This window comes from Lynx rufus, unplaced genomic scaffold, assembly GCF_022079265.1.
Source record: "Lynx rufus isolate CCGP_SWC_20201006 ecotype Redwood Valley unplaced genomic scaffold, mLynRuf1.p SCAF_3, whole genome shotgun sequence".
Classification (NCBI taxonomy): Eukaryota; Metazoa; Chordata; class Mammalia; order Carnivora; family Felidae; genus Lynx; species Lynx rufus.
Genome location: NW_025814845.1, coordinates 130328638 through 130400726, shown reverse-complemented (window position 1 = coordinate 130400726; position 72089 = coordinate 130328638). Strand labels below are relative to the sequence as shown.

At 38.0% G+C, this 72089-nt stretch overlaps 1 protein-coding gene across 1 annotated transcript; it reads left to right on the top strand.

Annotated features, from left to right (window-relative positions):
- The first annotated feature begins 13486 nt into the window (after positions 1–13486).
- MAP9 (microtubule associated protein 9) lies at positions 13487–51923 on the top strand. The gene is made up of 14 exons (XM_047092157.1): positions 13487–13560; positions 14425–14580; positions 15332–15416; positions 16788–17108; positions 23248–23477; positions 31904–31997; positions 33775–34019; positions 35852–35922; positions 36942–37110; positions 38174–38263; positions 40145–40306; positions 40437–40582; positions 40762–40894; positions 47909–51923. Exons 2-14 carry the CDS (start codon positions 14506–14508, stop codon positions 48029–48031), a joined length of 1944 nt encoding a protein of 647 aa, XP_046948113.1. The 5' UTR covers positions 13487–13560; positions 14425–14505; the 3' UTR covers positions 48032–51923.
- The last annotated feature ends 20166 nt before the right edge of the window (positions 51924–72089 follow it).

Here is a 72089-nt window from a genome sequence, read left to right as displayed (position 1 = left end):
AAAACCCTTATAATTATATAAGATCCATATCATATCTACACACACACAGCACACAATATCCCTAACTTTGCATGTCTGTAAGTTACATACAAGAATCATTTTTACTTTATTCTGTAACTGCCCACATATAACAGAGATTAAATGATGGAATCTCTCTATTTTAACATCTGGCCAGTGAGGAATAAAGGTGAATACACAGGGAGAAATGATCACATTGCATTTGCTTAATTATGAAAGTTTTTGGGGAGGATGTAAATGTGGGAAAGAGTTTTGAATGACGGTACGTGGGAGGATCAGAAGAAAGGACATTTCTATTTAAAAGGTGGTTTCAAAACACAGTGTGTGTGTAACAATAAAACATAGGTTTGCCTGAATAGAGTGAGAAGGCAGGCTTGGAGGCAGGTGTACATTCATGGCATTCTGTATTTCTCTAACTTTTGTTCACATTTTTGTTGCTATTCATTGTATCGACCCCTGCAAGATTATTTAGAGGGCTTAGTCCATTTCCAATTGTAAAGCTGTCATACAAGTTGGAGCTGTCTTCCAGTAATGGTGGATAAATTAAGTATTATGGTTTGGGAAACTGGTTTTCAGGTTGCACAAGAACCAGGAGATTCTTATCTTTCTCCTCCCATTCTCTTTCTTAAAATAGAAGTCTATATTCAACACTTCAGTGGCTGTCAGAAATTTTTGCCACTACCTACTCTAAAAAAGATATTTTATTCTATAATCTCAACATATGTGTGTTTACAATATAAATATATTTATATCTTATGTAATATATTACACATATGTGTGATGTATTTCCCATATATAATTACTCATTATGTATATGGGAACACAGACTTTCTGAAATAGCACATACTTTTTCAGTTTGTAATGTCTGTGTATTTTTGTACCATTCTAGTCTAGTTCATGTCAGGAATTTCTTTGTAATCTTGATCACAGTCAAATTAATGCGATGACTCATTAAGTGGGTCACACTCACAGTTTGGAAAATGCGGCCCCTCCTCGCACACACTCAGGGATACAGCTTGAAGCAGTTCCTGCCCCGGGCACACCACCCACTCCTTCGTCCCGTCCTGTGCAGCGTTCCCTGGTTTTCATGTTCTTTCACTCCACATATATTCCTAGCACCTCCATTTTAGAAATGGACACAAATACGGTATCTGATTTGCAACTCCTTTGTTGAACCGGGGAGGTAAGTATCCGTTCCTGTGTATTGTTCCCTGCGCGGGCTCTCACCGCCCTGCGGGTGCCACCAGTTCTCTGTGAACTTCCGGAGAGCTGTGGCGGCAACCGCCCTGGAGTCCTCCTTGCACGCCCCTCGACTCTATGCACACTGAAAATGGTAACATCATCATCATCATCATCATCATCATAATTAAAGCACCACTACAGTACCTCTTTTTCAAGATTTACCCTTATACTGACATGGATACAGGAAGTAGGATTGAAATTTCATAGAAATAACTAAGGTGAGAGTGGTGTGATAGAAATAGGGCAAAATGTCGCTTTGGTGGCTCAGTGGGTTGAGCGTCTGACGGGGCTCAAGTCATGATCTCATCGGTACTGAGTTTGAACCCCGAGTTGGGCAATGTGCTGACAGCACAGAGCCTGGAGCCTGCTTGGGATTCTGTGTCTTCCTCTCTCTCTGCCCCTCCCCCTCTCACGCTCTGTCTCTCTCAAAATGAATAAACATGAAAGAAAGAAAGAAAGAAAGAAAGAAAGAAAGAAAGAAGAAAGAAAGAAAGAAATTAAGAAAGAAAGAAAGAAATTAAGAAAGAAAGAAAGAAATTAAGAAAGAAAGAAAAAGAAAAAGGAAGGAAGGAAGGAAGAGGGCAAAATCTACCTCCAAAACATAAAAACGATGCCCAAAGTGACAAAAGACCTCATTCAACAATCATTTGAATCCTATTCCAAAACTATGAAAGCCTGAATGTTTTTACGTGTGTATGCAACAAAAGTCTAACCATAAAATCAAGCAGAAATAGTCTCATCAATAATTCAATGTCTGAAATTAAAAATAAAGTAAAATAAATGGAAGTATGTCTATTAATGTTTCCTGTAATAGAAATGTAGCTTATCCTAGGATTTTGGGTACTTCATATGTAATACTCAAAAAAAAAAAAAAAGAAAAGAAGAAATTCTTCCATTTTTTAAATTTAGTCAGCCTAGTCTATCAAAGTCTCCTAATTAAGACTATTTCTCTTTTCACTTTGACTTTATGCTTGAATTCTTTATTTGCTAAAATAAAAAGAAAATTATTAATATCTCTTTTGGGTTTTTTTAATGTTTATTTATTTATTTTGAGAGAGAGAGTACAAGCAGGGGAGGTGCACAGAGAGGGGGAGAGAGAGAGAATCCCAAGCAGCTCTGGGCTGTCAGTGCAGATCCCAACATGGGGCTGGAACTCAGGACCCACGAGGTCATGACCTGAGCTAAAATGAAAAGTCAAATGCTTAATCACCTGAGCCACTCAGGTGCCCCATAATATCTCTTTTAATATTTCAATACTTGAAGTGTCTGATAATAGTAATTTTTATAGTGTAATTCTGCCCCCCAAAACCATCTTAAGTTCAATATAATTTAATTATGCATAATTAAATTAATTAAGTATTGATTATTAATTACTTATATATTTATATAAAATGTATAATTATATAACTATTATTATTTATTAAATATATTAAATATAATAGTGTTGAGGAGGTTTTTTCCTTCAAGCTTTTATTTATATTCCAGTTAGTTAACATAAGCATAATATTTGTTTCAGGTATACAGTATAGTGATTCAACACTTCCATACAATATCCAGTGCTCATCCCAACAAATGCCCTCCTTAGTTCCAATCAGCCATTTAACCCATGTCCCAGCCTACCTCTCCTCCAGCAACCCTCAGTTTGTTCTCTATAGTTGAGAGTCCGTTTTATGGTTTGCCTTTCTCTCCCTCATTTTGTTTCCTCCACGTTATCTGTTTCATTTCTTAAATTCCACATATAAGTGAAATCATGTGTGTTTGTCTTTCTCTGACAGACTTATTCTGCTTAGATAATACTCCCTACCTCAATCCATGTCATTGCAAATAGCAAGATTTCATTTCCTTTTTGATGGCTGAGTAATATTCCATTGTATATATGCATATACCACATCTTCTTTATCCATTCATCAGTTGATGGACATTTGGACTCTTTCCATATTTTGGCTATTGTTTGTAAGACTGCTATAAATATTGGGGTGCATGTGCCCCTTCGAACCAGTACTTTTGTATCCTTTGGGTGGTAATTGCTGGATCTGAGGGTAGTTCTATTTTTAACTTTTTGAGGAACCTCCATACTGTTTTCCACAGTGGCTTCACCAGTTTGTATTCCTACCAACAGTGCAAGAGGGTCTCCCTTTCTCGGCATCCTTGCCAACAATGGTTTCCTGTGTTGTTAATTTTAGCCATTCTGACAAGTATAAGGTGATATCTCACTTTGGTTTTGATTTGTATTTCCTTGAAGATTAATGATGTTGAGCATCTTTTTCATACGTCTGTTTGCCATCTGTATGTCTTCTTTGGAAAAATATCTATTCATGTCTTCTGCCCCCTTTTGAACTGGATTATTTGGTTTTTTAGTGCTGACTTTGATAAGTTCTTTATAGATTTTGGATACTAACCCTTTATCAGATATGTCACTGGCAAATATCTTCTCCCATTCTGAAGTTGCCTTTTAGTTTTGTTGATTGTTTCCTTCGCTGTGCAGAAGCTTTGTATCTTGAGAAAGTCCCGATAGTTTATTTTTGCTTTCGTTTCCCTTGTCTCAGGAGACAAAGCAAAAAAGAACATCCAATGGAAAAAAGGCGGTCTCCAACAGTGTTGGGAAAACTGGACAGCAACATCCAAAAGAATGAAACTGGACCACTCTTTTACACCATACACAAAAATAAATTCAGAATGTATGAAAAATCTAAATGTGAGACAGAAAACCATCAAAATCCTGGAGGACAACACAGGCAGTAACCTCTCTGACATCAGCCATAGCAACTTCTTACTAGATAGTGTTGACGAGTTTTTAGAAAGGAAAAGCAATTCTCAAAAAAATCACAACACAAAGAAATAATAAACTACATATTATAGTAAATACATGGGGCATTAATTTCTACTGGGGCTTCATTCAGTTAAACATTTATTGGACATTTATGATTTTCTATATAATGTTTTAGGTTTCAATCACATTGCTTGACTACTGAACCTATTAACAGACTATCACATAAACACTATAATGCTACTGAAGGACAAGAGAACCAAATGTAAGAGAGCCCTGATGTTGCTATTGCTGCCTTGGAAATGAGAAAGAAGATTGTGGCTCAGAAGTAGATTCCATTTCTCTAAACCACTGCCAAATGGGAAATAGCAAAATCAACTTTCATTAGCCCTGATTAAAAAGACATCCATGAATATGGATAAATTAAATGTTCCAATGATATTTTTAATAATGACTTGTATGGACACGTGACATGTACATATCCTTATTAAATTGAAAGATAATACAGAAGTGAAAACTTGTATGCTGGGTGACAAAAAAAGAACTCAAGAAATTTTCTATAGATTGAACGATTGAAAAAATATGCCCCAAACCAGACAATGTTATTTAACACATTAAAATATCAAATCCCACATTTAGGTTCAAAGAATCTTTTGAATCATATGGTATCTAGAAAACCACAGCATCTGGTTGAATACAAGTCTATAACATGTACCAATGTGGAACCCTAGAAAGATGTTAACGTAAGCTCAGACTGTTATGCAATGTTCAGACCTTAAAAAGGAATCATTTCTTTGCATAGGTTAAGCCACATCTATGTTATTCTGTTTATCTTTAGACACAACTCTTTTTTAAAAAAGAATTAATTTTTTTAAATTATTTTTGAGAGAGAGAGAGAGAGCACACTAGCAGGGGAGTGGCAGACAGAGAGAGAGAGAGAGAGACAGACTCTGAAGCATGCTCCAGGCTCTGAGCTGTTGGCAAAAAGCCCAACGTGGCACTTGAACTCATGAACCATGAGATTATGACCCGAGCCAAAGTCGGACACTTAACTGACTAAGCCACCCAGGAGCACCTGGACACAAGTCTTAATGGACAAAATTGAATTATATTGCCCAGAAAAGAACAACCAGGATGGTAATGGGTTTTTGCAACTATGGGAAATGGAGAAGGGGGTGGGAGGGGAGTATGCTAAATCTTTCCAACATGGAAGTTTTATCATATGAATGAAGGATTGTATTTATTCTCTGAAACTCTGCAGAATAGGACTAGAATCAATGTAAAGAAAGTGGGGAAGCACATTTTGATTAAGTATGAAGAATAAAATTGTGACAAAGCTGCCCAACAATGGAAAACATGTATCATATGTTGATGTATTTCACCTATGTCATTGGGAGTATTCCAGCAGCTGTTTTCCCTTAATATTGTCAAAGGCATTCATATAGCAAAATTATTTTATTATTTCTATGGCATTCTAGGATTCAAGTTCCATTCTTGCAGGATAGCACAGCTTCATTTAGAGACGAGAGCTCTCTAAGTGAGACATAATGTTCTTGAATTGCTTTGTCTAAAAGAATCTAAAACATACTCAAATATAAACTTTAAAACTGATGTTCATACAACCATATGCAAAATCATGTCTGATTACTTCATTGTCTCACTCCATCTAAAACAGCAAGATTTCCTTTTTAAAAAGGTGAGTCCAAATTTGCAAAAGATTTAGATTTTGCAACATAAGCACTCAAACAAGAAAGAAAGAAAGAAAGAAAGAAACAAAGAGAAAGAAAGAAAGAAAGAAAGAAAGAAAGAAAGAAAGAAAGAAAGAAGAAAAGAAAAATAAAAAGAACGGGAAAAAAAGAATCCAAAGTCTGTACTATCTGTAACTTTTCAGACATCACAAAATTTTACCAACCCCAAGCACACAACACTTGAAAATGCAAAACAATGGGGTGCCTGGATGGCTCAGTCAGTTAAGCTTCAGGTCATGAGCTCACAGTTTAGGAGTTTGAGCCCCGCATCAGGCTCTGTGCTGACAGCTCAGAGCCTGGAGCCTGCTTTGGATTCTGTGTCTCCCTCTCCCTCTGCCCCTCCCCAACTCATGCTCTGTCTCTCTCTGTCTCTCCAAAATGAATACAAATTTTTAAAAAATGTAAAATAAAACAAACACAATAAAAACAGAAAGAAAAAAAAACAGATTCACTGACAAGCTAATACAGAAAATTTGTCTTATTAACAAGTATAGTACTGGCTTTTCTAAAGGGAAAATTTTGTGGGCCTTAATCATAGAAAGAAAAGCGACATTGTAATATATAATGCAGAAAAAAAGAAGTCTGGGGGCACCCAAACTTTAGGCACACTTAAAATAAGAAAATGCCCCAGGGGTGCCTGGGTGGCTCATTTGGTTAAGCATCTGACTCTTGGTTTCCACTCAGGTCATGATCTCATGGTTCATGAGCTCGAGCCTGGCATGAGGCTCCATGCTGACAGTGTGGAGCCTGCTTGGGATTCTCTCTCCCTCTCTCTGTGCCTCCCTTGCTTGCTTGCTCTCTCTGTTATTAAATAAATAAACATTTTACAAAAAGGAAGCCTGCACCAGATTTTTATAGAGTACATTCTTTATTCTTTCTCCATAATAGAAAAAAAAAAATCAGTTGACTATGGGTTGCATGGACATGCTGTTTAAAACAAAAAGTTGACATCTGGATCCAGCCCAAGGAATAAAAGCATCACCTTATATATTTACTCGGGAGTCACAAAAGTTCATTTTAAGGTTAAGAAACTTGCATAGTAGAAAGTTTTTATGAAAGTTTATTCTAAGTTTGGCTACAGCATATGTATATAAAATGCCTAAAACTGAATCCTTGATTGGGCAAATATAGTGCCTTTGAAGTTACATAAACTATTTAGTAATACCTTAGCATTCATCATTGCCTTTTTTAAACATGAAGAGCTTTAATTTATGTTATTTTTAGTGCCTGTGACCTAATGGATTTCCTTAAGGGCACTATATTAAATAGTGCCTTCCTAATGCTAGGAATAATAATTATAGAATTAAGGAAATTTGAAATGTTTTACTTTGACTCACATAAGAATATTTTTCCTTTTACATTTTAAAACAATTTCTCCTTTCTTTAACCCTTAATGTTTCTTTTTAAAATTTTTTTTTTTTCAACGTTTATTTATTTTTGGGACAGAGAGAGACAGAGCATGAACGGGGGAGGGGCAGAGAGAGAGGGAGACACAGAATCGGAAACAGGCTCCAGGCTCTGAGCCATCAGCCCAGAGCCCGACGCGGGGCTCGAACTCACGGACCGCGAGATCGTGACCTGGCTGAAGTCGGACGCCTAACCGACTGCGCCACCCAGGCGCCCCTTAATGTTTCTTTTTAAACACTGAAGAAAATATTTTATGTTCATGTTTTTACTGGATATGTAGTTTTTAAGTTTGTGCCAATATCTGAAATTTATTAAAAAAAAAAAAGATACAATAAAGTTGCACCGAATAAAATGAGAAGCAAAACTTAGCAAGCCAAATCACATCTTATAAAGGAGCAATAAGGTGAATAAATGAATGAATAAATCTAGGTGAAAACTGTTCTTATGCCTTTATGTTTTTATACATATGCTGTAAAAACTCTTCTGGAAGGCATTTTGGCAATAACTACAAAGCCAGTTAAGGTACATATACTTTGAACCAGTGATTCCACCCCTAGGAGTTTACCCAAAGTAAATAACTAAGGGGGTGCCTAGGTGACTCAGTTGGCTGAGTGGCCAACTCTCGATTTCAGCTCAGTTCATGCTCCTAAGGTAGGGGGATGGAGCCCTGTGTCAGGCTCTGTGCTGAGTGTGGGGTCTGCTTAAGACTCTTTCTGTCTCTCTCTGCCCCTCTCTCCCGCTCGTGCTCTCGCTCTCTCTCTAACATAAATAAATAAATAAATAAATAAATAAATAAATAAGACCCAGTGTTTATTCAAAGTTGCTCATAAAAATTGGGAACAGTCTAAAGGACTATCAATAATAATTTTAGAATATACATAATTGTATAACTATGAAGTAATGCACAATTCAAATTGTAATTAACATGAAAGGATTTTCAACTGAAAAGATCAGGTTCTAGGAGAATACATGTAACCTGGACATTTTCATGTGAATAGAAAAAACAGTATGGAAAAGAAGGCTAACTATTAACAATGACCATGGCTGAGTTTGGGGGAGTCAGGAATAGTTTGGGGTATGAGCAGTTATGCAAAGTCTTTTAAAAATATTTATTGGGGCGCCTGGGTGGCGCAGTCGGTTAAGCGTCCGACTTCAGCCAGATCACGATCTCGCGGTCCGTGATGTTCGAGCCCCGCGTCGGGCTCTGGGCTGATGGCTCGGAGCCGGGAGCCTGTTTCCGATTCTCTGTCTCCCTCTCTCTCTGCCCCTCCCCCGTTCATGCTCTGTCTCTGTCCCAAAAATAAATAAACATTGAAAAAAAATTTTTTAAAAATTTATTAAAATTATATTTTCTTGTCACATTAAACTACTAAATTTCTAACATTCTAATATAAGGAAAAAGCTGATCATTCAATAAGCCTCATGAACATTATTTTGAAAGTGGTTTATTTTTCAACGTAATTTTTAATCACTCTAAGCATAATAAAATAGCTCCAAAATATTACCGGTTATGTTCCTGTTGTATTCCCTGGTGCTAAATCCTTTGCTGCCATCTTTTGGAAGTAGGTTACTAATGCATGCCATGGGATTTCTCTTCCCTTCTGGAAAAGACTTCCCAAAGGAGAAAAACAAAGAAAAATTACATTCTTGCAGGAGTGCAACGCTAAAGCAAAATTATCTTTTCTGCATAGTGTGAAGAATTTGTCTTACATTATCCCCAGCTGGATTCTGGCCTCTCTTTCTTTGAAAATCCTGAAAGGGGTGATCTTTTACAAGGAGACTCTGACCGAGCAATGCCTGGGCTTTCCTCAATGCCGCGTCTTAATTCTACAAAAACTCACAAAATTTTTGTGCCAATTTTTTTTTTTTGTCTTTTCTACCCCTGAACCAAATTTGTCTTAGGGAGAAGGTGCACAAAGCAGGAAGGTTTTGAGCACTTCCGAAAACGTAGATGAAAAGGGAGCTACAGTTGGAAGATGACATGTAAAACTACCTTACACCTTGTGGGCTAACAGATCAGGAAAGAAAGAACATACTAGCTCAACTTCGGAAGTAGGAATAATTGAGTTCTGTCTTTGAAACATTACCAAAACTGAAGATTTCTTAAAACTTAAGGAACATCGTAAGATGTATAAGTAAGTAAGATGTATAAGTAACATCGTAAGCATGTATAATGCTGGTATATTTGACTAAAAATGGCCAGCTTCCCTCACTCATCAGAAGCTGATAAGCACTTTTAATCAATTTTAATCACTTAAAATCACTTTTAATCAGTGTAAAAGTCTTGGCTGGTCATTCGTCAAGATTCGAATACTTCCCTTCTGTTAAGTGCTCACCCTACAAACTGGCAGCGGTTTTGAGAAATGCACTTGTATCTGGGTGCTTACTCCCATTCTCTTCTGCCCTGCACACTCAGTGTTTAATGTAAATATAGTCTTTTATCAATTGACATGGAAGGGGATTTGCTTTTTGTAGCACACTTCTCAGAATGCCAGACAGGTGCTTTATTTATTCACCCAGGGCCAGCTATGAGTATACAAGATCCTTTGTCTCTTTCTAAGTTGTGCTGCCAGTCCCAAGACAATAAATAATTTGCCTGCTGAGGAGAGGGCAGGGAACTTTTGAAAAAAGAGTCACTCCTCAGATGCTTCTTGATTGAAAATAGATCTCATTCTCTTTGTCACCCAAAAGGGGGCACACTATCACTTTGTTCAAACGCTTGAATCTACAATGAGATAGACTCCATATTCAATGACCATTTCTTCTGCTTAAAATATACTTCTGATCCTTCCTTTTCTCCTAAACTCAGTAATCAACTCACGCTTAATTTCTCTTTGAAAACTTTGTGTCTCCAGGAAGAATTCTTTGCTCTTTCCGGATAGCATCTCTTTTTGTACTTCTACAGAGAAATTAGCATGATGTAAAATCACCACTGTTTGCCCAACCTTCCAGCTATCTCTGGTCTGTAAGATCCCTAGGCAGAGCTCTAGTCTGGTTTACATTTGAACTTCCAAAATCTGACCAAGAATGTTATTGACATGGGTGTACCTATTGAATAAATGAATGGATGAGTGAAGGCAAGGCTGAGCAATGAAAAGGGCATAAACTCAAAAAATATTTGCAAAGCAAATATGTCTGAGATCAAATGTATTTTGGAAAATGAAAAAAAATGTTACATGAGCTACGGAAGTTTTGTGTGTTGCAGTGTTGTATTTATTTTTTTTTTAATTGAATATATGTGATCTTGTTTTGGAATGCTTCAAAAATTATTTTTCAGTTTAAAAATGCTATGTGTTTATTCATGAGTTCATTAAACAATTGTGTATTTATTGCAAACTGTGTTAGATAAAAATAATAGTATTAATTCAGGTATCATATGTTGTTATTAACATATTATACTGAAGCTACCTTAAAATATTGATAAAGTACATAACATTCTGCAGCTTAAGGTAATAGAAAAATACTGTGCTTTACGTCTTGTGTACAATAAGTTCAGGTTAACTGTCTTTGTTTGCTGTAGCTTTGTAAAGGATAGCTTAATATTGTTTATTAATTATTTTGTACTAAGTTGAAAATAAAAATCTAGTGGGTACTGTGGAAAGGATAGGATCTTTTTTTTTAATTTTTTAAAACATTTATTTATTTTTTGAGAGACAGAGGAGACAGTGTTAGCAGGTGAGGGGTAGAGAAAGAGGGACTCACAGATTCTGAAACAGGTTCCAGGCTCTGAGCTGTCAGCACAGAGCCCGATGCGGGGCTCGAGCTCACGAACTGCAAGATCATGACCCGAGCCAAAGCCAAATGCATAACTGACTGAGCCACCCAGTAGCCCCAATGATCTTTCCTTAAAGGTTATTTTCACTAATATTTTTCATGAATTTTCTTTTCTTTTTCTTTTTTTAAGTTTATTTATTTTTGAGGGGAGGGGAAGGGACAGAGAGAGAGGGAGAGAGAGAATCCCAGGCAGACTCTGTGCACAGAGACTGATGCAGGGCTCTGATCCCACAAACAGTGAGATCACGATCTGAGCAGAAATCAAGAGTAAGATACTTAACCGACTGAGCCACCCAGGTGCCACATGAATTTTGTTTTCTTAAATTACATCTAAGTGAAAACTATATATTAGCTCAATACATAAAAAATGAACAGAGTTTTTTTGAATGAATATAAATATATAACATGAAAAATTAGGACTTCGCATTAGTAGGACAGTGTGGATGCTGTCTTCTTACTGTGGGCACGGGTACCATGATGGAATCATATTTGTTTATCCATAACTTCTATGAAATAGAAAGTTAACTGGGGCGCCTGGGTGGCGCAGTCGGTTAAGCGTCCGACTTCAGCCAGGTCACGATCTCGCGGTCTGTGAGTTCGCTCGAGCCCCGCGTCAGGCTCTGGGCTGATGGCTCGGAGCCTGGAGCCTGTTTCCGATTCTGTGTCTCCCTCTCTCTCTGCCCCTCCCCCGTTCATGCTCTGTCTCTCTCTGTCCCAAAAATAAATAAACGTTGAAAAAAAAATTAAAAAAAAAAAAAAAAGAAAGTTAACAGTAACTTGTAAGAATGGATAATATTTCTCTTATGCAAAGACACAAAAATGTTTGAAAACATCAAACTTAAAGAAATATTGATCAAACTGAGTTTTCCACATAAGTAGACTACGAACAGAGCACAATATTTTTAAAGTTGCATTGCAAATATTGCTAAAAGTATAGTTTTTAAACTAAATTTCCTAGTTCTTGTGATGTACATTTAGCTTTCAATACACTAATTTATTAAATACATATCTGGGGGCACCTGGGTGGTTCTGTCAGTTCAGCACCTGACTCTTGATTTCGGCTCAGGTCATGGTCCCAAGGTCATGGGATCAACCCCTGCCCACCCCTGTCATGGTCTGTACTGAGTGTAGAGCCTGCTTGGGATTTTCTCTCTCTTTCTCCCTCTGCTCTTCTCCCCCACTCTATCTAAAATAAATAAATAAATAAATAAATAAATAAATAAATAAATAAAATCTCAATGTGATTTATTTGTAAATAATTGTTGCATAAGTAAAAAATTAATAAATCTTAGAGATATGGGGAAAAATACCAGGAACAAGTTTAATTTCTAGTCAGGGAATTCATTTGGACAATTTAGCAAGGACTAAGTCTTTTTTAAGTTAAAAATAGTAGAGGGACGCCTAGGTCACTCAGTCACTTAAGTGGCTGACTTTGGCTCAGGTCATGATCTCAATGGAAGAGTTGGAGCCCCAAGTCAGGCTCTTTGCTGCTGCTTCAGATTCTGTGTCTCCCTCACTCTCTGTCCCTACCCCCACTCACATTCTGTCTCTCTCAAAAATAAATAAACACTAAATTTTTTAAAAAAAAATAAAAAATAGTAGAAATCATGTTATTTCGAAGTCTTTAAAGAATTGCTTCTGTCTTTCGTTTGTTTAAGGATTTGCTGTACTAAGTGATGTCTATATTGGTTACTTCAGCAGAATGTGGTCTCCCAGTCTATGAGACTATTTTGTTCATTGCCTGGCTTGATTTTAACCAGATTATCCATCCACTTCGTATACAAAGGGGGGGGGGGGACTTTCCATGAAAGAAACACTTGGAATGGGTTTTCAGCTGTGTGGACAAGGGACTTTGTGACTGTTGCATAAAAAGTGTATCTAATATTGACTGAAGGCCATCTCAGGCCTCTTGCAGGTGTTCCACCTACATTATTTCATTCAATACTCACAGCAACCCTCTAAAGTGGCTTTTTTTTTTTTTCAGAAGAGTAAACGGGGTGGGGGGGGCGGCAAAATTTGCATGACATCTCACGGGTATAGAGAAGGAGTGCCAGGATTCAATGGGGGCAGTTAGTCTCAGTCTGCAAATGTCTCTGTAGCTATTCTGTCCCATCTGTCAGTACACTACTCCGATTCGTAAAACTTCAATTCCTAACTCTGACAAAACGGTGACTGTGCTTTGACTTAAACAGGTGGAGGTAAGGGCTCTCAGTCCTCTAGCAAGCGCAAGGCTTGGTCCCGGGTGGGAGCCTGGGGGTCCTGTCTCCTAGGCAACTGCAGTAGCACTGTAGGCTTTAATGCACCCTTTCCCCAGGACCCAAAGGGGTGACGTCATTTCCTCCGTCTGGGCGGTTGCCCCAGCGACGCGTCAGGCGGAAGAGCGGTGTCGGGTACCCGAGAGACCTGGCGGTGAGGAAGTCACTTCCTCCCAGAGACGCTGTTTCCTAGCAACCTCCTCCCATCTCCGCTTTTAGTCCCTCCTCTTTGCTCAGACCTGTGACAGTCTCCTAGAGCCGTCAGGCCCAGGCCGTGGCGAGAGGCTCTTGCCCAAGGCCAGGCGCTCAGTCCCTGGGGTAGCGGGGAGCTCACCGCAGGATCGGCTGGGTGGGTACAGAACACGGGTCCCGGGGTCTCGGAGGAAGGGGACTGGGACAGCGCTCGGTGTGCACGGGCCGGTCGAGTGCTGGGACCTGGGCTGTCTGTCGGCGCGGTGCAGTGCGGAGCCGGCGGGGACCCGGGTGCCACCTGGCCTGGCAAGAGCGGTCCCCGGCCGCGCGCTGCAGTGGATGGCGGGGTGACGGAGGCCCGAACCTCCACTCCTAGCACGAGAAAGGTTCACGGGCCCACTTGTGCAGTGATTTTAATGCTGCCTATCACGGAGGCTTCGTTTTGTTTTTAGCTCGCCCTATTAGCACTTTTATGGGAAGGAAGAGCGACTGGAAAAAAATATCGCTATTGCAGTTTAGCATTATGATCTTTGTCTTTCACTAGAACTGTACGCAAGGTTTTTTTTGTTTTTGTTTTGTTTTGTTTTGCTTTTTTGGTAGCGCTTCTTGGGTGTATCTTTTATGCTGCCAGTCTCCTTGGTAGTTTTCTAAATAAGGTATGGCTCTTTCTTGGACAATGTTATACTTTGGGGATGGAAGAGAGGTGAATAAGATACTGTATTTTAATTGGCAACATTTTATCATATTAACCTGTTGCAGTCATTTATTTGATCATCCTTAAAATAATTGCAAAACAATTTTAGGATAACTTCAATTTGACTTTTCTTTGATAACAAACTGGTGAGAATTTTATATTTCTTTAGAAGAACTCTGCATATTTAAGTGATTATTAGCTTAATGTTCATATGAGATGCTTTTCTCGATTGTTTTTTGTTGGCTCTTTTTTTCTCTTTGCACTAACGGGTAGTAATAGAAATTCTCAAATGTGCAAAAAAGTCTGATTTCTTTTTGTATATTTCAGGCACCATCAGAATTTGAATTATTTCCCTTGCCTATTAGCCATTTTATAAAGATTTTAAAAAGAAAAAAAGAAAGAAACACTATGTCTGATGAAGTTTTTAGCACAACTTTGGCTTATACAAAGAGTCCAAAAGTCACGAAAAGGACTACTTTTCAGGTAAAGTATTTCAAAACATTTTTATTTTGAGTGACTTGACAAGGTTAACTCTGTATTTGTAACGATGGACTCAAAATGATTCTAGGAATGACCCTGTAAAATGCAGGAGTAAATCCTACCTTCCTTTGGAGATTTTGCATTTCCTTTGGAGATCATATGTGGGCTCCAGTGTTACCAACTCTTCTGTGTGGCTTTCAGACTAGTACACTAGCTTTTGAAATTTTAAATCAGCTTTTAAAAGTTAAATTATATAGCAACTTTAAATTTGCATGTAAGGTTTTTTTTTTTCTGTTGTGACATAATACCATTTCAGTTCTCTCTGTCTAGTCACTGCTGTTTTGAACTCAGCTTCTAAGTTTGCCATATGGATTACATGTATTACCACAATATGCTAAAACAAAAGATCACAAAAAGGACCAGTTTCTTCCAAAATGCCAGTGTGTAATAAATCCTGTATAAATTGAGTCCTGCCTTGTTTATTATTCTCCCACCCTGATTACAGCCTGTAATTCATTTATTTGATATTGCCTGTTTCCTCCAATTTAACTGTAAGCTCCATGAGGAGAGGGATCTTGTCGGTGGTGTTACAATGGAGTCTGAGGGTTTGGATGCATGGCATAAGGATTATGTGTTATATGAATGAAACCTGGGTTTGAAAGCAGTTAATCAAGCATTATTTGTTTAAAGAACTAATTCTAAATATGAGACCTCTCTGTTTGGGTGGAAATTAATCTTAGTTGTCTCGTTTCAGGATGAGCTAATAAAAGCAATTACAGCCCGCTCAGCCAGGCAAAGAAGTTCTGAATACTCTGATGACTTTGACAGCGATGAGATTGGTATGTGTGAATATGGAAAAGTAAACCACTTGTCCTTTTTTTGCTTCTTTAGGTGCATTTAGCCCATCCCTACAAAAACAATCACTTACGTTAAAATAATACCTACAAATACACTGGTTTTAAATTTCCAACTTTTTGGTGAGTAAAAAGCCATTCATAACCTTTAAGAAGTTGTATGATTGTCTTTATTTCTGAGCGTGTATACTGAAAATGTAAATTAATTGATAGGTTTGCAGTGAAAGGATGTCTGTCAGTTGTAAACCATGTTGGACACAAGTGTCGACCCTATGAGACCCTCCAGCGAATTGAAAACTAGGGCCTGTGGAGCTAAACTTTGGTGCACATCAGAATCACTTTTGTAATGGTTTTTATAAGTCAGATTTTTTGGCTATAATAGGGGCTCCGTTTTAAAAGCCTAGCATATCGGCACTGGTATTTTATTTTATTTTTTTTTAATTTTTTTTCAACGTTTATTTATTTTTGGGACAGAGAGAGACAGAGCATGAACGGGGGGAGGGGCAGAGAGAGAGGGAGACACAGAATCGGAAACAGGCTCCAGGCTCTGAGCCATCAGCCCAGAGCCTGACGCGGGGCTCGAACTCCCGGACCGCGAGATCGTGACCTGGCTGAAGTCGGACGCTTAACCGACTGCGCCACCCAGGCGCCCCGGCACTGGTATTTTAATTTGGTTCTTTGATCATATAAAAATATTAGCATTTTAGGTTTCAAGTGTAAAGACACATAATTCCAACCTCGCAAGTCAGTGTATTATGCTTTAATATTCAGTGAATAGCTCTTGATATTGTCTTAAAAATAATCAGAACAATAGTTAAATCATTGCTATATAGTTAAGTTAGCATTCTTTATCAACCTTTTCATAGTAAAAGCTAATACTCTGGTATGCATGAAATTGTAGTTCTGAAATTTTTATGGAAAAAAAATATAATTAGCAAATAACCAGTAAAATTCTTCCACTTATCGATGTTCTCGATTTTATATAATGAAGTCATTTGCAGATAAAAGCTTTACAGTCCAAAACCCAGCTTAAATATCCCATGTCATTGTTATTTTGCGGGACCTTTGGATGATTCTCAGAGCAAGTGTAGGGCTTGGCACACTCTTCATACTCAGTATGTTTTGAATAAATTAATGAAATTGAAATTTTTATTTCATAAATACCGACAAAAACTCCCTAAGTTAGCTGTGTCTTAGAACTGCAGACCTGTTGGTAAAACAGACTTGCATCCATTCTAGTTGTAAGTTCATTTTACAACCTTAAAGATCAGTTTTTAAGGTTGTCTTTTTGATTAATGTAAACTTCACAACTTTAAAAAAGACTGTGGAAAACATTTTTTCTCTCCCATTTTTCAGTTTCCTTAGGTGATTTTTCTGATACCTCAGTAGATGAAAATTCAGATAAGAAAAAAATGAATGATTTCCATTTATCAGATGATGAAGAAAAGAATTCCCCAAAACTATCTTTTTTGAAAACCAAGAAATCAAACATTGACATGACAAAAGATGAGCCAGCTTTCTCTGCCAAAAATGATGAGGACATGACACCTGATGGTTGTGGAGACGTGGTTGGAGCTCCCTTATCTGAATCTCAAAGTGAAGACCAGGAAATCGAAAAAGACAAAATTAAAATGAAACCTAAACCCAGGATTCTCCCAGTCAAAAGCACATCTTCAGGTAATTTGTTAGGTTGGTGTAATCGCAGTTCTTATAAACTTATTTTCAGATAATCACAAAATATCTTTATATGGTAGCTAGTAAATATTTAAGAAATAGACTTACCTTTGTAATTTCAATTTTTTTTTTAACTTTCATTCAGTCTTGAGAGACAGAGAGACAGAGTATGAGTGGGGGAGGGACAGAGAGAGAGGGAGACACAGAATCCAAAGCAGGCTCCAGGCTCTGAGCTGTCAGCGCGGAGCCCAACGCAGGCCTGGAACTCACGACCGGTGGGATCATGACCTGAGCCGAAGTCAGTTGCATAACTGGCTGAGCCACCCAGGCTCTCCTGTAATTTTAGACTTATAAATCAAAGTAATGGATTTATAAAACACATAGTTCTGGCATCCAGTTGTATGTCAGTCTTGCATCTATGCTGGTGCCTTTTAGAAGGTCAGACAGAGTACCTTGTCATTCACAACTGTGGCTCCCAAAGCTTCTCGAGCCTTGCGAGGCCTTTGGGCTTCAGTTTTGTTTTCAGGGGTGGACTGCAATGCAGTCCTTTCTAATCCATTTTACACTCCAGAAATTAGTGTTACAGCGGCATTAGAACTAATCCTTCGAACAATCATTTCCATGCCATCATTTGCCAGAAGATTTTCTGACATTTGAGTATTTGAAGGGAGAGGGTTTTGTTGTCGGTGTTGTTATTTAAGCCTCCAACTTTCCTTCAGAAAAGAGAATCTCTATTTAGTTTCTCTGTTCCCTGGGAAAATCCACTGAAACTCAGTTTCCTGAAGGGAAGTTCCTGGTGCGATTGGGAATATAGTAGTTTCTCCACAATTCTACTGAGCTCTAGGCACAGTGAAGTGAAGATGATGTGAAGCAAGAGCCAGACTCTCTGAGGCCCCCTGAGCCACCACACAAAAATATGGGCGTAGAAGATTAAGGCTTTGGTGTCTGTTATTTAGCCCTTTTTTCCTGTTTTATAGAAAAAATATTCGTTGATACTTACCTTCATAAAAGTCTATTTCCTTTGTATCATTAACTACTGTACTGGTAAATACTTCCTACTTCACCTGTTAGGTATCACTGGTAACATCAGGCAGAACTTTATTTCAGACATATCCCATTAACCTTCAAATAAGAAGATATGAACAGAGCAGGAAAAAAGCCACCGTGTGTTAATTACAGGTGACCTTGGCAAATAGGGTAAGCCTTATTGTCTTTATGAGGAGGAGGATGAAACCTGTTATTCTTGTTCTACAGAATCATTTTGAGACTCTATGGAAGTGTGTCTGAGAAACTATATAAGTCTACAAAAATATAAGCACAAGGCCTAATGAAACAGAATTAAAGTGCTGAAATGTACCTTCCCAGTGTACTGAATAGCATCAAAAATGAAGAGAAAGGGAACATAAGGGACCTTGGCAACTATCCAGTAGTTCACCATTTCCCAAAACACAGCCTACAGTTTGTTCATTTGTATCATTGGAAAAACACAGAAATATGGAAGTTTTAAAGTAATTTCTTTATGAGAGAACTTGTTAGAGCCATTCAGAAAGAAATATGCATGAGAGATCTTTAAGAAGGATAGAGTAGACAGTGTTTCCTAGTCCTAGTGAATTTGGAAGTCTGTTTTCATGGATTATATTTATCCTATTTGTCTTGATTCTGCAAAGCTTTCATTAGGTAAATAAGAAAGTATAAACACACAGAAGCTAAAATTTGGTCTGATGTAGATAGAAGCATATAATTAGAACTTTATGGTAGATAATCATCAATAATCCACCTATTTAATACCTTTTTTAAAAAACCTGTGACAAGCTAAAATGAATAAAGAAATACTTTTCTTAAACCACAAGATGGCACCAGGATTCTAAACACTATACACAAACGTGCAATACCTTATTTTTAAAGTCATTAGCCATTTGCAATTCGCTATATGTAATGTAAAACTAGTTACCAAAAACAGGTAATCATTTACATTTATTTATAAAAGAAAGCATTTTGAAAATGTATAGAAGTATTTTTTTCTTTCTGAATTGACCATACTTCTAGAAGTGGAATTGTGGTATAAAGTATATTAAAGTCATTATTCCTAGCCTCTTCAGATTGAAGAAAAAAATTGAGGCTAGTGGTCAGTGCCTGGCATATACAATTCAGTAAGTATTTTAACATATAAATGAATAAATGCATGATTCATTCCTGAAAGAAAGAATGTGGTTCACAGGTTAAGCTTTATCCCTCTCTAAATTTTTAGACTCTTTTTCTTACAAATTTGGAACTTATTTTAAAAAAAATTTTTTTAACATTTCATTTTTGAGAAACAGAAAGAGACAGAGTGTGAGTGGGGAAGGGACAGAGAGAGAGAGGGAGACACAGAATCCAGAGGAGGCTCCAGGCTCTGAGCTGTCAGCACAGAGCCCGATTCGGGGCTTGAACTCACGGACCACGAGATCATGACCTGAGCTGAAGTTGGACACTTAACCGACTGAGCCACCCAAGCACTCCTAGAGCTTAGTATTTTTAATGTGGTGAGACATTGCTGAGTAGCAATTAATGCTTTATAAAAATATTAGAGTCTGAAAGTTTCCTTTGCTCTTGCTTGGCTTTTGGAAAAAGTAGACTCTCATTTCTTCAAGCAAATGTCACATGGGCAGTGATTGTAGAAAGCAATTTTTACAGGGTATGTTGTTTTTATTTTAACATTAAAATGACTAAAGGCATGAACTTCAGAGTCAGGGTGCTCTTGCTTTAATCCCACAAACTAGAGTTTATGGTCATGGGTGTACAACCTCTTTGTTCCTCATTTATTTGTCTGTGAATTGGGCAGAATAGTTGAACCTGTGCTAGAGCTTTGAGACAATTAAATGGATTTATATATTTGAAGTGTTTAGAACAATCTGGTGGAAATTCAGCACTTTTCTAAGTGCTTTTATTATTTATTTTATTATTTAGCATTTGCTCATAAGCAGATCAATTTATTTCTCCACACATATTTATTGTGAATATAGTTTTATTTCCATCATGTGACAAGTGCTGTGATGATAACTGAGAATATGACATTATAAAGACCTAATACCAATCCTCCAAGACTGTCATAGTCCGTTTGGGCCACTGTATCAAAGCACCATAGACTGGATGGCTTTTAAACAACAGAAGCCTATTTCTCACAGTTCTGGAAGCTAGCAGTCTGAGATCACAGTACCAGCATGGTCAGATGAGACAGAGCCCTCTTCTGGGTCTCAGACTTCTTATCGTATCTCTGTGTGGTAGAAGGGGTGAGGGAGCTCTCTGGAGCCTCTTTTATAAGGGCACTAATCCCATTCATGAAAGTTCCACTCTCATGGTCTGATCACCTCCCAAAGGCCCCACCTCCTAATGCCATCAACTCTGTGGTTAGGATTTCAACCTAAGAATTTGAGGGGAAGGTGGAGACACAAACATTTAAGCCATAGCAAAGACTTTACAATTCAATGGCAAAGTATATAAAAGGTACCTAAGGAAAGTAAGCACCTAAGTTTACTTGAGGGCATCAGGGAAGTCTTCCTGGAAATGGCAATAATAGTAATAACTGACAAATAATAGTACCCATCGTCAGAAGTCTTGGTTGCAAATGACTCAGCTCAGACTTCAGTGGAAAGAGGAATTTATCACTTAATTGAGCATGGATGTCAGAAGACCTCTCTTTAGGTGTGATTAAGTTTAGAGAGAGTCCTTTTATGTCATCTGGCTTCTCTCCACTTCTGTCTTCCCTCCCTGACTCCGAGACCTTCTCACTCTCTCCTACCCCTGTCACTGGCCCAGTTACTCCATCCCTTGGTCCAGTGGTTTTTTGTCTGTTTGTTTGTTTGTTTGTTTTTTAATCATTTGGTCTCTTTGTCTCAGCCATCTCTTCACTTGGCAGGAAAGAATGCCACTAGCAGTCTCCAAATCGTATCCTCACAGATGCATGTGATCTTAAAGGTATATTCTCCAACTCTAAATAGAAAAGTACTGACCTCCTGACAGCCTGCTGTGGACGGGGGAGATGAAGTTTCTGTGATATGCTGGGAGGGTGGGGTGCATTGCGGACCCCCCCCCCCTTACTGAGGTACAGAGGAGGTATTTGTTAATCCACTAGAATCACAAGGATGGAGAAGAGGAGAGACTACCCCAAAGAAAACAGGAGTGATGGACACACCAAAACCAAAACCAAAAAACAAAGAAAGAAAGAAAAAGGAAGGGAATAGTTTACCAGAGTTATCAATGTTCATTGAGTACCATACACTTTATATGTATTTTCTTACTCAGGTCCCACAGGTGCCTTAGGAATTCTTAACTCATGTTTACCGACGGGAAAACTGAGGTATGTGGAGGTTATATGATTGTGTAAGAGTATGGTGCCAATGACTGTCAGAGCCAAGGTTCAAACATGAAATATCTTAAATAGACAAACTCATCCAGAGAGCAGGTAGAATGGTAGTGGCCACGGCCTTTGGGGAGAGGAAAAGGGCATTTGCTATTCAACAGGTGTAAAGTTTCCCTCAGGCAAGATGAAACGTTCTAGAGGGCTGCTGTAGGACACGGATCCTTTAGTTGACAATACTGTATTATGCACTTAAAATTTGCTAAGAGGGTAAGATCCCTTGTTAAGTGTTCTTATCACAGTAAAAAAACTGACTCAGCCCCTTCTTTCAGGCATTATACAATATTCCGCTTACATTGAGGCTCGAATGGCATGCAAGCGTTTGTCAGGAGAAGAAGCAGCAGGCGGACATTCTAGGCAGAGGGATCAGCTTGGGTAAAGGTATGGTAGCAGGAGGGTCTGTGGCGCAGCCCCAAGAGAGCAGTGAGCCGAGTATTTCAGGAACACAGACTACAAAGTGGGTGTACCAGGAGACAAGGCAGCGCTGGTAGCCAGGCAGAAGACCATGAGACCTTTTATACCGTTCAGAGGCAATTAAGCTTTTATCCGGTAGGATTGGATGCTGGGGAGCCATTGGGGAATTTTGTGGGGAAGAGTGATGTGATCTGATTTGCATTTTGTAAATATCTCTGAGGCGGTAATCTAGGAGACAGCAAATGAGTTGCTGATGGCGGGGATGTGGAAAGTGGGGTAAAAGAGAGATTTAGCAAGAAGACTCAACAGGGGGTCCTGATGCTTCGGACATAAGGGGAACATGAGGAGGAATCCAGGATGGCTTGAACATTTGGCCCGAGTTGAGAACATAGCTAAAATTGGCAATAAAACATTTATAGTGGTGCCAGCTTGGTATGGTGACGGAATCTTCTAGCAGCATTCATAAGCCCATTTATAGCTAACGAGGAGGAAGGTGTTGATTACTTCAGTTTTGAAGTTTGTCAGAAGAAAGCACTGGTAGAACAATGGAGAAACGAATATGTATAACAGGTAACATTTAAGCAAGAAGTTTACGTAAAACGCTTTCTTACCTTTGAGGGCTGGAAGTATACCAGCATTACATTGTCGTTTTAAACTTGGAAGTAAGGGAAATAGTAACTCAGATGCTTTAACAACTGTGGAGAAGTTTTATGGACTCAAAAGAACACAGTTCACAAATGTAGTTCTTCGTTCCTCTCTCCAGTGAGAGTAGCGCTCCTGTCCCCGGTACCCACATCATCTTCATGCTTGTGACGCAACTTACCTTGCTCTTACAATTTCTTTTGTTTAGAATCATCTCCCCTCCAAATGTGTAAATCCTTGGACAGGGTCATTGTCACTGTCTTGATTATGAAGTCCAGCAATGTGAGTAATGTGTCCAGGGCCTGACAGCAGACATACAATCAAGGTTTATGCATGGACCCCCTCATGTTATAGAGGCAGAAACTGGGGCACTGTTGGTGTTTTGTTTTTTAGTTGTTATTTTTTTGACTATGAGAGTTCATAAACTTGAAGAGTCAACTTCTCACAAAACTAAACTAGTTACTTCCAGGATGGCAGCTACTTTGAAAAAAAAAAATTGACTTTGAACTATGGCTCATTTGTGCTTCCTGGAGCTCTGTGTAGAGAAGGGTTGTGGGCTTCTGGACTGTCCAGGGAAGAGAGCCAAGGTGCATGGACACAGGAGGGAAGTATGGCGGCACCTTAGGGTGTAATTGAAGTCATGGTCATTTTTTTGGGATGCTCACCTTAAAACACTTTATTTTCTGGCAGAAAACAACAGCAGCCTTGAAGCAGACAACCACTTCAGGCCTTCACCTCGGCCACGGAGCATGTTGAAAACACACAGCCACAAGGAGGAGAAAGATGGGCCAGGAGAAGATAAAACAACTGCTCTCCGTGAAGAATTAGAGCCACATTCTGCACCTTCCCCCCTCCCAGCGCTAAATGACAGACAACTAGAAGCTGAGAAAAAAGCATTCTCAGAAAACCTAGATCCTGAGGTTAGTGCTACTGTGCAACTGCTGAATTTGTTCCTGAACTCAGGTCTTTGCATCTGATTATGAAGAAGAGAATGTGTGTGTGTGTGTGTGTGTGTGTGTGTGTGTGTGTGTGTTACATGTTCTTTTCAGCACTTGATAGAGAAATTACTTATTTTGATTTATTTTGACAAGGAAATAATTTAAAGATGTTTTTAATATACAGTATTCCATTGAATCTAAAGCTCCAACTGTAAGATATAACACAGATGTATGTAACATTATTTTATGTACTACGAAGAAAGAAGAAAACTCTGACAATGAATCTGTAATCCACCAGTAATTATAAGATGCACCATCCAATTTCAGGGAAAGTAAATGTGAAAAAAAGAAGTTGCCCTTTTGAGTCTATGCAATAATGTCTGTCTTTAATTGTTCAGAATTTATAGTTTTAGGGGTGCCTGGGGTGGCTCAGTCGGTTAAGTGTCCCACTTCAACTCAGGTCATGCTCTCATGGTTTGTGGGCTCGAGCCTCATGTTGGGCTTATGCTGACAGCTCAGAGCCTGGAGCCTGCTTCAGATTCTGTCTCCCTCTGTCTCTGTTTCTCCCCTGCTTGCACTCTGTCTCTCTCTTGCAAAAATAAGTAAACATTAATTTTTTTTTTAATTTATAGTTTTAGTCACATATCTTTGAATTTTATAACTTATGGCTAAGAAGAGTATAGCCAGTGTCATTTTATTCATTTGGTTTTATTCACTCAACAAATATGTGTGTGTGTGTGTGTGTGTGTGTATTTTTTAAATGTTTATTTGTTTATTTTGAGAGAGAGAGAATGTGGTGGAGAGGCAGAGGGAGAGAGAGAGTGAATCGGAAGCAGGCTGTGCACTGACAATGCCCCCAGCGCAAAGCTTGATCTCACGAACTGTGAGAATACTACCTGAGCCGAGATCAGGAGTCAGGCACTTAACCGACTGTGCCACCCAGGCACCCCTCAGCAAGTGTATATTGAATGATCATGGCAATGTCCCATATTTGGGGGGGATACGATAAATGTGATCCTTCAGGATTTCATCAGAGAGTACACTAGGTATTGTTATTAGGGGAGAACACTTGGGCCCCTCTCTTCACCTTTCACTATGGTTAGTGAACTTACACATAACAGTTCAGAAGGAGTAAGTATGGGAAGAATGTTCGCTCTCCATAATCTGCTTTAGCAGATCAGGGAAAAGAACTAAATGGTACCAGGTTGAGCTTCTTTCTTTTTCTCCTGACTCCTCTGTGGTGGTGTGCGTGTAAGGATCCGGTCCCTTCGAGGCGGCACAAAGGGAGCTGGAGCACCTCCTTCATGTTAGGACTAAACAGATGGATCCTTCCAATTCGGAGGGGAAGTGTGAGCACAATAAGCTACTGATTCAAATCTGGCTTTGTAGCTTAGCTTTACCAGTAAAGCCGACAATTTGAATAAATCTATCTGAGCTCAAGGTGCTATTTCCTAATTTGTTCTGAAATCAGGAGAAGAAAAGAGGGTGTAATTGAACTGGTATTTTTTTATATTTAGTAAAACTAATTGCCCACGTGGGTTTTGTGTCAGTTTACCGTAGCTACTGTAACAAATTGCCATGAACTGGATGACTGAAAACAACAGAAATTTACTGTCTCCATTCTGGAGGTCAGAAGTCCAAAATCAAGCTATGGGCAGGGCCGTGTTCCCTCTGGAGGCTCCAGGGAAGAATTCTTCCTTGTTTCTTCCAGCGTCTGTCGGTTGCCAGCAGTCTTTGGCGCTCCGTGGCTTAGAGCTGCCTCACTTCCATCCCTGCCGTCATCATCATGTGGCCTTCTCTTCTTCCCTGTGTCTCAGTGTTTCCCTCTCTTTTCTCTTAAAAGGACACCAGTCATTGGATTTAGGGCCCACCTAATCCACTATGTTCTCATCTTCACTAATTCCTTCTGCAGACACCTTGTTTTCAAGTAAGATCACATTCTGAGGTTCTGGATGAAATTTTGAGGGAACACTCTTCAAAGTGGTACTGACACCTAACTTTAGATGCTCCCTGCTAGCATTTCTGCATCCCTTGATTAAAAAAAAAAAAAAAAAAAAAAAAAAAAAAAAAAAAAAAGAAGGTATTCCTAAAGTTTTTAAACTAACATCATATTATGACAAGATTTAATCAAATGAAATATCAACCCATAATCGCACCATTTAATAACAACTACGTTCATCATTCTTATTCCCCTCTAGGCTACTTTCCTATACCTGTTTTAGCATACTTGTCATAACGTAATTTGTGTCCTACTTTTTCTTTGTCTCTTAGCATTGGGTCATAAAGTATTTCCACATTGCTGGGTGATCTTGAGAAGACTACATTCACCTTACTGATTATAACATAGCCCATAACATAAAACTCTTATGTTATTTCTGGGTACGTTGGATACTTCTATTTTTAATAATCCGAATGTTCCCTATTTCTCATTATAAAGATCTTGCGGACTATGCTCTGAATCTTCTTTAAGCCTCAGGGATTTCTCATCTATTTTTTGTTCAGCTCTTCTCTCTTCTATGTCTATAACCTTTGGCTCTTCACTGGAAGTCAAAGACTGGAGGGGTCTGTGTCTATCCGCATTCTACTATGCTCAAGTCTCTAATTGTGTATACACTCTCGCTTGATACCACACCTCTCCCCCCCCACCTTACCTTCCTGCAAATGTCTCAGCTAGATTTTGAAAGGTGACATTTACTTTCTTACCATCCTCACCTCCTACCTTTCGTGTGTGTGTGTGTGTGTGTGTGTGTGTGTGTGTGTGTGTGAGAGAGAGAGAGAGAGAGAGAGAGAGAGAAAGGTGGAGATGATACGTATGTATGTATATATGTCAAACTTAGGATTCCTAGGATAAGATCTGGTTGATCACAGTAGAATATTGCATTGTGGGACTTGATTTGTTAATATTTTGTTAAGATTTCCACATCCATACTTATAGACGCTATTTGTCTATATTTTTTTCCTTATAATGTTATTATCAGGCTTGGGTATCCTATGAGTTGGGGAGTATCTCTTCCTCTTTTATTTTCTAAAAGTTTGGTACCATTTTTTTTTCTTTAATTAAGACAATTCACTAGTGAAATTGTCTGGGATTTTCTTTGTGGAGAGGTATTTGATAGTAAAGTGTATTTTTTTTTTAATTTTTTTTTAACGTTTATTTATTTTTGAGACAGAGAGAGACAGAGCATGAACAGGGGAGGGGCAGAGAGAGAGGGAGACACAGAATCTGAAACGGGCTCTAGGCTCTGAGCTGTCAGCACAGAGCCCAACGCGGGGCTCAAACTCACGGACCGTGAGATCGTGACCTGAGCCGAAGTCGGACGCTTAACCGACTGAGCCACCCAGGCGCCCCTAAAGTGTATTTTTTGATAGATATTTTGGTATTCAGGTTTTCTATTTCATCAATTTGGTAATTTAGGTCTATTAAGAAATTTGTCCATTTCATCTGAGATGTTGAATCTGTAAACATGAGGTTGTGATAATTCCTTTATTCTTTTGATGACAGTGAGATTATCATAACATTCCATCTTTTATTTCTAATATATAGATTATGTTTTCTGTCTTTCTTGTAATATCTTGATAAGCATCATCCAGTTTTATTAACTTTTCTAAGAACCAACTTTGGCTTTGTCAGTTTTCTCTGTTGTTTGTTTCCAATTTCACTGATTTTCACTCTTCATTTTTTTTTCTTCCTTTTTTTTTTCTTTTACTTTGTTTTGGTTTAATTTGCATACCCATAAGTTGGAAAATGTATTCATTGATTTTAAGCCTTTCATCCTTTCTATTAAAACCTTTGAATGCTATAAATTTCCCTCTCTGCACTGCTTTAGCAGCACCCAAATTTTAATACCTTTTATTTTCATTATCATTTCTTTTAAATATATTTTCTAATTTCCTTTGTGATTTCATTTTTGGCTGATTGGTTAATTTGTGGTGAGTGATTTTACTTTCAAATATCTGGATTTTTTCTATATGTAATTTTGTATTGATTTGTAATTTAGTTTTGTTATGATCAGAGACTATATCTTACATAATTTCACATTTTACAGATTTTTTTAGATTTTTTTTATGGATCAGCCTAAGTGTATCTTGTGAAAATTCCATTTGCATTTACAGAAGATGTAAGTTTTGCAGCTGTTGGATATACTGTTCTATAATTTCTGTTTGGTCAAGGTGGCTGGTGGTATCACTGAGATCTTCTCCATCCTCACTCATTTTTTTGTCTGGCTGGTTTACCAAGTACCAACAGTGTTAAAATCTCCAGTTATGTTTGTGAATTTGTCTGTTCTTCCCTTTAGTTCTATCAGTATTTTATGACTCTATTAGGCACATACACATTTATCATTATTATGTCTTGACCCTATTTACATTATGAAATGTTTCTTCCTCTGGTAATTCTCCTTATCTTGCAGTTTGATTTGTCTAATATTTCAGCTTTCTTACTACTGGTGTTTGCATGGTTTATCTTCTTGTATCATTCTCTGCAAACTATTTGTGACTTTTTCTTTTTTATATAATTTTTATAATAATTCTTTTATAATAACTGTTAGGTTATAAAAAACTGACTTTTTTTTAAAATCAAACCTGACAGTCTTCTTTTTAATTATTGTCCATTTGGGAGTGCTTAGTCTGTTTACTTTTAATTTAGGACCAATTTGTTGCTGTGTGTTTTCTATTTATCTGTTTTGTTTTGTTTTTTAAGTTAGTCCTGTCATTGTCGTTCCTCTGTAACATTTTCCCTGACTTTTTTTTCTTTTTTTTTCCTTGAGAGTTAATCACATAGGTTTTAGTTTCCAATTTTGATTCCTCTATTGCCTTTTTAACTGTACCTATTTGTGTTATATTTTTAGTAGTTGCTCTGTGGATTACAAGATGCAGATATAAATTCTCACAATCTACCTAGTGTCAATACTGTACTATTTCATATTTAATATAGAAATCTTGTCATAGTGTACTTCCATGTATTCCCTCATCCATCCTGTTATTGTTGTCATAAACACTGCATTTACATATCATATAATTCCCACAATACAGTGTTACGATTTTCCTTTAAAAAAACTTTTTTGTCTTTGACTTTTAAGGAATTAAAAGAAAAAAAGAATAAATATTTATAGTTTTCTTAAATGTGTCTACCATTTCTAAGGATCTTTATTCCTTCCTATAGAGCCAGATTACTTTCTGGTATTATTTCCCTTCAATTTTAAGAACTTATTTTTATATTTCTTGTAATGCAGGTTTGCTAGTGATGGGTTCTCTCGATCCTACTTATCTAAAAAATATTTATTTCATCTTCATTTAAAAAAATTTTTAATGTTTATTTATTTTTGAGAGAGAGAGAGCATGAGCAGGGGAGGGCAGAGAAAGAGGGAGCCACAGAATCCAAAACAGGCTCCAGGTTTAGCTGTCAGCACAGAGCCCAAAGTGGGGCTCAAACCCGGGAACTGTGAGTCAGCTTAGCTGAGTATATACATCTAGGCTGATTACAGTTTCTTTCTCATCAACCCCATTCCCCCAGCTCTTTATTAGTTTCCATTGTTCCTGGCCGGTATTATTTCCGGTGTGAAATCAGCAATGATTCATTTTGTTGTCTTCCCATGTATGTTTTCTTTTTTCCGGCAAAATGTTTTCAAGATTTTTTTTAAAAAAGTTTTTTATTACAATAGTTTGACTGCAAGGTAACTAGATGTGTGTTTTTTTTTTTTTTTAATTTTTATCCATTTATTTACTTTGAGAGAGAGAGAGAGAGAGAGAGATAGCACAAGTGAGGGAGGGGCAGAGAGAGAAAGGGAGAGAGAGAATTCCAAGTAGGCTCTGCACTGCCAGCACAGAGCCCGATGTGGGGCTCAATCCCACGAAACTGTGAGATCATGACTTGAGCTGAAACCAAGAGTCGGACGCTTAACCGACTGAGCCACTGAGGTGCCCGATGTGTGTTTTGTTTTTTAATATTTATTCTGTTTGGGTTTCACTGAGCTTTCAGGATCTATAAACTGATACTTTCTTTGAAAATGGAAAGTTTTTATGTATTTTTTTTCCTGCCCTAGTTTTCTTTTCTTCTTTTTAGTATTGAAATCTTTGATATGTCTCATTCAGTCTCTAAAATTCTGTTCATGTTTCTTCAGTCTTTCTTCCCTTTGTTATTCAGATTGAACAAAGTATTGGTCTGTCGTTGAGTACACTGCCCATTTTTGCCATCCCTGATCTGCTGTTGTCTACCCAGCAGATGTTTTATTTTAGTATTATAGTTTCCAACTCTATAGTGTCCATTGGTATTTTTTTTATTTTTCATATATTTAATAAGATCCCCATCTAGTCAACTTCCATGCATGCATTTCCTCTAAGTGCTTGAAAATATTTTTAATACCTATTTAAAGTCCTCATTTGTTAATTGCAACATCTGGGTCATCTCTAGCTTGACTCCTAAGGACTGTTTTGCTTGTTCGTTTGTTTTTAATGTTTTTTTTTTTTTTTTTTTTTTTTTAAAGACAGAGAGAGACAGAATGTGAGCAGGGGAGGGGCAGAGAGAGGGAGACACAGAATCTGAAGCAGGTTCCAGGCTCTGAGCTGTCAGCACTGAACCCCATGCGTGGCTCTAACTCATGAACCATGAGATCATGACCTGAGCTGAAGTCGGACACTTAACCGAATGAGATACCCAGGTGCCCCCCAAGGGCTGTTTTTATTATTTTTGTTTTTGTTTTCATAAATATGAGTCACCATTTTCCATTTCTTCACCTATCTAGAAACTTTTTGATTGAATACGGTATGTTATGAACAATATGTTATAGAGATTCTAGAGTCTGTTATGTTCCTCTGAACATGTGTTTTAGTGTACAGATATTGTGGCTGGACTCAAATTGCCAAGTCTGGGGGCGCCTGGGTGGCTCAGTCGGTTAGGCGGCGGACTTCGGCTCAGGTCATGATCTCGCGGTCCGTGAGTTCGAGCCCCGCATCGGGCTCTGTGCTGACAGCTCAGAGCCTGGAGCCTGTTTCAGATTCTGTGTCTCCCTCTCTCTGACCCTCCCCCGTTCATGCTCTGTCTCTCTCTGTCTCAAAAATAAATAAACGTCAAATTGCCAAGTCTGTCTCCCTTGCCATGGATATCAACAGAAATCTCTGCTTAGTTCTTTCGGTTTCTAATTGCTCTGATTTTACAGGATCTTCCGATGTCTTCCCTGTGCCATGCATAGATGAACCAAGGGTTTGGGATGAATTTTATAAACAAATGTTGGGGTTCGTGCCACTGCAGCTCTTCCTCAAATTTACTGGCTGACTTTATAGTCCCAAACTCCGTGCCCTGACCCTTTAAGCCAGCCTGGTGAGGCTGCAACCTTCTACCACTTGGGCCGCAAGGATGGGTGAATGAACTCAGGCAAAAATCTACTAACTTGCCAGTCTCCTCTGGCAGAGCTTTGTCTCTCAAAGTAGATTGCCGTGTGTCAGCCCTTCTGCCATTTTCTCAGATAGTTTCTGCTTCTTGCTTTTGGTAGATAATTGTCTTTGTTCCCATAAAATATCGTGGGAAAGAAAAATAGAATTTGTTACTTATGCAGTAAAGTCAAACTCTTACATTATGATGCCATCAACTTTAGGCTAGATTATTACTCTGTAAAGAGATGTTTGGTGCAGACATACAAATATTAATTATTTCACTTCAGATATAATTTTCAGAATTGTGAGGAAAACTCAAGTGCGTGGAGTCTATGTACTTTTTCTATCTAAATATTTGGTAGTTGTTGTCTACTTGGTTTTATAAATGGCTTTTATTTGGACATTTGACACGAAGGGTTTTTGTTCTACTCTCTTCATACCTTCTTAGAAATAAGAATTAGAGAAAAAGATATCAAATCTTTGTCTCAAATACTTATGAGATCTGATTTGAGAGCAAGAGTTTTGATAATTGCTAAAAACAAATATCGAGATGCCCATGAAAGAGCTAGAAAAACTCTTTAGTGACCCCTGTTAATGATCAAGACATCAATGTTTGAAAGTAAAGCATATTAGCCTCCACAGGCTTAATGCTTTTGGTGTTTCATCTGCAAACTCCTCATAAGGCCGATTTCAGAGTTATGAAATAGTCTTTTTTTTTTTTTTTAATTTTTTTTTTCAACGTTTTATTTTATTTTTGGGACAGAGAGAGACAGAGCATGAACGGGGGAGGGGCAGAGAGAGAGGGAGACACAGAATCGGAAGCAGGCTCCAGGCTCTGAGCCATCAGCCCAGAGCCTGACGCGGGGCTCGAACTCACGGACCGCGAGATCGTGACCTGGCTGAAGTCGGACGCTTAACCGACTGCGCCACCCAGGCGCCCCTGAAATAGTCTTAATAATGCTATTGTCCCACACAAATCTTAAGAAGTAAACTTACATAGTAAATACTCTTTTTCTTTTTTTTTTTTTTTTTTTGAACAGGATCCATGGTTAACAAGTCTATCATCGTCATCTCTTAAAGAAAGTCTTGGAGATTCCTTATCACCAGGATCTGGGGAAAAAGCATCCATACAAGGTAGTTATGTCAAATTGTTACATCGCATTTTATGTTTGAACTCCACATTGCTAAGAATCTTGTTTGCAAAAGACATACTTTTCAGAATGATACGTTTGTATTTGCCTTAGTTTTAACCCCCCGTGTGCTGTTTACTAACCATGTGATTTTAGATGCAGAACTAGACAAGGTTACGAGAGCAAAGTTACCTAATCTCTCTGGCCCTGTATACTGATCTTGCAAAGGGGGATCTAAGAGCAAGCTACCTCGTCTCTCATGGCTGTGAGAATTAAATGAGCTAATAATACCTGTAAAGCCCTTAGAACAGTGCCACGGTAAGCACGTAAGTAAGTGTGAGGTGTGACTTACTAATGCATTTCTTTCCTTAGTCCTGTGACATATAGCTTGATGGGAGCTAAAAGGCATAGCTATTTCTAGGACCAGGATGTGTGCATTTATTAAGTGCTTGCCATGTAGTATAATTTTTGTCATTTTACAGATGAGAAAAACTGAAGTGCAAAGATATTGGGAAACATACCCAAAAGTCAGTGCTAAAACCATAATTTGAATCTTTGGCTCCAAAGTCCTTGTTCTTTTTACTGAATACATTAATTGGCAGTTCTAAAGAATTCATTAATGATACTTGGAGTCGTGAGTGCTCTCCAAATGAAAATGTGTAACTATAATTGCAAAATTATTTTAAATCCGGCTTAGTTCAAAACCAGTTCCAAAAAATGGCTGTAATAATGAAAGCAGCAGAATTAAGACTTTGACAATAAAAATATAAAGTTGGCCAATAGGTGGATCCTAGTAGAACTGAAAATTGGTGATCACAGACTTCTTTCTGTTGAACATTCCAAAGTGGGGCAGGCAGAATAATAGGAGAAGTTCTGTAATAATGAAACAGAATCTTGGCATGCCACTGCTTGAGGCTGTCCCTTAGAGCATGGAGATGAGTAATAGGCCAGCTTTTAGTGCCCTGTTGGTATCATAGACAACATTTCTGCATCTTGGCAGAAATAAAACTGTCTAGATGGGGGCACCTGGGTGGCTCAGTCAGTGAAGCTTCCGACTTCAGCTCAGGTCATGATCTCGTGGTTCATGAGTTCGAGCCCTGCATCAGGCTCTGCGCTGACAGCTCAGACAGAACCTGGAGCCTGCTTCGGATTCTGTATCTCCTACTCTCTCTGCCCCTCCCCTGCTCACACTCTGTCTCTCTCTCAAAAATAAATAATAAACATTAACGTAAAATTAAAAAAAAAAAAAAAAACCTGTCTAGAAGAAGGCTTTATTCTCTGTGTGGTGGACTCTTCTAAAATTTCATGAATTCTTGGTTCTCCTGCAGCTCAGCAATTTTGCTCCCGTACCACTTGTACCTATAGTAGCATAGAGATGCGTACCTCCTGCCCACACAGCTTCTTGTTCCAGCTAAGAAACACAGGCTTTCAAATAGAATAGATACTGCCCTCTCACTTACTTGGTTTATCATCAACAGGAGCTTTTGGTGTGCCTTTGGTTTAGGGTAGTTATTCCATTCTACTTACTAATATGTTTGGTTTTTTTTTTCCTAAGTATTAGGTAAGTCAAATGCTTTAGTACATTAAGTAGCCACTTTCTCTTTTGTACATCACTTTGGAGAAAAGTTTATTCAAGTTGAATACAATAGCTCTCTTCACATTTTATTTTGCATGACAAAGCCATCCTAGGCAATTCTCATTTAGTAGAAAGCCAATGAATCTGTTATCTACCTTATTAGTTCAGAAGAGAGTTTTAGTTTTGTGACTCTGTCTCAAAATAGATCAGAATGAAGAACTTACTGAAAACCACAATTCCTTGAAATCAAATGAAAATGAAGAGAATTCATTTTTGATAGACTTTGTTACTACTCCACATGAGAAATCCAAGGAAAGTCAAGTGATTGCTGATGACCTTGAAGAAGAAAAGGAGAAAGCTGAACTGATCATGAATGAGTTGACAGCTGATCCACCGCTATTGAAATCTCAGAGTATCGTAATATCCACTGATGCAACTGCGTCTTCAAAGGTATTTATATAAAATTATACCTTTTATACTACAGCAAAACTAAAAATAGATCTGTTAAATATTTTACCTGCCGTATTATGTACTCTTGAATTATCTGTAGAAAACTCATCTTTTGATACTGGTATATTATCAAGTGGTTCTTATTTAATTCAAAACTGTTTTACTTCAGGGAAGATTTGCAGTGAATATAATAAAATTCAATATTTCATTAAAAATTATCAAAGGTATATGATCATAATATACTTTTAAATATCTAGAAACATAAACCCATAAGTGGGTAGGTTTCTATAGGTCTTCGTGTTATAAAAATGAATCTATCTAAAACAATTTCTAAGGTTTTGAATTAGTGAATTTTTAAACATTTTGGATATCATTTTTAAACACTTTATACATTTTAAAGGAAATCTTTAGGAAATGTTTACCAACATCTTTCTTGTTTAAATGGATGGACAGTATCATTATTAGAAACATTATTATTATTATAACCTTGAGAACCAGATTTATGGTGTGTAGGATTACTTGAAACTATGCCAGAGTAGTATACTTTTAAAATTTATGGTATAGCATTTTTAGTCTTTATTTCTCTTGAAGCTAGTCTTTATTTCTTATAGCTATAGTCAGCTGGTGACTGTGTATTTACTATTGGGGAAGGTAACAGTGCTAGTTGAAGACTTGTGGTTGAATAGGACTTTTATAATACAGAATACTAATGCTTTGTATTAAAATTTACAGAGAAGGCTCATTAAACCATGCTCCAGGTATATTGTTCGTAACCACTTTCCTTAGGAAAAATCACTCATGCCAAGTAAGCCATGTAGGTTTCTATCTATGTTCTCACTTGAATGCTAGCAGCCTTCTGTGTAAAGGAGAGAAGTTACTCCTTAAAAAGAAGAAGGGTATTTGGAATTTATAGATGGGATCCTAGAAATGTCAAACAGAGGCAGTTCTAAATTACGACAGGCAATTTATATATAATAAGTAAGACCATGACATTTCTTTTGAGTGAATCCTTGGCTTTATCCTTACTCCCCTTAAAGGACCTTCCTTAAGTCTGAATCACATCATTTCCCTGCTAAGGTCTCTTTGTTGGATTGTCATCATAAGAATAAAATGCAGAGGGGCACCTGGGTGGCTCAGTTGGTTAAACATCTGACTCTTGATTTCTGCTCAGGTCATGATCTCACCGTTCATAAGTTTGAGCCCCAGGTCTGGCTCTGTGCTAACAGCACGGAACCTGCTTTGGATTCTCTCTCTCTCTCTCTCTCTCTCTCTCCCTCCCTCAAAATAAATAAATCAACTTTAAAAAAAATAAAATAAAATGCAAACATTTTACCACTTCCTAAGGACCTCACACATTTTTCTCTGACCATCTGTTCCTCCACTCTCCCTGTCATTCACTGTGCTTCAGCATCATTCACCTTTTTCTGTTTCTCAACATTATCAAGTTCTTTCCCTTCTCGAGTTCTTAGCCCTTACTACGTCTTTCTTTCCGTAGACCTTCCTTCATGTGGCCCCTTTCTTCTCGTCATTTATCTTAGCACTGATGCCAAGACCTCAGGGAGGCCTTTCCTGATCACTGTCGTTAACATAATCCCTCACTCTAGTCACTGTCACAGGGCCCTAGCTTATCCCCTTCTTGACTCACATTTGTTTTTGTGTTTCATGTCCATCAGCCCTCCCTAAAGTGTAGTATCCTTATTAGTTCCCAGGGACTGCTGTACTTGACACATAGTAGATGCTTCAAAAACATTGATTTCCTTGCAGCTTGGCCCCTAAGTCTAACTGTGATAGTTATGGGGAGTAATCCATCTATGGTATTTTCTATTTAATAGAAAACAATTGAAGACAGAAATATGAAGAATAAAAAATCAACAAATAATAGAGCATCCAGTGCATCTGGCAGGTAATAAAGTTATTATTATCCCAAATGTATGAGTTTATTTCCAACAGAGCTAATTTTAGCTTAACTTCTGTAAAGTGAATTTCATTTGGTGTTACTTGATTTTCTTTAAATTCCCATCTCATGAAATGAATGAAGTAGTTATTTCATGATAAGACTCCTCAGTTGATCATGTTCTTTTATGATGAGGAATTTATTAGGGATTCTCTATACTCTACATTATTCCTGGGTTAGAGTTTCTTTGCTGTATGGTAATAAAGCTAAAGTCCAGCATTGGACTTCTCTATTAAGTGTCTTTGTCTGACACATGACAATTATACTTAAAACCTTGAGGTTCTGTGGACTAAGGTGGTTTATTAAAATGACAAGATTCTATATTGCTTCCTTCACGCTGATAATAATGAATGTCTAACTCATAAATGCTAATCAAAAGCTTCTGTCTTTTAAATTACCATTAATCAAATAAAGCAAGGGTCAGCAAACCTTAACTGTAAAATGCCAGTTAGTACATGGATTAGGATTTATGGGCCATACTCTCTTGTAACTACTCAGTTCTGCTGTTATAGCAGGGAAACAGCCTTAGGCAACATGTAAATGAATGATCTTAGCTGTGGTTCAGTAAACTTACAAAATAAGTAAACTGTACAAAACTGGGTAGTGGGCCATATTTTCCTGCCAACCCCTGAAGTAGAAAATGCTATTCTAACTATTTAGAATTGGTTTTTGTAACAAAATGATACAAGAGACTTAAAATCTACTTTATTTATATTATTTTCTCCATGTAACTTGAGATGTAATCCATGTTTCTTAAAAATGTTCTAATTACAATTTTCTAGAAAGAGCAAGTACTTTGAAGCTCTTAGTAAGAAAAGACTATCATCATCTTTTTTTACATTTTCAAAGTACTTATAACTTATTAATTTATAATGTAATTTCAAATATAGTAGCTGTAAATTCTAATGTATTTTTCTCCTACCAAGTGCAATTGTAGTAAGTGTGTTGGTTTCTTTGGATCTTTTCAGATTAATGACCTCTGACTTTTTAAAGAAATCTAGTTCTATAAGGAGACCACCATCAGCATCTACCTCTTCTCACTATTTAGGGACTTTGAAAGTCTTGGACCAAAAGCCCCCACAGAAACAGAACCTAGAACCTGAACGAGCAGATAACATAAGGGCAGCTGTTTATCAGGTAAAAAGGAAAACATTCTTTAAAAATGAAGAGTCACCTAATAAGGTTACCCGTTTATCAAGGAATAAAATGACCCTGTCAGAAATGGTGGTTTAATACTTGATTTATTGGGAAAAATGTTCCCTTATAATACCTGAGCAACCCAAAGTTTTTTTTTTTTTTTTACTAAATTATTTATTTCTAAGCTTTGCTTAACTAATCATAGCTGTTTTTTTTTTTAATTTTTATTTTGTAAGTTTCTTTTCTTTTTTTTTTTTTTTACACTCATTTATTTTTGAGAAACAGAGTGAGACAAAGCATGAGCGGGGGAGGGGCAGAGAGAGAAGGAGACACAGAATCCGAAGCAGCCTCCAGGCTCTAAGCGAGTGGTCAGCACAGACCCTGATGTGGGGCTCGAACCCACAAACTGTGAGATCACGACCTGAGCCTAAGTCGGATGCTCAACCGACTGAGCCACCCAGGCGCCCCCATAGCTGTTTTTAAAGAAAGAGAATATGCCATGAAAATTTATAAAATTCCAGCCAAAGCAAAAATATGGTTAAGGTCTGTATACGTTTTTATGCTTTTTCTTCTTAAAATGTATGAACAAATGAACAAATGTATGAACAAATTTATGAACAAAAAGTTTTAATTTTTTTCTTTCCTAAGAATTTGTATTTGAAGTAAGCTTGCATAGCAAAAGACTTTCCTGATTTTTCCTCATTTCCAAAAAGGTCCTTTTTTTTTTTTTTTCTTGTCTTGTTTATTACACTACATAGTACACTTTAGAAAATTGTACTTGAGAAATTTGGAGAAAAATGTGAACTTTCCTGTAGCCATTATATTCAATCTTTGAGTTCTGTTGTTAAATCTAAGAAAGATGACAGACATATTTTTTATTCATACTTATCTTTATATATTACAATATTATTAGAAAAAGAAAAATGATACTAGTGTATATAGAATTTCTAAATTTTGTGTTTTGCCTTTTTAAAATTTTAATCAAATATTTCAGAAATGGATAAGAATTCTAATTCATTTGGGAAACTTTGAATATCATATAGTTTCTTTCTTATTCTCACAGGAGTGGTTAGAAAAGAAAAATGTGTATTTACATGAAATGCACAGAATTAAAAGGATTGAAAGTGAAAACCTAAGGATCCAAAACGAACAGGTATTCTGAAATATAGAAGTGGAAAATACTGTGGATTTTTAAGTCAGTAAAATATCTCTAAATATTTAACATTGCTAAATCTACTGTTGTTTAAATGGCAAAATAACATGCATAAAAGAATTGATTTCTGATTTTATTTCTCTGGTACTTTATACATTTTTAGTTTGATATGAATATAACCGTTTTACATGAAAACAGATACACAGAGATTTCTGTTTTTCATACTCATTTGACCATACTCATCGTGAACTTGTTGTTGCTTGTGGACACCTGTTCACTCTTACTTCACTTTTCCCTGTGAAAAATTGACTTCAATCTTACAACTTAGCCAAGAATGTAAAGGGTCATCAGACATTGACCTCTAGTTTTCCTCTTTTCCACCTTGAATTTTTTTTTGTTTAAAATTTTTTTTTTAACGTTTATTTATTTTTGAGAGAGAGAGAGACAAAGCATGAAGGGGGGAGGGTCAGAGAGAGGGAGACACAGAATCTGAAACAGGCTCCAGGCTCTGAGCTGTCAGCACAGAGCCCGACGCGGGGCCGAACTCACGGACCGCGAGATCATGACCTGAGCCGACGTCGGCGGCTTAACCGACTGAGCCACCCAGGCGCCCCTCCACCTTGAATTTTATATGTATCTTCAAGAACAACCCCTACGTGAACTCTTGAGCCATATCCTTCCCGCTGTCCAGAGGTAGGCTCTTATTTCAGTACTTGAGTCTCTACCTCTAACTCCGTCCTGGTCGTCTCCGACATGCTTAGTTCCTTCGCATCTTCTAAACTAAAAGCCCTCTACTGTGCTGTGCAATACTTCAATGGGTTCAGAGAGGAAACTATTTCCCAAGTGCAGGGTACTGCATGGAGCAGCCCTGCAGGGGTGTGCCACATCCCCGTCACCACTTTTGCAGCGTTTCTCTGCTGTGCTCAGTGCCAGACACCTTCTCATGTGATCTGCGCAACTCGGGGAGGTACGTCGTGCCTTCCCTTCTGAATCATGTTTTCTCAAAGGCTTTCTGTCATTTAATGGTAAGCAATATTTTAGAGCAAGCCAAGAATATGGGATTAGATGGAGGTAAGTAAAGTCATAACATACTTACCATACACTCACCCACATATTTTCCCATCTGCACATAGTTTCAACATGTGGGCTCTGTTTTTTAGTAACAATTTTATGCTTTGATGTCAGTCAGAACTCCGGTTCAAAGCAAAAATCTGTGTGACTTGGCCAATCTACCTCACTCTGACTTACTTTATAAGCCTACAACTTTCCTGATACCTTTCTTTTAATGGAATGCGGGTTTTTTTGAAGTTTATTTATTTATTTTGAAAGAGAGAGAGCAGGGAAAGGGCAGAGAGAGAGGGAAGGAGAGAATCCCAAGCAGGCTGTCAGCACAGAGCCCAACGGCGGGGCTGTATCTCATGACCCTGAGATCATGACCTGAGCCGAAATCAAGAGTAGGTTGCTTAACCGACTGAGCCACCCTGGTGCCCCCTTAATAGAATGTTTTATTATTAGTATTTTCCAGTAGTACTTGGCCTATTAGTTTTGACAACATTTGTTCAGTACACTTCCAAAAAACAGTTCTTTCCCATGAATAGCAGATCAATATCAGATAAATGGTTTAAGAAAAGGACATTTTAAAATGCAATGAGTAAAAATAAAATTAAAATGCAATGAAAAAATCAGATGACTTTTTTTTTTTTTGTAAATCAACTTGTCTAAACTATCCTAAATAAATTATCTTCTTTGAAAAACAATTTCTAGAAATGATGACTATGTAGGGAATGAAATACAATCTGTATGTGTATATCGGCATCTCCCGATACTTGGCCATCTATTTACCCACACACATCTAACTGTCTCTTATTTTTTCTGAAATAGAAAAGAGCTGCTAAGAGAGAAGAAGCATTAGCATCATTTGAGGCCTGGAAGGCTATGAAAGAAAAGGAAGCAAAGAAAATCGCCGCCAAAAAAAGACTTGAGGAAAAAAACAAGAAAAAAACCGAGGAAGAAAATGCTGTGAGAAAAGGAGAGGCACTACAGGTATGCAGGGGCTTCGGACATCTGCCTTCCTTATCCTCCCTCGCTCAGCACCTATGGTACTGATTGACTGCGCTTCTCCTTACCTGGTCACATCCATGGTCAGTAAGAAACTCGTTGTGAACTCTTTCAGGCGTTTGAACGATGGAAAGAGAAAAAGATGGAGTATCTTAGAGAGAAAAATAAAAAGGAGAAAGAATATGAAAGAGCGAAGAAGCAGAAAGAGGAGGAAACTATTGCTGAGAAAAGGAAAGATAACTTAACAGCTGTAGAGAAATGGTAATCCCAAATGAGAACTGTTTTGCTCCATTTCAAATGAATAACGCTCTAGGCTTTTAAAACATTGTTTGCTTGAAATTTACTAATGTATCGGCATCTCATTACCACAAAGATGTATTAGGAAATCTTTATTATAGCCTCTCCTTTAACCACCCAGTGTTTTGTACTGTCCTACATAGGAATGAAAAGAAGGACGCCTTTTTCAAAGAAAAGGAGAAAGAGAGAATAAATGAGAAAAGAAGAGAAGAACTGAAAAAAGCAGAGAAGAAAGATAAAGACAAGCAAGCTATTGATGAATATGAAAAATGGCTGGTAGGTATTGTTTGTTAATGCACCTGTGTCTTATTAATGTACTTTATTCATGACTTTTCTGTGCCTAATTCCAGTTCTTTTTGCCCCTGCCTGCTGGCCATTTCTACTCAAAGCTGCCTTGTTGAATCTGTTCTCTCCCTATGTCTATCATATTGTCTTTGATTTACTCATTTCTGTTAACGCTTCTACTATTCCTTCAAGCACTCAGGCTTAAGCCTTCAGGCATGATACTCTTCCTTACCCGCATTCCCAGGGTTAGTCACTTACCAGTCGTGCCTAGTCTTCCTTTGCAATGACTCTCAGGTGTAAAATCATGGAAAGCTGACAAGTGCACTGCTGAAGGACTTGTCAGCTTTTAGGTGGGACTTATCATGACACATAGTAATAATGAATTGAACGGTGAGAAAGTTATTCCACTTTTTAAATTCTCTTTTGCTCTTTCCAATGACCTCAAGGAGAAAGTCTCATTTTGGTGCTTTTTAACGAAAGAAAGCAAATAAGAAGTTCAGGAGGAAAATGTCTAGCTGGACTTAACATGTTTCTGTTTTTTAAATATTTTTCTTCTGTTTTAGTCTACTAATGTTTATAGTTCCTTTTCATTGATGTTAAGCAAAATACTGTTTTCTGTTTTAAAATATCATCATATATATACGTGTTTATCAATTTTTGACTAAGTAACGTGTTCATATGAAAAGCACTTTACATCGGTAGGTGGCACATTCACGCGGGTAGTTAGCACCCCCATAGGTGGCACATTCATGTGGGTAGTTAGCACTCCGCCTGGGGCAGCAATCACAAAGTGTAAAAGTTGCTCCACAGAGGCATAGCATCCGGTAGGGCTCTCTCCAGTAAGATTTCTTATAAACTTTTTGAATTCATGTCAATGTGCTAGTTAAAAATACTGTTCAGGGTATTTTGTGGTTGTATTTCTCTGGTTAGGACTGACTTTTAGCATCTTTTCATTTGTGGAAGGGTCACTTGTCATTTTTTTTGTAAACTGTTAATCCATAGGCTTTGCACATTTTTCTGTTGGTCTTTTTCATATTAGTTTTCAGAAGCTTTTTTATACACTAGGGAAATAAGCCTATTTCTGGTAGGAGTTACAACCATTTTTTCCCATGGTTTTGTTGATCTCTCAACTTTGCATATCGTATTTTATGCGATGAACAATTTTGTTTTATCTTCTGGTGTCAAATTTATCAGTCTTTTGAGTTCTATTTTCAGGCATAGTTGAAAAGACTTTCTTCATAACTTGAAGTTAAATAAAGTGCTCTCATTTTTCTTCTAGTAACTTTATGATTTTAATATCTTGACATTTTAACATTTGACCAGCTTATAATTTATCTTACTCGTGATGGGATATATGATTCCAACTTTATTTTTTCCAAACACATCTCCTACAAAAAAGCCTTTTTCCCAATGATTTGAGGTACTGCCTTTGTTATCTGATACATTCCCAGAATTTAGGATCTGTTTCTTCTCTTCTTTTTTTTTTTTTTTAATGTTTATTTATTTCTGAGGGGGAGAGAGAGAGAGAGAGAGAGAGAGAGAGAGAAACAGAATATAAGTGGGGGAGGGACAGAGAGAGAGGGAGACACAGAATCCGAAGCAGGCTCCAGGCTCTGAGCTGTCAGCACAGAGCCTGACGCGGGGCTCAGACTCACAAACCATGAGATCATGACCTGAGCTGACGTTGGACGCCCAACTGACTGAGCCACCCAGGTGCCCCAGGATCTGTTTCTTGACTTTCTGGTCCATGGGTCAATCTCAGATCTCACTGTACATATTCCATATACTGTTTCATTATCAGGACTTTATATGTTTTCATATCTGTTTTGTTTAATCTTCCTTCATAGCTCCACTTTCAAGTATCTATTATTATTTACTTTTTCACATAAACTTTAGAATCAACAGTAGCTAGAGAAACATTCATGACACAAGGCAGACTATGTAAAGATAAAAACATGAAGCATTTAGGAATAAACTTAAGAAATGTACAAGACAAAGACAACTATGAAGAAAATTTTAGAACACTCCTAAAGGACACAAATGAAGACTTGAGAACATGGATCAAAACTGCTCTTGGATAGAAACAGTCTTATAATGATGTTATAGATGTCAGTTCTCCCTGCAATAATTTACAAATTTAATTCAATCCTAATAAATATAGCAACAGAATTTATTATTGTTTATGTGTTGACTTCAGTGCTGTTTTATGCCAATTTCAGGCAGAAAAACAGTAAGGAATAAGGTGATCAAAATTGGTTTAATGGTTTGAATGAGGAAGGTAGTATTTCGTGATGGCTTTCTTAAACTTTAAAAAAAAAAATTTTTAATGTTTATTTTTGAGAGAGAGAGGGGGGTGGGTGGGGCAGAGAGAGAAGGAGACACAGAATCCGAAGCAGGCTCCAGGCTCTGAGCTGTCAGCACAGAGCCCTATGCAGGGCTCAAACCTATGAACTGTGAGATCACGACCTGAGCCAAAGTTGGACGTTTAACTGACTGAGCCACCCAGGCGCCCCTTCCTTAAACTCTTAAATAGTGCTTGGTTCTAAGAAAAATGAAAACTCTTCATAGATCAAGGAGACATATACTGTGTGCTAGTATCACTTATAGCAACTAAATGTACGTGTTTAAGTTTTCAGTTTTATTTTCACTTATTCTTGAAAGTGGAATAGAATCTCCTTAATGACTAAGCCACAGTTAGGTACATTGTGTTTTATTACAGTACTTAGTCACTTTCTCATCCTGATCAGTCCTCTAGAGAACAAAAACTCATCAATCAAAGATCTACGATGAAAATGACTTGTTTTGATGTCAGTATAACCTCAACAAATATAATGCTACTTATAAAAACATCCATATACAATATGTTACAGAACTACTCCTCCATTTTACCAATCTCTTATTAAAATTTGTTTGCAGATAGTTTGGAAAAATACCCCTATTTAGAAGTCTAAGGACTTTCATTTTAATGTAAAGTTACGTGTCAAAACTTTGCTTTAAAATCTAATTTGAGTAGTGAGCATTGGATGAGTTATTCTTTTAGGGGAAAGTTATAGCCAAAGATCAGTAAGACTCTCTTCTTTATGCTGGTTCCCAGATTAATTAATAGTTGCCTTTAGTAAGAAAATGAATAAAAAGTTCAGTCTCCAACAGACAACAGTCAGAAGGACTTTATAACAAGGTTCTTTTAATTATTAATTATTGCTTGAGTAATATTACCAGTAATTAATTATTACTCAAAATAACATTATAGGTCATCTGAATTGATATTAAGGTTGATAGTTGCTTGTTTCCTATTCTGACCTTTTTAGTATCTACCAGTAAGAACAAACTTGTTTCATGTTTCCCTCTCTCTCTCCATGTTAAATGGAACAGACAAAAAGAAGTTTGGTCAGTTTCTGTGGACACAGCCGAGTCTTTGCTTTTCTGCTACCTAGCAAGAGGGTCTGCCTCCCTCTGAGATACTAAAATGATTGACCGTGACTCAATTATAGTTTTTTTTGTTTTCTCAATTAAGATTCTGAAAGGAGATTCCCTCTTTGCTTTAGTAGGACTAGCAGACATGCAAACATTTTCATGATCTGGAGCAAGGTGTTAAAATAATTTCATACCTCTCTATTCCTTTCGTTTTACGTGAATAATTGTATGTCGATGGAAACCTTGCGTTATCGTATTCTCCTTGTGACATCTATCAGTTCCACACAGGTATGGGTAAAAGAACCGTAGACACCTAATAATTTACCAAAAATGCTGTCCCTCCCAAGCCGCCCAGTCTGCAGAGGCAGTGCTGTTTAAGGGTTCCTGGGTACTGCTGCTTTTTGAGAAAATCACCAAGGTGAGGAAACCACCCAACTTGCAGGTGTTAGCAGAGACTTGGAGAAATGGAAAGACAATCTGAGCTGCAGGGTGAAAGGAGCGAGAGCTGTTAACATTTCAGGTAGTCCTAGATTAATGTCTAGATTTCACGGTACTTCCCACATACTCAGTCATCTCTTTGACGGGTATGTGTACGGGGAAACAGAATGGTTCGAAAATTCATCTGCTTTCATGAAAATGTGAGGTTCTGGAAGATAACATTTTCAAATAAGATGAAGGTCAGAACTGTTCCCATCAAGCAGTAAAATAAAAACTTACCATTCCATTCACCCAGAAGCCAGCGTTCTCGCCTGGATTATTCCCACCACTTTCCAGGATATGTAGCCCTTAATTCCTCATTTGCCTCCAGAGGTGGTCCCACATTCCACTGCTTTTTCTACAGCTAAACTTCTACAGGTTTATTTACACTTCTTAGTTCTCCATACCCTTTTCACCCTCCACACACTCCGAGCTTGTCTCTTTTGCCACTGGGTTACAGAAACTACGCTTTGACAGTTAGTTTTGTCAGACCATGTAGCCATCCAATGTGTTGTTTTCTGCCACATTCCCCGGACCGCTCAAACATTCTAGATAGTCGCATCCTCCTTCTTGCAACCATCTTCTCTCCTGGGTGCCCTGTTCCCCTGGTTTCTCTCACTTCCCGCCCTCCCTTCCCAGCGTCACTTGTTGACTTCTCTTCTATTACGTATGTTCCAGTTGTTACTGTGGCCTGCGGGCCCCCCCACACCTCACTCCCCTGTCTTTTTATTCTCACCTGGCACCCCCTTCCCATCTTCCCAGTTTGAGTCACGCTGGCTCTCTCGTTTCTCCTCACATCCCAAGGTTCTCTGACTTGTCAGAGCCCTGACATATACTGCTCCCTCTGCTTGAAATGCTCTCTCCCCATCGCGTATCACAAGTGGCTTCTCTTACCCATCTTGTCTCACTCACGGTGACATTCCTGAGTCCACTTTTCTTTGCAAGGAAGTACTCCCTTTTGCTCTTTAACAATCACAACGATTTTTTCATGATGTTCCATAGAAATTCTCACAACTCGAAATGATCTGTGGTTTATTTGATTGTTTATTAACTGCCCATTTTGAAAATCCCCTGAGGGACAGGGACCAAATCAGTGTGTTTGGATTTTAGAATCACTTTATGCATGGCCCTCACTATGCTACTTGACCCAGAGTAGGATCTCAGTGCTTAAAAGGTGAATGAATAAACACAAATCAAAGCAATATAGTACCAGTAAAATATTAGACCCCCCAGAGCCCCTCAGTACCTGTTACAAGTAAGGATATGCTATATAATAAAGTAACGCAAATTAATACATGCAGGGAAATTATAATTTGGTTATTTGTGTGTCATTTGGACATAAAATCCTTTCAGAAAATTACCCTACAACAATAGAAACTCCAAAAGAACTAAAGCAATGAATATAAAATGCCAAACAATAGAAGAACCAAAAGAAAATAAAACAGTATCAAGTCTCACAAGATAAGATGCTTTTCTAAACCTAGAAGTGCTGTGGAAATAACAAAGGAAAACATGGACAGATATGAAATTTAAAATCATTAATGCATTAACATAAAAAGTCAGTGTAGGTGCTGCTTGGTGAATTCCTACAGCAGCTTTGAAAAATAAATTATTTCCCAGTAAAGTTGAACGTAGTCAAACCCTACAAACCAATTTTACTCCAAGCATATACATGGAGAGAAAATCTTGACTTACAAGTACAAGGAATCAAACAAGGATGTTTATAACATGGTCGTTGCGTGGAAAAAAAAAAAAAAAGAACATCATTCTTTCAACAACAATAAAAATTGATTAGTTGTGATAAGTTGCTATGCTGGAATTCTATGAGTATTCTATGGAATATCAAGGAACTAGAGTTATACCTCATATAGCTAGATCTTAGAAATATTAAGATGAATAAAAGAGGATGTTGCAAAAAATATATAGTGTGTTCCCTTTTATTATAAATTGTAAAAACATGCAAAAAAATTTACTTATTGGGGGATTAATACATATATGATAGAAGTATTAAATATTATAATAAAATATTACAATAAAATTAAGAGATACACTTGAATGATAAGCATCGAATTCAGAGCAATGGATACCTCAGTGGGGTGGAGAGGAAGGACTGTGATAAGAGAATGAACACCTAGAGCTTCAAAAGTATTGGTCATGTTTTCTTTTAGAAGGCAGATAGCGGTTCACAGGTTTTGACCATATTACTCTTTAAACAGTTGTCACGGCTGAAATATTTCTTATTTTTTGTTTATTTATTTATTTATTTATTTTGGTAAAAAGGACTAAAAGTAACATAGATAAAATGTTTGCTGCAAAGATAATATTTACTGTATGAAACTCTGCAGGGGGCGCCTGAATGACTCAGTCGGTTAAGTGTCTAACTCTTGATTTCGGCTCAGGTCATGATTTCATCGTTCACGGGTTCAAGCCCCGCATTGGGCTCTGTGCTGGCAGCACGGAGCCTGATTCTCTGTCTCCCTCTCTCTCTGCCCCTCCCCGACTCATGCTCTATGTCTCTCAAGATAAATAAATAAATAAATTCTGAAAAAGGTGTTTAAGAAAAGTACGCAAATTGCTAAAAATTAAAAGCACTGATATCCATATCGATGAGCCAAATAATTGAGAAAAAAATTCACTTAGAAGTGCTAAAGAAATCAAAATGTGCTCAAACTCAATAATAAGCAAAGAAACATGAGACTTAGCTTTCAACTATTTATGAAAATTTTGAAGTATCCCTGCTGCTATAGCAGATTCAACCTTTGCACCCAGTAAATTTAGTTCTGAGAATCTGTTCTCAGAAAGTCATCCACCGACCTCTAATAATTATTCTCTTTGAGTTATGGAATTTTAGGGTTTTTTCCCATTTTTCACAATTTTATTTAAATATTATCTCTTTTAATATTAAAAAATAAGTGATTAAGTGGTGTATTAGTTCCTGTTGGTAGTATTCTTTATAAGCAATCTTCTCTAGCTACTGTTCCTTTATAAACAATTAAATCGGAAATGACATTTCAATCTCCTGTAATGGATTATTTTGTTCTTCAATGAGCAACTTGATTTAACAATAATGTTCATATATGTATGTAAATTTACAGTTTTCTGTTTTCTCTTTAGGAAAAGAAAGAAAGGCAGGAAAGAATTGAACGAAAACAGAAGAAACGTCATTCCTTTCTTGAAAATGAGGCACTTCCTCCCTGGAGCCCTCCAAGTCGAACTGTGTTCTCAAAAGTGTTTTGATAATTCTCATTCTTACGTGAGATGTAGTTATTTATCAATTCACTAATTTTAGCCGTGAGTTTAAAACTATTTATTCAGTTAATTATAGTTAGAAGAGTTCTATGTTATTAAACGCCAGCCATTTCCACTGACTGTGGATAAGATGCTTTGGAGTTTAATCAATGAAATAATTGAAGGCATTTTTTTTGGACCGTAGATAAGCTGCCTCAAATGAGAAGCTAATAATCAGATCGCTCTTACCGTTTAAAGAACCCTTTATCATGTCTTTGCAATTGTTACAATCAGGTGACCCATGACCACTTTCAGCCGTGCCCGGTATTGAAGTGTGTGTATTCCCCAGAATAAAGGAAACCATTTAGGTATGACAATCATAGAAATAATTGAATCATTCTGTGAATGATTGTCCACCTAGATTCAGGTTTTAAAAGGAATCATTGCTGGCAGTACGCATGTATTATTTTTTCCAAAACTTATCTTTAACTTGAGCGGTTGCACTTGCACTGTACAAGTTAGGTTTTGGTCAGGTGAGGCAGTAGTTCAGTAGAACTCTAATCCTCCAGGCATTCTATTTAAGGAGTATGCCTTATGTTTTAATACGAGTGTATCTGTCCCAGATTTCCATGACAATCATAGACATAGGCATTTGAGTAGACCTCTCAACTTTGTCCTCTAAATTCTATCTCACTTTATTATTTCGGTGATATCAAAAGATATCCGTTTCTTGGCAGTGAAATACACAATTGAGATGGAAATTCCACAAGAGTTCAAGGTCATTATCACTATTATTATTTTCCAGATTTAAGCCATATAGGTGATAAAGGCAATTTTTGACCTCTTAACCTATTCTAGAGTCTTATAGCTTATATTTAGAAGACAGCTGTATAGGAAGGTAACTTGTAGAAAATGCCCAAAGAATCTTTATTTATTTATTTGATCTGTGCATATCTTTATATTAATTGGACTCATACTTGAACTGGTCAGCTAATTTATCACAGACCAAATGTATGCTCTCAGAGTTGTAATACTACTTTAGCCAATGATGGGATGCAATGATGGGTGAGAATATAATTACTATTTATTAAGCACCTATTGTATGGTCTCTTCTGGGTCTTTACAAATGTTAATTCTTTGCAACAAGTATTCAACGCAGGTATTATTTTTCAGATTAAAAATACTGAGACTCAGAGAAGTAACTTGCCATACATTTAGCATGTGACATTTGAGATTAGAATCGAGTAAGTCTTCCTCCCCCCAGAATCAATAGGCTCATTTTTATGCTCTGTATTATATCAACTTTATAAACACATTTTACCTCTCAGATCCTAAAATCATGCATTGTTACTTAGAGCTTGTATTTCCTTTTAAGAAATATCTGTTTGTTATTAGAGATGGTGAACTTCATTAGATCTATAAAATGAAAGAAGATTTCATAATATGTAAAGAATTAGTCAAATGCCTTGTATGTAGTATTAGAATGTCAGGAAACCCAGCAGGTAGTGGAACATAGGCTTTTGAGATAGTCACTCAGAAGGTCCCACTCTGAGGATTAGGCTGGCTGCAGTGCGTTCAAGATAAGAGACATCACGGATCACTGGATCACATCAGTGCTACAGGTAGTTGTTTTTTGTTTTTTGTTTTTTGTTTTTTTTTAATTATAAATAAAACTAGAAGCCTTTTTATACTGCCGGGAACCAGGAGAATACTTCATGAAATTGAAACTATTATCACCAATGTGTATTATCAATATGGGATTTAGCTCCTCTGTTTTTCACCAAATAGATATATATAGTGCCTACCAGGAGGAATCGTTGTTTATGGTATCTAATTAGCTATTCAGAGCTAAGAAGGTATTTGCAAATTCCAGGAAAGTTAAAGGAAAAAAGGTCAGGGATATGAGATCATAAATGCATATGTCATAAATTTCACATTAAATATTTACACTTCCCAATTATTTTCTTCTTCATTATCATTTAGTGGCTTGCTATCATCGCTTCTTAGTTGCAGGAGCACTGAATGAAGTTAGTAATTAATGTAAAGCATATGGCACATAATAAGGACTTAATAAATGTTCATTTTCACTTACTTCCATAAGCTCTGCATTTCCCCACTTCATGTATGTGAGGAGAAGGTCAACACAGATGGGATTGATAATGGTTATTTGACTTACATGTTCTTAGCATGCAAGAAGAAATCTCCACTTTCCTGGCCAGTCTGGCCATCAAAAGAGAATATGGAGGTGAGTTGGATTAGAGACCTCCTAAAAAGAAATCTAAAGAAATCTAAATCTTAGCACTGCTTGTGAAGTAGAATGAAATGGGAAATTGAGGTGTTTGCGAAGACCCAGCAATTCATCTCCCTCAGTAGGGAATTTTGTCTTAACTACGATAAATAATAAATTACTTCCTGTTTACAGTAACACCTGCTGATCAGTTATCTAGTTGAATGAAATCCTCTCTTCTTCCCGTAGCAAAAATAAAGCTGAGTTTTAAGAGCTGGATGAAAGTAAAGTACTGTTGACTTTCTGAGATCCAAAGGAGAGAATCCAACCTGGTAATATTCTCTTGAATGCATTTATCTATTTAAGGGGTATGATTTTCCCATATATTCTTTAAAGTATCAAATATCAATACATTTGCTCATCAAGTTTTCATTAATTTATAATAGGGAATTCAAATTCAAATTAAAGACACTAAAAGCGTATAGATTTTCAGACTAAAATTCTACTTTTGTAAACTGTATTGATCACTTGAATGCTAACACTTCAAAGTACAGAAAATAAGAATTTAATGAATATTTTGCAATATGACTGAAAACAATTTCCCTAGAAATTGTCAGATTAATACAAAAATAAAATTGTATACAGAATGTATTTTCCCCATAACAAGCAAGAAAACAGTAGTGCGTTCTATAAATAGAGAAAAACTATATGGCATTTTAGATCAGTAGGAAGTGACAGTTTTCTTAAAGAAAATAAGAACCATTCAGGGATAACAATTTTCCAGTGGTTTGTATTGCATCCTGTTTTGAAAATGTTAGTAGTTCATTTATTGTTCTAAATAGTATTGAAACTGATGTCTCACTGTTGCCAAAGCGGTAGCTGAAAATAGTTGTGTTCCCAGTTGTATATACCTTGGAGTGATAAAACTATGGATCTGGAAAGGTTTTAATAATTTCATAAAGTTGGCCCAAACACTATTTCTAAGTTGAATGACTACTTTGACTTTCCCAAGCTCAGATCACTAACCATAAGAATCCAAAGTTAGAAATCAGGTGTCCAGTTTTCCGGTTGTAATCAGCCCGCCATTCCACAATTTTGAGATCTGATAAAACTTTCACACTAACTTTTGTAGCCATGGTCATTACCAACTTAGTTCGTTTCAATTCTCTCCAATGGTCCCTTATTCTTCCAGTGCCTTCTCCATAACTCCACCAGATCAAAGCTCTTTGGGCACCTCCACCACTATTTCATGGGTGGGGGGAGTACTGAAGTTTCTTAAGCTCTGGGTCACAGGCTACAGTCAAATGGAAAAAAGGAATTTCTCAAAATGGGAGAAATTGCATGTTAGCCAAAGTAGTTCCCGAGAATAAACTAGTACAGAAAACAAATTTTCCTGAGGTAATGTTGGCTCTAATTTCAATAGTGCTGTAATAAAAGGTATTTAAACCCATATGCTTCCATTCTACACAAAGCAAAGATATTACCAATTGTCCTGCTTCTTAGGTACATTGGCTGACAGAATAATGAATGCTATGTAAATGCTTAACTAGAGACTTCCCTGAATTCTTTTTATTTTAAAATTTCTTGTGATTTGATTATTTTGGAACATGTTACATGTAATTGTATAATGTTAATTAAATTATTGGTATTAAATTTAGGGTGTTTAAGAATTACTTGAGGAGATGTATTTAATGTCTGCTTTTTAGTAGCATACTTCATGTTCTGCTTAATTAAAGTTAATCATTAAAGATTTATTTTATTGGGTCCTGTTATTTATTGATTGTGCCAAATTTCATTTCATAACGTTGGAAAATGTGGTGTGAGTTTTATTTGTGGGCTAAAGGTGAAATGATCATTGTCATTTGCAGCAACATGGATGGATCTAGAGAGTACAATACTAAGCGTAATAAGCCAGAGACAGACAAATAGCATATGATTTCACTCATATGTGGAATTTAAGAAAGAGAACGAATTGAACAAAGAAAAGAAAAAGAAAAAAAAAGACAAACCAAAAAACCAGACTCTTAACTATAGAGATCAAACAGATAGTTACCAGAAGGGAGGTGGGGGGCGGGGGCAAGGATGGGGGAAATTGGTGAGGGGGATTAAGAGTACACTTATGATGAGCACTGAGTAATGTATAGAATGGTTGAATCACTATATTGTACACCTCAAATTAATATAACACTATGTTAACCACACAAAAGTTTTTTTTAAAGATGAAATAATTATATTATGCTGATATACCTTTTATTAGAAATGACTGAAATTTTGAAAAAAAAAGAAAATTTGGATATAAACTTTTTTTTTACTTGAAATACTACACAAATTACAAAGGTAATGTAATTATAAAATTATGAAATAATTAGAAAGTGCAGCATCACCTGGGTGGCTTAGTCGGTTGAGCATCTAACTCTTGATTTCAGCTCAGGTTATCATCCTAGGGTGGTAGGATTGAGCCCCACATCGGGCTCTGCCCTGAGCGTGGAGTGGAGCCTGTCTGGGATTCTCTTTTTCCCTCTGCCCTCTGACTTGTGCACGCTCTCTCTCTCTCTCTCTTAAAATAATAATAATAAGTGCAAATACCAAAATAACCCACATTCCCATCTCCCCGAAACATTCATAGTTAACATACTCTGTACTCTCCCAGCTTTTAATTTCCAGTGCATTTTTTCTTGTAGTTGAAATTAAGCTGAGAATGAAGAAGGCAGAGATATAGTTCCCTCTATCTCTGTTTTCCTCCGTGTCTCTCTATCTCTGTCTCTATCTCTCCCATGCTACCTATATGCGTTGTATTTCTATATTTTCTCTCTCTCTACATAAAGAAATAGAACACATACACATAACATGCATATATACAAACTTTTTTTTTATTCCTTAAAATAGATAGAGATCAAACTGTGTATTTGGTTACCAGAATTTACCGCTCAACAATATATAATGAACATATGAACATATTTCCATATGACGTATGTCCATATGACATCTCAAGATGTCGCGGATCACTTAGATCCCATCAAATTACCAACAAATAAAAGAAATTTCATAAATAAAACTAGAAACCTTTTTATATTGCCAGAACTACAAGACATGGAACGAAGTTACTTAATGGGTATGGAAATTCAGTTTTGCAAGATGAAAGGACTTCTGGAAATTGGCTTCATGACAATTCGAGTGTGCTTAATGCTACTGAACTGTGCATTTAAAAATGGTTAAGATGGTAAGTCTTGTGTCCATTTTACTACGATTTTTAAAACACTGCACAGCAAAACAGTGACTCATTCATCTATATGAATATAGATATAGAGAGATATAGAAAAAACTTCTCATTACAGATATGTCTTTTCTTTTGGTCTGATCAGATCGACTTACTCATCCCAGACGACTCATCCTTGATTCAATTACAGTTTTGAGGACTGTCCTAGCTGCTAGGCTTAAACTGAGATTGAACACTGAGTAGAAAAGCAACATTTCCACCACACCTTCTAATAACTCCTTTCAGATATTTTGTCTTGGATATTCTTCTTGCCCACTTCATTTTTGAGATAAGCTTTAGGGTTTTTTCTAAGCTTTTAAAACAAAATTATTATTGGTAGAATTGCGATAAGCACGCACGAGTAAGAAAATTTTTTGGTTTGAAAAAAAATAGAATGAAACCAATCCCTTTCTGAGACTGATTAATGTTCACTCACATTTTTGTATGTGTAGCCATTTAACTCTTAAAATTAATGAACTCTATGGTGCTCATGGATTCCCTTTAGGGAAAATCCACTGTGATCCTACACACACCCAGAGTAACTCAGTTACTTTCTTTTTCTACACTGTTTCCCTGCCTTAAATAACTCTTATTGAAGGTCTCACCTTTGTACTTATATATGTATATGTAATTCCCCAACTTAAATGAGAGCTTTAGGAGGATGGAACTATATTTTACACATCTTGGTATTTCTACTTTTTCAGTGGTGTCTGGATGAATATTTCTTGGCTGATTAAAGGGCAAGTTAAAAACAGAATATAGGGGCGCCTGGGTGGCGCAGTCGGTTAAGCGTCCGACTTCAGCCAGGTCACGATCTCGCGGTCCGTGAGTTCGAGCCCCGCGTCGGGCTCTGGGCTGATGGCTCAGAGCCTGGAGCCTGCTTCCGATTCTGTGTCTCCCTCTCTCTCTGCCCCTCCCCCGTTCATGCTCTGTCTCTCTCTGTCCCAAAAATAAATAAACGTTGAAAAAAAAAATTAAAAAAAAAAACAGAATATAAAAGGGGCGCCTGGGTGGCTCAGTCTATTAAACATCCAAGTCTTGATTTCAGCTTAGGTCATGATCTCACAGTGGTGAGATCAAGCCCTGCATAGGGCTCTGTGCTTGGCATGGAGCTTTCTTAGGATTATCTTTCCATCCGTCTCTGCCCTCACCACCACCCCCCACATAAAAACAGAATATAAAACATTGCATGTTTTTCGTAATGTATATATATATATATATATATATGTGCATATATGTATATAGTACATATACGAGCTAGGACCCTATTATTTGATGCAATTATATAAATTATTTTATATATAATTAAAATGGCTGAACATCTGGATGGCTCAGTCAGTTGAGCATCTGACTTTAGCTCAGGTCATGATCTCACGGTCCGTGAGTTCGAGCCCCGCGTCGGGCTCTGTGCTGACAGCTCAGAGCCTGGAGCCTGCTTTGGATCCTGTGTCTCCCTCTCTTTTCTGTCCCTCCCCTGCTCATGCTCTGACTCTCTCTCTCTCTCTCTCAAAAATAAACAATAAACATTATTTTTTTATTAAAATGGCATTAAAAATGAGTGTTATAAAGACTATTGCAAATAGTTTAAAATTTTATTTTAGATACGACATAATTTTTTCAGTCCCAAACAAAACAAAAATTTTAAAAATGGAAGCTCTGTGTGTGCATGTATGTGTATGTGACTGCATTAAGTTGGAAAAGTTCATATCTATTCTAATATTTACAATTAAATAGGCTGAGCCCTATCAAGAGAACTCTTCTTTCTTTCTTGCTATCCTTCCTATGGTAATATTAAGCAACAACAATGAAAAGGAAGGAAGGAAGGAAGGAAGGAAGGAAGGAAGGAAGGAGAGAGAGAAGGAAAGAAGGAAGGGAAGGAAGGAAGGAAAGAAGGAAGGGAGGGAGGAAAGAAGGGAGGGAGGGAGGAGAGAGGGAAGGAAGGAAGCAAGCAAGAAGGAAGGAAGGAAGGAAAGGAAAGGAGGGAGGAAGGAAACAAGGAAGGAAGGAAGGAAGGAAGGAAGGGAGGAAGGAAAGATAGCAAGCAAGTCCCGGGCTCACTAGCTCATTCAGGCTGAAGGATGAATCTTGGTAGAATAATCTTTTAACTAAAGCTTAAATTCAGATATGCCAAGTGTGAGTGCTGAACCACACTCTGCAGAGAGGTCTCAGTCCTGGTGAGTGGAGTGCATGGTCACTCTATGGCTACACTGAGTGTCATTACTAGATTTAGAACTCAGAGCCACACCTTTAAAGCTTGTGAGTATGATCACAAGCCTACCAGACGTTGATTGCTCCATATCAAAGCTGCTGGTTTATCAAGCAGTGAACAAGCTGTCAGTGTGTGAGACTCTTCTATGAACCTTAGGGATTTGGCAGTAATAGCCCCTGCTTTCAAGTAATTTACAGTGAGGTCAGGAGGAGGCAAACAGAAATCACATGAACAAATATACAAATGAAATAATTCCAGTCTCTGATAAACTCTTTGACGAAGGTAAAATAGTTTAATGTGATAGAGCGTGACCGAGAGGTGGAAGGTTGCTTTTCAGCAGGAAGGTTAGAGGAGGCATCTCTGAAGAAAAAGATATTTGAGTCATAACCTGAAATGAGAAGAAAGCAACTCTGGGATGACTTGGAAAACCAGCCCAAGCAGCAGGTGCATTGAGTGTAGAGGCTTTGAGGGGGATAAATGCCAACATGGTGGGTGGTGAACAAGAAGCAGAGAGGAAGGAAATGAGGCCAGAGAGGAAGGAAGGTTCTAGATTAGGTAGAGAGTCTGAGGCCATTTTAAGAAGTCTGTATTCTGTTCCAAGTGCAATGGAAGAGTGTTAGCTGGGGGCTGAAGAGATGTGACATTGTTCTAAGTGCAATAGACGCACTCTCAGTTTCGTGGAGGAAAACTATTAATTATAAGGGAAAGGGAATATAAAGAAACAATTATAGTCAACATAAAGGGAGAGAAGTATAGAGAAAAACAAAGGAGGCTTAAAACATCAACTGGGGCACTTACAACCTCCAACCTTCTGTATGAGGAAGCCCCACAGTGAAGAGCCTGGTTGGAGTCCCAACTGAGGGTCCTGGGTGGAGCATCCTGTCCTCAGGTGAGGCTTCCAGCTAGCTATTCCTGCCAGGGCGATATATATACTACCCGTGTGTGATTTATGGTTAGTCATTATGTGTGCCGAAGTGCAGTCCCAAATGAGCTGGTTTTGCTGTTTCTGAAATCTTAGGAGCCTGGGCGTCCTCCCTGATTAATTCCAGGGGGCGGGCCTCATCTGGCTCAAGGAGGTGAAACACATTAATCCTTCTTGGCATCAGGAACAAAGAGCCAGTTCTGATCCCAAGGCCAGATACGGAGTATAAGCCAACACGCACCCCCCCAATCCCCCCCGTCCCTGCTATGATAGTGTATGTGCAGCTCTGGGCAGAAATACATGACAAGTCGCACAAACAGCTTCTATACAGAACAGACATACACTTACAAAAGTTCTTGGGCCTCCTGGGTGGCTCAGTTGGTTGGGTGTCTGACTTCAGCTCAGGTCATGATCTCACAGTTTGTGGGTTCAAGCCCCATGTCGGGCTCTGTGCTGACAGCTCAGAGCCTGGAGCTTGCTTTGGATTCTCTCTCTCTCTTTCTCTCTCTCTTTCTATCTCTCTCTCTCAAAAATAAATAAACATTGAAAAAAAATTCTCTTAGGCTACTATGAGGAGTAATGCACTGGGAGGTTTCCTTACTAGCCCAGATAAGGATTAATGGAGACTTGGTCTGGTGTTGTAGCAGTGGAGGTAATAAAAAGTGGTTGGACAAATTTGGGGATGCAGGATGTGGGAAGTGGCTCATAGATTTGTAAGGATTGATGCCAGAAGTCTCTGAGCCTAGTGAAGAGATTAGGGAATGGAGAGCTGATTGATCCCAGTTTGTGTCTGGCCCTAGATGCTCTTTAATTAGCACGTACCATACAGAACCCCATGGCACACTCAAAGTTCCAGAAGGTTTCTGTAGTTCAAGTGGGCTGATTTACTTCAAGCATGGGCCGTGATCTGTACCAGGAAGCAACCATATCCCAAGACAACCCATGCCCGGTGTTGACCCCAGACACAAGGCCAATCACCACTTCTCTTGCTATTTGGAAAGCCTTTTTTGCCTTCTCCTACCAGGCTGAGCAGGAGCCACTTCAGTACATCGTGACAAGGGGTAATTAAAAAGAAGTATCTCTGTGTCTGTACTTCAGGAAGTTGTTTGGCTCTTTGCCACTTTCCTCGCCTTTTTTCGACAACTTTCCAATTTTGCATACTAATAAATATTTATGAAGGTCACTGTTTGTCAAGCAAAACACAAACACAAACTTAATAATGTATTCCAGAGCGAATAGCTGATAGATTCACAAAGTACTAAACTCACAAGTGTGGTGTTGTGGTAATGAGAAATAAATATTTGGTATTCATTTCTGGCACAGAGCTCCTAAAACTCTTGGAATTACTTCAGAGAGCAACATAGGTGTCTTTTGTTATGCTAATGAGGTGACTGTACTTTAGAATGCGGGCTGGTTGCTAGGAGACCCAACCTCATGATTAGAGGGTTGGAACTTTCAGGTGTACTCCAGGGAGGGGAGAGGGGCTGGAGGTTGAATCAACTAACTGCCAGCAACTGAAGATTTAATCAGTCATGTCTTAGGTAATGAAGCGTCCATAAAACCCCAAATGAATGGGGCTTGGAGAGATTCCAGGTTGGTGAACGCATGGAGATTTGGAGAGAGTAGTACACTGGGATAGGACATGGAAACTCGGAGCTCCCTCCCCATACCTTACCCTATGGATCTCTTTCTGAATCCTCAGGCGGTTCCTGAATTACAGCTGTTTATAATACACCAGTAATCTAGTAAGCAAAATGTTTTTCTGAGTTCTGTGAGCCACTCTGGCAAATTAATCAAACCCAAGGAGGGGGTCATGGGAACCTCCAATCAGAAGCACAGATGATGAATAACCCGGGTTTGCAACTGCCTTCTGAAGTGATGGTATGGTGGTTGGGGGAAGGTGGGGAGAGTCATGTGGGACTGAGCTCTTAACCTGTGGAACCTGATGCTCAATGGGTATATGATGTCAGAATTGAGTTAAATCGTAGAACACTCAGGTGGTGTTACAGAATTGCTTACTGATGGTGTGGAAAAACCTCCACACAATGGAATTAAGGTATCGAATCCATTTAATAAGGTATAAAAGAGTATACAGTCAAAAATGTCTCCCTTTGGGGAGGTTAGGTGGCTCAGTCGGTTGAGCGTCTGACTTTGGCTCAGGTCATGATTTTACAACTTGGGAGTTCAGGTCTTGTGTCAGGGTTGCTGCCATCAGCATAGATCCTGCTTTGGATTCTCTCTCTCTCTCTCTCTCTCTCTCTCTGTCCCTCCCCACCTCACGTGTGCACTTTCTCTGTCTCTCAAAAATAAAATAAACATTAAAAAACAATGTCTCCCTGGGTGCCTTGGTGGCTCAGTCGGTTAAGCATCCGGTTTTGGCTCAGGTTATGATCTTGTGGTTTGTGAGTTCAAGCCCTGCCGTTGGGCTCTGTGCTGACAGCTTGGAGCCTGGAGCCTGCATTGGGATTCTGTGTCTCCTTCTCTTCCTTCTCTCTGCCTCCACCGCCCCCACCCCACCTGGCACTCACGCTCTTGCTCTCTCTCTCTCTCTCAAATAAATAAACAGTAAAAAAAAATGTCTCCCTTTGCTTTTCTTCACCACCAAGGTCCCTTTCCAAAAGGCAACTGTTATTACCAGTTTTTGTTTGTCCTCCTAAAGATATTGTATATATTAAAAGCATAGAATTATTTGTTCTTTTTAACAGCTTCAAATAGTATTTTACTACATGTAGTTTGCTGCACGGTGCTTATATCTTGGAAAACTTTCCAGGTTATTGCACATAGAAATATTTTGTTCTTATTTATAGTTATATGCTATTACAAAGTATGGATATTTGATGAGTTACTTGCATAGTCCCCTTTTAAAAGACTATTTCCAATCCTTTAGCGGTATTACAGTGTCGAATAATAAATCATACAGTTACATTAAGATTAACATGCTATTTTACTTGTATACAAGGGAAGCCAGTCAATAAATTTATTTTGTCATTTAAAAAAGCCAACAGGATTTATATAAGAGGAAAAGAAGAAAAAAGGAAGAAGGAGAAAACACCAACTACGTGGAAATGTGACCTGTTTTCATGTCCTTGGGTAAATTGGTGATTAGCTGGAAACTCTCTGGAACTGGTTGGGGTCTTCTGCCTTGGACAGCTGGATAGATCATTGGAGAAGACAATTTCAGTTATGATGGAGTCTTTGAAAAACCTCAAGATTTTTTAACCATAAAATATACCTGCCAGGCTATTCCTCAAAATTCTGTCTTTGTTTAACACTTTGTCTTCATCAGGTCAAGTCTGCGCCATTTCCTTCACCTACCTTTCACTCAGATGATATATGGTAGAGAAGAATCTTGTCCGCATCATTTTACATGAGGGTAAGTACCATCATAGCAACAAGGCTGACGGCTGGAATTGCTGGATGAAAAAATACATGCATTTTAACTACGAAGGATATCGCCATGTTGCCCTGCACAGAGGGCAGGAATGGAATTTCTAGTTTTTCAATACACACAGACTTGGTTTAGAACACATAGGGGTAATTTCACTTCCACCAAGAAATGTGACTGCTTCTGTTTTTCTTAAAACTTAAAGCCATCTCTGTCTTCAGATTTTCCATTTTAACAGATGTGATTAAAAGAAACATTTGGAGGCATCTGGGTGGCTCACTCAGTTAAGTATCTGACTCTTGGTTTTGGCTCAGGTCATGATCTCCTAGGTTCATGAGTTCGAGCCCTGCATTGGGCTCCACAGTGACAGTGCAGAGCCTGCCTGGGATTCTCTTTCTCCCTCTCTCTCTGCCCTTCCCCTGCTTTCTCTCTCTCTCTCAAAATAAATCAATAAACTTAAAACAAATAAAAGAAACATTGGCTTTCTTTCTAACTCTACAAGAAAGCTGATGAGTGCAATTGTCACATGATCTCTGTATTGAACAGACCAAAAAAAAAAAAAAAAAAGAAAAAAGGAGGGATAAGGATAATGATAAACTAGGGATACAGAGCCTAGCTCTTTCTCAGCAACAAAATTCGTATTTTTACATATTTAATAAATTTCTGTATGACCAACTACATCAACTAAACAAACAAGACTCTTAGCATTAACACTGTGAGGTCCAAATGAAACGGCTCCACAAGTCTTCCTAGTTATATTTTCTTTCCCGTAAACTCCAAACTGGCATGTCAAGGCACAAGAAAGAACGAAAGCACGCTGATGTGGTGTGGATGCTACAATTATGTGTCTCTTTGTCAGGGCAGTCAGAAGAGGCTTGGCGCGGGGCCCCGGTCAAGGCAATCACCACCAGCTACTAACTGCTTGATATGTGTTTCTAGAAGGGTGCTACAAGGAGCCCTTGCAGGTAAACCGCACTGAACTTGCAGATTGCTCCACAGTGAGGAACAGTGCAAGCCACTGCTCTACGTTGACTTTAAAGATCCTTAACTGTATGCAATTTCTTTCAGTGGCTAACTGTAGGGTAGACCACAGGGGTCCAGGGGCTGCTGGGGGAGTTTGTTTCTTGGGTCCCCAAGAATCACAACTATGGTGGGCAGCCCAGGTAGAACCAATGGGAGAGCTCCTGGAGGTCAGATGGAGTCACCCAGAGGGCACAGTTCTGTCTTCAAGCATATGCTGACTTCATAGTTTGTGTGAGATTTTAGTAACACCCATGGCTAGCTGCAGGGTCACTGCTCTCACCATCCTAACCATGCGGTGCCATTTGTCAACCCAGAGTTCCATGATTATCTTGATATACTGTATTTAACATGAAAATAGTCAACATGATTGGAACTTAATTTGCTTTGCCACAAGAAATTTTGACTTTATAATCATTAATGAAAGAAAAAAAGTCTGTTTAGTTCTTTAAATATAATTGCAGTTGTAACATTTTGACTTATACCCATCAAATTGGCATAAATTACAATTACCAATATGTAAGGTAGGAAATATCTTTTCAAAACTTTTATCATCAGGACGTATGGGTGGTTCAGTCAGTTGAGTGTCTGACTTTTACTCAGGTCATGATCTTGTAGTTTGAGTTCAAGCCCCGTGTTGGGCTCTGTGCTGACAGCTCAGAGCATGGAGCCTGCTTTGGATTCTGTGTCTCCCTCTCTCTCTGCTCCTCCCCCGCTCCCACTCTGTCTGTCTCTCTCTCAAAAATAAATAAACATAAACAATTTTTTAAAAATTTATCATCTATTGATGCTAATAATGTGTCTTGTCTACAGGGATTTTGGGAAGTTTGATGAGATTATCTTTAAATATCCTGATCAGGATTACATATGGCATCTCATATATAAACCCTGACTTGAAAAAGTCATGTCTGTAAGAAAAATTCAAATTCGTCCTTTTAAATTTTAAAATACTTGATTTTGAAATGTTATACAAGTTCACTATTTAATTTGTTCTCTATGAATTTATGTTTTTAAATATATTTGGAAAATACGGTTAATTTTATCAAGCCAAACTGAGATAGGCACCTTTAAACACTCAGAGTTGTCAGTAATAACATTGTTTTCCTGATGTTAGATGAAACATCTTGGGAAGCACAGCTCTACCTTTCCCCAAGAATGGATGTCTCATGTCTCAGATACACATAACCAAAGTTGTGACTCTTTCAGAACAAAATTTGTCCAGGTCAACTCATTTTCTCTATGCTGGTTAGAGAGGTAGGTGACAAATTTTTCAGTGCTGTCTCCTTTTGTTAAAAGAAGACAGAAAATATGTGTAATATTAATTTCAGTGGACTAGCTTAATAAAAAAACAAAGTGGGGGTGGGGAAGCAGTGTTGTGAGATAGAGGAATGATTTTGGCAATATTAATGATTCTATATAATATGGAAGCCCAGTAAGGAAATTGGATGTGCCAAGTGTGATTCTAGGTATAGAGAATATCTGAGTGGATAAAGCAAAGTTCCTGCCCTCATGTAGTTTATATTCCAGTGGGAATGAGAAACACTGAACAAACAAGCACATATTTAATGTAATATCCATCAGTTCTTAGTATAATAACCTCTAAGCAAGGTAAGGAGATAGAGTAATAGAAACTGCTATGAAGATATATCAGAGGTCTATCTAAAGAGAATAATTCTAAGAAAAAGTCTAAAAGGAGTGTGGAGGTTCCTCAAAAAATTAAAAATAGATCTATCCCATGACCCAGCAATAGCACTGCTAGGAATTGACCCAAGGGATACAGGAGTGCTGATGCATAGGGGCACATGTACCCCAATGTTTATAGCAGCACTTTCAACAATAGCCAAATTCTGGAAAGAGCCTAAATGTCCATCAACTGATGAATGGATAAAGAAGATGTGTTTTATATATACAATGGAATACTACCTGGCAACGAGAAAGAATGAAATTTGACCATTTGCAGCAACGTGGATGGAACTGGAGGATATTATGCTAAGTGAAATAAGTCAGTCAGAGAAAGACAGATATTATATGTTTTCACTCCTATGTGGATCTTGAGAAACTTAACAGAAGACCATGAGGAGGGGAAGGGGGAAAAAAAAGTTACAGAGAGGGAGGGAGACAAGCCATAGAGACTCTTGGATACTAAGAACAAACTGAGGGTTGATGGGGGTAGGGGAGAGGGGAAAGTGGGTGATGGGCATTGGGGAGGCCACTTGTTGGGATGAGCACTGGGTGTTGTATGGAAACCAATTTGACAATAAATTATATTTTAAAAAGGAGTGAATAAGAAACCATGTTAGTACCTATAGAACAGCATTTGGACCTGTAGGATCTCATGGGCATGATATAGACTTTGTTTTCATGCTGAGTGTCATAGTATGAAATTGGAGAATCAAGACCAGTGGCCTCACTGATCTTATGATATAGAAAATTTTCTTAGATGGTGGGGTGGACAATACACTCTAGGGAGCAAGAGTACAGAACTGGGAAGCTATTGCAATTGTACAGGAGAAACATGGATAGTGGTTGAAGGAGGTGCTGCACCATCAAATTCCTGATGTGTTTGGAGGGAAAAGCTGCACAATTTGCTCATGGGCTAGATGAGGGTGGGTAGAAAAACAGAAGAGTAATAAATGGGCTGAACCACTGGTTAAATGCCATTTATCAAGCTTGATGTCATTTTTCAAATGGTGGTGCCATTTATCAAACTGGGGACTCTAGGAAATCAAGTTTGGAGGGAAGCAAAGAAGTTTTTTTTTTGTTTTATTTTGGTTTTTTTTTTTTCCTGTAAATATTAATTCCAAAAGGAGACATCATGGAGTTTGAATATTCAAATCAAAGGAGAGAAGCTACATAAATATAAATTTGGGCATTATTAGCATACAGGCTGCATGGTATACAATCATGGGATTATATAAGATCACCTAGAGAATGAGTATGAAATGAAGAAGAAGGGGCGCCTGGGTGGCTCAGTTGGTTAAGCCTCCAACTTCGGCTCAGGTCACGATCTCGCAGTACATGAGTTCGAGCCCCATGTCAGGCTCTGTGCTGACAGCTCAGAGCCTGGAGCCTGCGTCACATTCTGTGTCTTCCTCTCTCTCTGCCCCTCCCCTGCTCATGGTCTGTCTCTGTCTCTCAATAATAAATAAACGTTAAAAAAAAATTTTTTTAATGAAGAAGAAAAGGGGATCCCAGACTAAACCCTAGGGTGACCCAACATTTGAAGATCAGAAGGATGAGAGAACATGGCCTATAAGACTGAGAAAGACGGGTCAGTGTGGTAGGAGCAAATCCAAGAGAGGTAGGTTCCCTCGATATCAACAGAATAAAGTATTTCAAGAAGGGAAATGATGTAGAATGTCAAATCTTTCTGATAGATCAGGTGATCAGGAGACTGATTAGTGACCTGTTTGGTAAAATGGAAGTCTGCATAACCTGAAAATAAGATTTTAAGAGAGTGATGGGATGAAGACCTGGTTAGGAGGAAGAAGGAAGAAAGGGAATAAAATTATAAATATAAACCATGCTGTCAATACACTTTGCTGTAATCAGCATTAGAGAAATGGGAATGGGTATCATTGCTAAAGGGAACTGGGGTCAAGGCTGGGCTTATTTGTTTTTAAGATGGACAATTTATAGCCTATTTGCAATAATTATTTAACAAAAATAAGAAAGAATTATGCCTCATGTGCTTTTATAGGCAGTGCAGGAATCAACTAATGTAGATGAGAATTGGCTATACCATTCACACAATGTTAGTACTCCCCCCCCCCCCCCAGCGAACACCATCTAATAAGGAAAAACTATCCTGAGTAATAAAATTCAGTACCTACATATCATAAAGATTTGATACCCATCAAGGTTTTCAGGTCAATGTTACACATTTCTGCCCTTGCTTTAAAAAAAAAAAAGAGAGAGAGAGAGAGAGAAAATGTATTAACCAGTCGTAAAAGTTGGCAATGATGAATGAATGTTCATTTGGAATATCTGCAGACAAAAAAAGCATGGTTTTGGCTAAAATTCCCAATACGTCTACTCTGAAATTCGTTTAAATAATTATAATTCATCTATTAACATGTAACTACAGAAAATATATTAAGTAAATATATCCACACATAATTATTTTTTTTATGTTGAAGGAAAACATTTGCAAGGAAAATTAACAGAATACTTAAGTACTGTGGATTCATGTACAGTACATCGAGATCTTCATTAGTTGCTGAATGTCTCAGCTTAGCCACCCCCACATCAAAAAAAGGAAGGAAATGTCAATATTCAAATACATGATAATTATTATCATGAGTCATGACAGCAAGTGAAATCTGTCATAAATATATAAATGTGGCTTCCAGATGTTTTTGACTGAGTGAAAGTTTTACTTCTGAGTCACATAGGAAAGTTGATTAATTAGAAAGTCTGACACGATAAATTAAAAAAAAAGTTAATATATTCCATACTTCCATCACACACTCAAACTAAACAAGGAAATTGTTATCTGATTAATTAAAAGTTAAAACTAAGTTAAATTGAAATGCAAAAAGTTGATTGAATAAACCAGTATATATATGGGAGACTTTGAGGGTTTAACTCAGAAAACTTGTTTTGTTTTGTTTTTAGTTTATTTTTTTTAATGCTTTTATTTTTTTTAATTTTTTTTAACACTTATTTATTTTTGAGACAGAGAGAGAGCATGAACGGGGGAGGATCAGAGAGAGAGAGGGAGACACAGAATCTGAAACAGGCTCCAGGCTCTGAGCTGTCAGCACAAAGCCCGATGCGGGGCTTGAACTCACGAACTGCGAGATCATGACCTGAGCCGAAGTCGGACGCTTAACCGACTGAGCCACCCAGGCGCCCCTTTAGTTTATTTTTTGAAAGGGAGAGAGAGAGAGAGAGAGAGCAGGGGAGGGGAAGAGAGAGTGGGAGAGAGAGAATCCCAAACAGACTCCACACTACCAGCACAGAGTAGTGTAGGGTTCGAACTCACAAACTGAGATCATGACCTGAGCCAAAATCAAGAGCCAGACTCTTAACCAACCAGGCACCCCTAACCCAGAAAACTTTTATCAGTACTCTCTCCTTTCTTTTCCCACATCAAGTATTTGTACACATATATGTTTTTCTTTCTTTCTTATTGTATCATGCATGGACAAGAACCAACCACTTGAACAGAGCTGGATTTTCACGTGGCAAGCAGTCTTCCACATGGAAGCAGAAGTTATAAACCCATGATCATAGACAGTCTGTTCGTAGATATGGTTATTTCTCTTAACTTTTGGCATTTGGTACAAACAGACCACTTCCTGACTTTTTCTTGGTCTTCCATCCCCTGTATGGACAAATACCTAGGCCCCAAACTTTTTTTTTTTTAATGTTTTTATTTATTTTTGAAGGAGAGACAGACAGAGCATGAGCGGGGGAGGAGCAGAGAGAGAGGGAGACACAGAATTTGAAGCAGGCTGCAGGCTCTGAGCTGTTCAGCAGAGCCCGACGTGGGGCTCGAACCCACGAACCGTGAGATCATGACCTGAGCTGAAGCTGAAGTCGGACGCTTAACCTACTGAGCCACCCAGGCACCCCAGGCCCCAAGCTTTTAACAGGAGTTCATTATTACCCCTACAAATTATAGACATGGTCACTTATTTAATGAATATTTATTCTCCAGTTCTTCTTTGATAACAGAACCATAATTATGTCTGGGGCAACGAGGTATACGGTTAAATAGAAACTCTCCACCCTTCGTGTGGCTTGTGGGGACATATGACACGCTGGCAGAAGCCTGTGAAGTTTGAATTGATGTCTGCTGAGAAGTGTAGATAAGCTTTGACTTCTCTGATAGGAGGAGACAGATGTGGTGAGCTTTTCTACTTTCTTCTCGTCTTGAGCATAGCGTGTGAGCTGTAGCAGTCATGTTGCAATCACGAGGAAACAGACTCTCAGACACATTGGCTGCAGAAATAAGGCAATGATTTCTACTTCTGGACCTATGATGTCGTTTGTTTGTTTATCGGACCTATGCTATCATAAGAAAAATAACCCCCTAGGTGTTTAAAGCTGCTGGCCACAGGCTTTTCACAACTTGGAACCAAGCAAAATTGTGACCGACATACTTGCACTATTCATGCACACAACAAAAGTGTCAAGCCAATGTTCCATAATTTATATAGTGTTTGCATTTAATATTTATTAGTGTACTGGTGTATTAGTCAAAGTAGTGCTAGTTACTCCACTAGATGGAGCCCTGAATTTCAGTGGCTTTAATATAATAGGAGTTTATTCTTTATGCACTTAAAACTCTGAGAAACAGGGGCAGGGAGGTGGAGACGGTGATGGTGATTGCTCTCAGTCCCCAAAGTCAGAGATCCAGGTTTTTCCATCCTTTAGCAAGAGACCTCCATCGCGCAGCTGGCAGAGGGGAAAAGAGCATGTAGGGAAATTCCTGGAAGGATTTCTATGCCAGGCCTGGAAGCGGTGACGCACATCCCTGCTACCCATTTCAGGGCCAGGCACTCGGGACCTGGCGTCACATTGCTTCAGGAGAGGTTGGCGCAGGTAGGCTAGCTGGAGACTGGGGAGGAAACGGGAACGTTTGATAAATCCTCAGTCAGTCTCTGCCATGAGTAACAAGTAAAGTTTGATGTCTATCTGTCAGATTTGTATCTTCTTTTGCTAGTATTTATAAGTATATGTGCATGCCTGTATATGCATCTATATTAGACTTTAGCACCTACTAGACGCTTACTTTCATCTAAGCTCTATGCTAAATATTTTTCATGAATTTTGTCCTTAATTCCCTTAAACGTCCTGTGAGGTAGGCACCGCCACTATCCATATTTACTGATGGAGATACTGAGGCTCAGTGAGTTTAAGTAACTTGCCCAGGAAAACAGAGTCAACAATGTTGGAACAAGGCATTTTTCTTTGTTGTGGGACATACCTTAGTTTCCAAGATTACTTTTGAAAGTGTACTGTATCAATAATGAATTGCATCACATCCAGTGACAGGTTTGACACTATGTGTTGATGTAAATAGACTAAATGTCAGGTCCTCCCTCTTAAGTATTCTTTTATTTCTATACCTGCCAACTATATGTGGCCTTTTAGAAACTGGAATGATTTTCAGGATTGTTTTAGGTGAAAATGTCTTTATTTCTAAATATTTGGTTGCATAAGCAGCCATCTCCAGATGCTTTATTTGAATGTAATTCATAAGGAGTTGAGCAATACCTTGACGTGACCTATGGTTTACATCACACCAGATCCTTTTTACCTAAAGTTTCTCTATATTCTTCCATGGCCTGATAAGCATTGTTGCTATTAGGGACAGTCCCATCCTTTAGTTCTATGTGAAATGGTATTTGGCTAAATATTCTTACAATTCCGCTAGCTTCCAGATGCCCATCTACTGCCTGCTCAGTGAAGCACTTTCCACACTTTCCCAGCTATCTAATTCAATAAACTGGTCTCCCATTTATAATGACCAAGATACTATGATATTTACACAAAACTTTGTCTCCAGGAAGGTTCTTTGATTACCAGATCTCTAGTATCCAAAGTAATAATGACCTGTCCCCACTTTTACCTATCTCTTAATATAATCTTACTGTTTTAAGATGAAGTGAAAGTAAATCATGGCAACAACTGTAGAAAATAATGATGGCTTTTCATTTTACATGAAAACGTATGTTAACGTATGTTTACATGAAAACGTAGTTAAACTACGTAGCATATAAGGAATAATTTGCTTTTATTTTATAAAAATAGCAAATTATTCATAATTTGCTAAGTATTTTAGAGATCTTCAATTAATTTGTTCTCCAGATTCCTCAATGAGTTTGGCTAATATCAGTATCTCAGCTTTATATACGTGTGACCTAAATGTAACAGATATTGAATGACTTGATTTCAAACTTATAAAATCAAATTTTGATCCCTTTGATGTTTTCAATTCATGGATGGTTATCATCCACACATGTATTTTCAAAATCCACTGATAAACAAGGTCAACTAAAATTTACAGGGGTAATTTTTAGTGAGCCTAAAATAATTATTTCCTTCTGAAGTATAACGTACATAGAATAAAATGCTCTTATCTTTTTTTTGTTTTAACATTTTTTCATTTTATTTTAGACAGAGAAAGAACAAGTGGGGAAGAGGGAGAGAGAGAGAGAGAGAGAGAGAGAGAGAGAGAGAGAGAGAAAGAATCTTAAGCAGATTCCACACTCAGTGTGGAGCCCTATGCAAGGCTTGATCCCATGACCCTGGGACCATGACCTGAGCCAAAATCAAAGCGTGACGCTCAACCGACTGAGCCACTCAGACACCCCATAAAATGCTAATATCTTAAGAATATCATTCAGTCAGTTTGAATACCTTCCTGACACCCACACAAATAATCCTGGAGAGTTCTTTTATGTCCTTTCTCAACCAATACCTTCCCTCTGCCTCGCAAGCAATGACTAGTCTCATTTCAATCACCATGGTTAGTTTGTGCTGTTTCAGAATTACATATAAATGGAGATATATAGCATGCACTATTTCGTTTCTTGCTTCTTTCACTCAACATAACATTTTTGAGATTCATCTATGTTGCTATATGTATCATCAGTTTGGTGATTTTCATTGTTAAGGAAAATACTACTCAGTATTCTGATAACACTTGGTTATCCACTGGAGTGTTGATTGGATGCCCATTGGACAACTACTAGTTTCCAGTTTTCAATGATTATAAAGCTGCTATAAACATTTTTGTTCAAGGCTTTTTGTGGGCATATGTTTTTATTTCTTTTGTGAAAATACCTATGAGTGCAGGAAAGAATTCTGGGAAGGTGGCAGAACAAAAAGTACCAAGAATCTCCCTCTCTATCTAGACAACAACTGTACTAGCAGAATCTCTCTGATGTAATTACTTTGTAAATCTGGGATCTGTTGAAGGCTTGTGACTTCCAGGGGAGGAGTTGGACAGTACATTGTGGTTAATTTTGGTCCATTTGCTTCTCCCTTTTGACTGGAAATTTCCCTCCATCTCATCTCCTTTTACCCACCTACGTCTTACTCATCCTTTAAAGACCGCCTTGGAGGATTCTTCCTCAAACAGCCTTCCCTGGCAATGCTAGTTGGGATTGCCTGTATCTCTTTGTGCTTCCATCTCAACCTTGAAGCACCCCTATATTCCATATCCGATGCATCATATCTCGTTTAGTTTTTCTGAATGTTCTACTCTACTAAACATGTCTACTGGAAGAAGACATGGAAGTCTTTTTTTTCTTTTTCCTAATTATGTTCTTTGTTCGCAGCACCATGCCCAGCCCCTAGTACATGCTCAATACATATTTGTTGAATGAAAGACTTACTAAAGAGAACAAATCATATGAAGACTCCAGGATTTAATGCTACATCAAATGAGTTGCCCCTGAACTCAAACCAGAGAAAAGACACTATGGAGTATTTTTCAGGAGAAGCCAACCCCTGATGAGAGGCAGGAGCGACTTTACAGTCCTATCAAATCTGGGTGAAGGTTTGAGCCAAATAACATTTTTATTGTAACTAGAGCTTTAGATTTCCCATCTAACTGCAGGAATTTGGAAACACTGATTATATACGCCCTCACATCTTTTAAAGAAAACTAGACTTGGAGTCTCTAGGCTTGTATTTGAATCCTCACTGACCCACCCTGCATGTTAAGATCATGGAAACAAGTTTAATAAGTTCATTAAGCACTAGCTTCCTCAAAGTGTATGTAAAAGTGCATTAAATACTAAAAATTGCTAAAACATGTAAGATACTATTAGCTTAAACGAATAAGAGCTTTAAGTCATTATTAACTTTGGGTGGACCAAGAAGTAATTAGATTGTCTGAATACAGTGGTCTCTCTCAAGCTATCTGTACATTTACATGGCGCCTATTACTTCAGTACTTGGATGCTAGAACAGACACATTGGACTAAATTAATTACCCAGGAGTTTGGAGAAAGCCATCCTTTTTCATTTCATTTCTACTAAAATCATAAGGGAAAACAGTTCTTTCACTTTTCAGACACATTCTGTCATGAATTGGGAGGGGTGAGGCAGTGGTGACCCTAGGAGCACATCTTCATTACCTCCTAAAGACTGATATCTGCCTCAAGTCTGAATGATGAAGGTACCTTTTACAACAGAAGTTGTCTTCTACAATGACCCCTGTTTCCTGCCCTTTTGTCTCTCCCCAGGGACACAGACACAGAACGTCTGCAAGAGGCAAAATCAAATCAGGTTGCAACCCATCCATTTCGGAGAAAACAGAATAGGTTTTTAATCTGTAAAAGAGTTAGAGTCTGGCTAGGTTTTACCCAGACTATGATGACAAAAATGATCATTCAATAATTACTTGTCATTTTTTAATTCCATGGTTTTAGAGGTGCATCACACCATTTAACCACCTAGTCATATCCTTTTTGAATTTCAGAGCTAAGAAATATTTAGGAAGTGTGTTAGCAACTCCAAGAAACATCATGTAATTGGGATATGACACAGGAACCAACAATCTAAAACAGCGCCTAACAATCATCCCTGAGTGATTCTTATGTAATTCTGAAACATGACAATGAGTATTCTATGTGGTCTTTTATGCCCCCTTCTCCATGCGAGATTGTGTAATTCTACAACCCACAGGTCACCTTTTCAAATATACAGATCTGATGCCTGTGTTTAAATAGTTCTTAAGATAGGGAATGCCATACTTTCCCTCTAACTGGCGCTGTGGTTGAGAATCCTTCTAGTATGTGGCGGTGCTACAGTAAGGGCACCATAAGCTTTCATGTTTCCCTCCTCCCATCTGAGTAAGAATGAGCCAGTGAAAAAGAGAAGGGTTCTGGGCCTCAGGACGCTCACAGCAGCAGCAGGACAGAGCACCATCAGAGAGATGGCTGTCATAGCCCCATCTCCATGAGTGCACCTTGGCACCTGGTGTCTTGGTTTTTCATCCTTCAAACCCACTTTTCTGTAGAAGATGTAGTCTGACCTTTCTGAGATATTCAGGCTAAGTTCCAGGTTGAGAAGTTGGAGGACGG

Bases quoted from the DNA above. Each gene is read 5' to 3' on its own strand.
- MAP9 (XM_047092157.1), top strand. From the start codon at position 14,506: ATGTCTGATGAAGTTTTTAGCACAACTTTGGCTTATACAAAGAGTCCA. The intron at 17,109-23,247 runs GTAATTTGTTAG...ATTTTCTGGCAG, and splicing joins AGTCAAAAGCACATCTTCAG to AAAACAACAGCAGCCTTGAA. The intron at 23,478-31,903 runs GTTAGTGCTACT...TTTTTTGAACAG, and splicing joins CAGAAAACCTAGATCCTGAG to GATCCATGGTTAACAAGTCT.